Source organism: Enoplosus armatus, chromosome 14, assembly GCF_043641665.1.
Source record: "Enoplosus armatus isolate fEnoArm2 chromosome 14, fEnoArm2.hap1, whole genome shotgun sequence".
NCBI classification, from domain to species: domain Eukaryota; kingdom Metazoa; phylum Chordata; class Actinopteri; order Centrarchiformes; family Enoplosidae; genus Enoplosus; species Enoplosus armatus.
The window spans coordinates 23,262,648-23,322,634 of NC_092193.1; the positions used below are offsets into that span (position 1 = coordinate 23,262,648).

A 59,987-nucleotide genomic window follows, 5' to 3' on the forward strand; every position below is an offset into this window, starting at 1 on the left:
AACAGAACTGGACTCGAGGTGGGCGGTCATCTGCCTTGACCTGTTGGGTTGAGAGAGAGAGAGAGATCCACAGCAACAACAGTAATAGCAATAACAAGTATAATAATAACAGAAATGTGACTAATAATAATAATTGCAGTGGTGGGAGTCAAGCAGGCCCACGGCTGCGGGCTGTCTGCAACAACAATCCATGGAAGCCTGCCAACCGCAGCCAGGCGTACCGCGACCACGATCCACAGGAGCCTGTGAGACGAGAAAGCACAAAGAGACTCCGGGGGAAGATAGAAAGTTAGGAACATGCATTGGTGGGACATGAATGTGTAAAGATGGAGAGGGAGAGGAGGAAAGAGGAGCTCAGTGCATCATGGGAAGTCCCCCGTCAGTCTGGTCCAAGGCACGCCTGAGCCAGCCCTAACTATAAGCTTCATTAAAAAAGTAGTTTTAAGCCCATTCTTAAAAGTAGAGAGTGTGTCTGCCTCCCGGACCCAAACTGGGAGCCGATTCCACAAGAGAGGAGGTTGGTAGCTGAAGGCTCTGGCTCAGGTTCTGCTTTTGAAGACTCTGGGAACCACAAGCAACCCTGCATCCTGGGAGCGCAGTGCTCTAGTAGGGTAATAGGGTACTATCAGCGCTTTAAGATATGATGGTGCCTGACCAGTGAGAGCTTTGTAGGTGAGGAGAAGGATTTTAAACTCTATTCTGGATTTTACAGGGAGCCAGTGCAGCGGAGCTAATACTGGAGAAATAGATCTCTTTTCCTGGTTCCTGTCAGTACACGTGGCGCAGCATTCTGGATCAGCTGGACAGTCTTCAGGGACTTATTGAGACAGCCTGATAATAAGGAATTGCAATAATCCAGCCTAGACGTGACAAATGCATGGACTAGTTTTTCTGTATCTGTTTGAAACAGGATCTTCCTGATTTTTGCAATGTTACGTAGGTGAAAAAAAGGCAGTCCTCAAAGTTTGGGGCCGAATACAATAACTTCAGTATTGTCTGAGTTTAACATAAGATAATTGCAGGTCATCCAGGTTTTTATGTCCTTAAGGCATGCTAGAAGTTTAGCCAACTGATTGGTTTCATCTGGCTTGATCGATAGATATAATTGGGTATCATCTGCATAACAAAGTTATCTCAAAAACTAGTGGAAAGATGGCCATGTCATTTCGCATGGAAATTCAATGTACTCTGATGATGAAGCCTACTGACTAAGTGATCCACTAACATTTACTCTAGTGCCATAATTAGGTTGACAATTTTGGTTTAGAGTGAGAAATCTTGAAAATTACGTTAAAGGTTCCACTTTTTCTCTCATTATGCAATACAGGATTGCACTATGTCATGCAGCCATAGCCCCCTCCATGCTACACAATCACACACACAAAATGTATAAACAGATATTCAAATACTTAAAATAGAATTAAATAATACAATAAGCAATATAATAGGACAAAGAATACTAAAAGATTAGATTAGATTCAACCTTATTGTCATGGCACAAGTGCATTAATCTGGCTCAATGCAGCACACACATCACTCGGGGAGAGTGTGAGGGGCTGGTGGTCTGCAGGGAGCACAGTCTTGATGGCCGCCTCCTGGTTGTCCCTGTCAAAGTGGGCATAAAAGCTGTTAAGCTCATCAGGGAAGGAGGCGTCGCTGGTTGATGGGGCGGTGTTGGTGGGTTTGTAATCCATGATGGCCTGGATGCCTTGCCACTTGCGTCAAGGGTCAAGGAGTTGTCGCTGAGGTGCTCCTCAATCCTTAGCTTGTGGCTGTGCTTGGCCCTCCCGATGTCCCTCTTCAGGTTAGCCCTGGATGAACTGTCTGGGGTGGGTTTTGTCTTTTAGTATCCATTGGGCTCTGTGCAGACACCTCACCTCTCTGATATCAGTGATGCTTGGTAGATGGGTACCAATGATGTTCTGGGCGGTTTTAATGACCCGCTGCAGAACCCCCTCCGGTCCTGGGCCGTGGACATCCCATGCCAGTTTGTAATGTTTCCAGTCCGAATGCTTTCTATTGCTCCTCACAATATTGCTTAACAAGAACCTGGCCTAGGAATTTTGCCTTCTAAAGTTTCCCTAAGAAATACAGTTGTTTCTGAGTTTTCTGGTGTAGGTCTTGTTAGGGAAAGGGTACAGATATTCAGAATCTCTGCAGGATGAAGCCTGGCTTTGGCAATCCACTGAGTTTTCCTCGAGCGCCACTATGAGGTTGACAGTTCTGGTCGTGAGTCAGGTCGGAAAATCTAACATCAGCCCATCCCAATCTCCAACACAACACAACAGACCGTGTGCACTGTAACCGTTTTGCTGTTAACTGTTTATTCTGCGTATTAGAATATAGTCAAACACAGCACAAAGTGTCTTCAGTTTCAAGAGCTTGTCCAGTTGCTTAAGGTGCGCGCGTGTGTGTTGAATGGAGGCATAACAAAATCAAAAACGGCCCTATGCTAATCCTATTATGTTACACGAGATTAGCTAAGACTACAGGATGCTTCACAGCAGAGAGAATGACGCAACAATGCCCTGAGCACCGTTTCCGTGCTTTGTCTCTGTGCATGAGGAAACGTGGAAATGAGGAGCAAAATGTAATCACAGCTTAAAGCTGTCTCCGTACTTCTGTCGCACTCATCAAGGACGGGCCGAGTCCACATGAACGGCCCCATACATTCATTAGTGCAGTGGTGGAAACAATGGACGGAGTGATGGCTGCAGACAGTGGGAGAATTACACATATCTGCCCCTCCTGCACCTTGAAGCAGAGCCTAAAGCCACAGCTAGGAATTATGGCTTCCAAAAATCCCCCCCCCCCCCCAGCCCCGAGCACTGAAACATAAATCAAGCACAAGCCCAATAGGACTGTCACACCAACAGTGACATAGGGGTGCAATGAGGGAAATGGTGGGATGAATGGCATATTCGACATTGTATATTTCATATTGGGTCGGGAGTTTGAGGCTGGGTCAGCTACAGGTAACATGATGAGGAAACTCTCGTGGTCATATTGGAGGTCTTCAGCTGTTAGCAACCAGAACGTGACACTAAATGTAACTAACAACAGTATCTGGTTAGTTACAAGTGTTACCTTTCCAGATCCGGCGGCTCCAAACCACAGTTGGGGCACCACTGGTTTTAGGCTTTTACTTTGGCTTGGCTCATAGGTGGTAGCGAGCCTTTAAGAGTCCGTACCGACACTGTTGTGAAGAATGGCAGGGACTTTATTTCTCCTGTGTGGCAACGAATACAATGCACGGCCTTTCAGTAACTACTACGCTGCAACCTGAGCTTATCTAGACACTTCATGGCTGACTACAGTGACTGAGTTACACCAGCATGCACTTCAATGTGGTGCTCTCAGGGAACAAAGCAGTTATCAAACACTTTTTGTACAGTTTTTGCATCATCACAACAGGTTCACGTTCATCAAGTCGGGCACACTGCTACACTTTCACAGCACCCAATCAAAATTTTCAGTTTGGCAATGACTGCAAGACAGATGTAAATACTGTTAATATCTGTAAACTGATTCCGATACAGTACTCACATGCCAAGTTTAAGCATACGCAACTGTCGTATATCATTTTCCATGCAATAAATAAAACACACAAAAAAAGGTGCAGTAAACACTTCTAAGGGCTCCGCGGTATGTCAACGTAACCCAAGACCCGGGGGCCTGTATCACAGAATGAGATTAGCGTGTGTGTGTGGGGGGGGGTGGGGGGGCTCAGTTTGGCTCAGGTTGGGATCGAAACCTGCCTGTACAGCCCGGCTACTGACCAATCAGATCAGTGATCAGTGTCTAGGGGAGAATCAGAATAGCAGAATCACTTTTCTGTCCATGATAATGTCGTCAGAGATAGAGGGAACCTTTTATGTTGCCGCCATGTTTCTTCCATTCCTGAGGAGGATTGCTTTCCACTAGCTTTTACACGCTATAGGCAACTATAGTGACTGTTAAATGTTTCAAGACTCAATGAGATGACGACTGCATTTACCACAGGTCTACAACCAGGTTCATCGGTGATGACAGACGGACTTCAGCCTGTTATGAAGGAGGGAGTGTCCTTCAGGTGGCTTGACACCTGTCCTTTCGAAGGACGCAGGGCGTATGTTTGATGTCTGAGCCTCAGACCTCGGACAGTTCTTCTCTTGGCTACTCTGATCTCCTTTGTCACAGTGTTTCTGGACTCGTGGTACAGGATTCTGCCCCCACTTCTGTAGGCCTCCTACTCCTTCTCCAGGCACAGTGTCAGTGAGTTCATCCAGGTCTGTAGCTGCAGCCTCAAAACCACTCTATCTCCTCACAGTCTTGACCACAAGATTAGCAGATTGCCGTTTCTGCCTGTTGTATTGGGAGACGATGAACCAGACAGTGATCAGAGAGTCCTAAAGCTGCGCGGGGGGACAGAGCCATAGGCGTTCTTTAATATGGTGTACCAATGCTGTTTTTTGGGTTGTTTTTTAATCCCTGATGGGACACTTAATGTGCTGTCTGTATTTAGGCAGTTCATGGCTGAGGTTTGCTCTGTCAAAGTCCCCAAGAACAATGAGCAGGGAGCCTGGATGTTAGTCATCTGGTCAGCCAGGTGTTGGAATGCCTCACTAACACAGGTCTGAGGCGGGATGTAAAGGCAGACCAGAATAAACGAGGAAAACTCCTGCTGTGAATAAAAACGGTTACCCGTTAATGAAAATGGTCCCTAAGTGAGGACTGCACAATTTCCTTAAAGGTCCCATATTGTAGAAAGTAAGACGTCCAAACACAGCCCGTATTCAGACACTGTGCCTTTAAACGAGCCGCCGGGACTTCCGTAAGGTTGTGATGTCACAACTATACAGTCACCACTCTCAGCCACGCCCCCCCAGCAGGTCATCTGCTCCAATCACAGCACCACCCACCAAGTACAGGGACACGCTCATCCACCTGCTCAGTCTGTCTGAGTTATTGGAGCGCTCCGAGACAAACTGAACAACCTCCAAACACTTGAAGAGTAGTCCTGAGCAAATGGCTTGTTTCGGATGGGGGGGAACTGAGGGGCTGCATGAAGGGCCAGGAGGAGATACATAAGGACTTTTTTCAACTGTGAATCATGGAGAGCTGCTCTAGTGGAGTCCCACAATAAAAATATAGAGCATCATATGGGGCAGTGTACTGTCCAGGACTGGGGACACCGAGGCAGGTTTCTCTGTGAAGCACTGGGAAAGTCTGCGTTTGCTCTGTTGAGCAGCAGCAGTTCATCCATCTTGCTGCTCGGAGAGCAGACGATTCACCAGACGGACTGATGGGAGCGCAGTTCAAAATCCCTGCTGTCAAACAACAGGCAGCATCATGATCACATGCAGATCCACACGAGAAGGGATTACTGTTTTAACATGAAGCTGAGGTTATCTCATTGTCGGCACAATGCTTGGCCTACAGCAGCCTTCACCTCGGGATATTTCCGCCCTAATAATGCCAATATAATTATTATGCAGGCTACAGGCTGTCTGTCAACACTGCTGAACCGGATAGTAAAGGTTAGAAATCGTCACTAACACTACGTCTCCACATAAATCAACAAAATGACATGACAGAATTCCACTTTTTTCACTCTGCGTGCGTGCAGCCCCGCCTGAGGTCAGAAATCCACAAATCTGAAAAAAATCTCAAAAACTGAAATTAGACGCGTTTTTTCTTTTTTTTTGTTTTGATTTTCCGTTTTATTTGATTACCCACTTGAATACGAAAAAAAGGAAAACACACACAAAGACAGCGCTTCTGGTTTTTTTTTTCCGTTGTTTTCCGGAGTGGATTACATAATTGAATAAGCGGATTGTCACACAGGTCTGTGGTCCGCGTGGCCTCTGTCCAAAGCTGTGGGTTTGTTTTTCTGTTTTTCGTGTGAATTTGAAAAAATGTGTTTTAGTCTTCAAACGGGCAATTGGAAAATAATTGAAACTAAAACCAGAAAACAAACTTGTTTTTTGCTTTTTATTGTCATATCTACATCATCTGCCCAAAAAAACACACATTGTCATTGGCTATGATGGGCTATTGACTGATTGATTGACGACCAGCTTAATGATACCGGTTATCAGGAGGACGGATAGCCGGACTATGTTGATACAGGCCCTGGATGGTGTGTTTCATTTTTTTCCCCTTGCTTTTCAATTTAGATTAAACCTTTCAGCTGAGTCGGTATTCAAACCAATGGCAACATTTTCTGCCCTCTTCCACAAATGCTAATTAAAAACACTGTTTGGATCAGTTAGTCTGGCTTAGTGACTCATTTACTGTTCACTTCATTTGTCTTTGTGAAGGCAAATACGTACATTGTGAGCAGGTTTCCATTGAACAACGGAGGACATCCACGGGCCTTATTCGATTGGCATTTCATTTGGGGGGAAAAAAGGTAGCAGCAAAGCCTGATATATTAATTAATTATTTTTCCCTTATTAGTTCACCTTTTGTGTCATGAAACGTCTCAGTCAGAGCAGCTGTCATATGTCCCCGTCTGCAGATATCTCATTTACAACAGTGCCTCTATGTGAAAGACCTCAACCTAATTACAAGCGTTTGTGCGGAGCTTCATTGATGACACTCTCCTGTATTTGCACCATCGCGGGGGAAACACGGGCGAGCATTTGCAGGGCTAAAACACAAGGGAGGCCGTTTCTGTCTTTCGCGGCTGAGTTTTAAAGTGGGGAGGTTGGCGTGGTCAGGGCCGGGGTGGGGGGGTTCATTCATTTCTTGCGGGGCACCTTGTCGCCAAGCGGTACTTCATCCATCAGTTTCTGTGGAGAGACCACAGAGGGATGTTATAATAATGACACATGTAACACATTTAATTACAGATCAAATAAAATCACAGAACTGTTCACACAGGAATTTACAGAACGCATGTCTAAAGTACCAAGGGTGGTGTTGTCTAGTCAGAACAATATATCACCACGTAGGAAACAAGATGTTACGAAAACAAGCTATCATCATGGGCAATTCATCAACGATAAGGCCATTTTTCTTTGCACTTTGTGATCCATCTATGACCAGATATTTCCAGACCTTATAATGGATTACTAATAACTGGATCAAACTGGTTTCACAGAATCCTGAGGCTTGCATCACCATCCTTGATGGTTGCAGGAGACCTCTGCTACATATACTTCTACTCCGTTTCTGTTCACCTGATCTGGAGTCGTTGACGATCAAAAGCAGAACAACACTGTCTACCAAGGGAATTTACATCGTTCAGTCGACCTGCCTGTCATTATCACAGCGGTCTACATCCCACCGCAGGCGAATACAGAAGCTGCTCTTTCAGATCTTTACAAGGACTTGAACTACTCACAGAACGATAAAATCCTGATGCTGTGCTCATTGTTGCCAGAGACTTCAATCTGGCCAACCTTAAGAAGGTTATCTATTGACTGTGCCGCAAGGGGAATAAACACTATGGATCACTGCTACACCCCATCAAAAATAGCTATAGAGCGGAGCCGCTGCCCACGTTCTGTAAGAGCGACCATGCGGCCATCTTGCAGAGGTCAAAGTATGCAAACAAACTACGACGCATACCCCCAGTGACGCGAGAGGTCAGGTCGATCAAAATCAGAGGCCGCCCTACAGTCTGCACTGTCTGGAGCATGTTCCAGGACCCCACCGTCCACGTCAAAGATGACATCAATGGATTCACTGAGTCTGTGGTGGATTTGAATGACTGAATGACCCTAACCACCCAGAGGCACTCATCTCTGTAGTGATAAAATGCTTTGAACGGCTGATCTGCTCCTCCCTACCAAGCACACTGGACCCACAACAGTTTGCCTACCGTCCCAACCGATCAACGGAGGGCGCCATAGCGCGCATCCTTCACACCACCCTATCTCACCCGGACAATAAAGTGAGCTATGTGAGATTGCTTACTTTTCATCGGTATCAAAGTAATCCAGTGATAGTTTTCTGTAGATACACGGGTTTTGTCTGATGGGGGGCTGACAGACTTTGAAAACCCCTATTATAGAACAAGGTCCTCTAGTAAATCTCACCATATGAATGTGAACAGATAGCTTTAAAATCATCAGGGGACCAAAGGGATTACAATTCATTCTGAGGGTAACACGAATGTCTGAACTACATTTCAAGACAATCAGTCGACATTTCACTCAAAACCACACATTTGAACCTCATGGCGGCACTCAAGGGAAAGTCAGGGGATCGCCAAAGCTTTTTTGGGATTCATCCTCTGGGGACTCACCTCGAGGAGTCTGCTGTAGTAGGTGAAGCCATCCTCTCCGTCCCTGCGGCCGTCGTCAACCTTGTACCTCCTGCAGGCCAGCAGCAGCTCGTTGGAGCTGTAGAGGGGGGCGGGGTCGATGGAGTGGCTGTTGATCAGGCTGACCAGGTACTCCCGGTAATGCTTCCTGGACACCATCACACCACCGTGTTAGCATGATCGCACAGCAGTGTGGGGAAATACTCAAATCTCAAATACTGACTAATATTATTATTATTATTATTAATATTTACCTCAGTTTACTTTCTAATTTTACAGAGTATATTTAGCATATTGTATTATGTATTATTCATCGTATTTTAGTAACAACACTCTGCTGTTTAGGTGTAAGCCCATTACAGAGGAAAAACAATGGTCTTGTGCCGCGCATTCCACTCTGAAACCCCCGGGGGCGCTGTGCTAAATGGTGCCGCCTTGGCTACAACGCTAATTTTGCTAGCAGCAGATTGCTGTGAGACAAACGTCTTGGTCCTGGTCCTGGTTTTCTGTATTATTTACATTAAACAAGGTTTACATCCTCCACTCCGTGACACTCTTGTATTGCAATCGTCCCTTTGATGTGAGCCAGCATCACAGTGGTGCTGTTTGAATGCTTTATTGGTTTTCTGTGAGGCATTAATGAGTAATTAATTAATGATGATTAATTTCCATATTTATTACATAAACGTCCCTGGAAAGCTGGCATTGTAAAGCAAAAGGCAGGTGGAACCACAAGAGCGATACTGAAGGAAGCAGGACCAGCACCCGAAAGGGGTTGCACAAAGGTCAAAAAGCCCAAGACACATACTGCAGCACATACGCTATAACATGTTGCCTTGGTTGGGGACAAGAGCAAATAATAGCAAAGTGAAGTAAAGCCATCATACTCGCAGAGTCCAGCATGTCCAGGCTGGGTCTGAGCTCCACAGGCTGAATCGGGCTGCTGCCCTCCCTCGTCCTTCTGCTCTATCACTCCACACAAACCTGAAAGAAGAGAGATAAATAGATAAAGAGCAGCCGGGGGGTGGGGTGGGGTGCTTTTTAGTGCAGTGAAATACAAAGTCTGCAGAACTATAAACGCGCGCACGGAGTCCTGGCTTACCAGTCTGTGTTCCAGGAGGGGGTTCCGTGTTGAAGGCCACTCCGTTATTCTGTGAGTCACAAAGAAGAAGAACGCTGGTTACTCACATTAGTCTGTTTTACGTTTGTTTTTGTTTTCTTTTGAATATTGTTGCATTTTCTATAATGTTTTGTTTCCTAACTTTTTCTAAAATGCGTTTTATCCCCTTGTTGTGTTTTGCACCTCAGGGCCACCGTAGCCATCCGCCCACTGGAAGAGATTTATTATAATATAAGCTGCGTTACACTGCAAAACAAATGCATCTTAAAAGGGGATCTCATCGGAGCAGTTTCCAGCTATCTTATTCAGTAGAAAGTTGGGCTGGAGGCATGATTTCACATGCAGATGATATGTGTGTGTGTGTGTGTGTGTGTGTGTGTGTTACCTGCAGTAAAGCCTGGAGTCTGGAAGGTTCCCAGTCTCTCAGATAGAAGAGGCAGTCTCTGGGATGATGGGCATGTAATCCAGACACACTGCACTCGTCCACTGCACAGGTCTGATAGGAGAGGAGGCGGAGTGTTATATGTTAATCACCCCTATAGCAACCTTAAGGTGCATTTAATACTGCAGTTTAGTTTACTTTAGTTTATTAGAGACTAATGTTTTTACACTTTTTTTTTTACAATGTAAACATTGTTTGATGAGAAAGATATCACAACGGACCTAATCATTTAACTGCAGTTTGTAGCTTGATCATGTGACTTGTCTTTGGGCCCTGAACTTCAGTTACCACTGTCACCAAGAAGTATTTTCATTCATTCTGAGACTGTTGTTGTTAAAGTAAAGTCAAACTCCAAAGACATTTTCTAATTCATTATTATTAAAATACAACAGAACTCCATTTTCCATTTTAAAGCTACAGCAGGTAATATTATTGAATTATAGTTTTGGTTGAAATAATGAATTCCAATTGAATGACTCGATTTGAAGGACTCCTTTAAAAAAAGAAAAGAAAAAAAAGTGTGTCTGTGAGCACCCGCCCCCTTTGTATTTAGTCTTTGAAAAAACTGGGCCAGGTCCGAATCAAACAACCAATCAGGGGTTAGCTAGCACGTAACTACCAATCACATCAACTCTGTATAAACAAGGGCGTTCTACAGAAGGTTCCACCAATCAGAACAGCTGGAAAAATCAAAAACGAATTAAACAAAAGCAAATCAAAACACAGAACCCCTGATGATCCTGATTGGTTGAAGGAGACCTTCAATTAAATATTGTTCGTGACTATGCAAAAATGAGTTATTTCAACTGAAATGAAAACTAAATAATATTGCCTACTGTAGCTTTAAATATATTATACATTATGTATGTATTGATCTATTGTATTGTATTGTATTGACAGAAACCATCTTTGGGAAAAATATGTATTTGACGTGTACTTTTGTTTGGTGGTCCCATCCGCTAAATTGGAGCATGGAGGGGCCGCGGGGCTTATGACCTAAACTGAAGCCAGCCGCCAGGGGGGGGCGATCGAGGCGCTTTGGCTTCACTTTCAGGGAGCCGTCATGCCGTCCATCTTTATATACAGTCTATGATTATGAACACTGACTTGAGATTTCATGGTAATCCCTGCAGGCAGAATGTTGTTGGTCAAATCACTGAAGCAAAGATTACCGCCCCATTATAGAGTAGACTTGGGCATTTGCTTTTGCTAATGCTTGATTGCCTGAAACACACAATTTAAGAACAAACCTAATTTACACAGACTTTTCATGTTTCATGAATCAGACATATGACTCTAATCTAATCTAATTTCACAGAAAATAAATATAATAAATCCCAAAAATACACCACAATTTGAATTCCCAGTGTTTACCAGAGTCCATATTGTTGAAATAATTAGAAATTACAAACGAACATGTGATACAGGCCTACAGTAAGTGTCGGACTTACAGTGTGGAAAGGGTTGTTGCAGCCGCTGCAGAACTGGTAACGACACTGTGAGCAGCAGAAGTGCATGCAGCCCCCTTTAGACAGCGCATACTGAAAGCGACAGTTGGGACAGGCTGGAAGGAGGGGGGAGAGGAGGAGTGACAGGCAGAATGGGAAGGGGCGAGAAGGAGGAAGACGAGAGAGAGAGAGAGAGAGAGAGAGAGAGAGAGAGAGAGAGAGAGAGAGATAAGGGAAGCAGTGAAGGTAAATTATTCGAATCTAGTATAGATAGATATTTGGATTCTGCTCTCTCAAAAAAACTTAAGGGAACACTTAAATCACACGTCGGATCCCGATGAACAAATCACATGTTCAAGTTCAAAATCTTTACTGTGCATTGTGTAATTCATTGAAAACTAAATGACGTCAATGGACGGTCAATGGAAACCAAAATCACCAACAACCGACTGAGGGCTGGATTCAAAACCACACCCAAAATCAAAGTAAGAAATTGAAATCACAGGCTGATCCAACTTGCGTGAATTTCATCACGGCAACTCATATTGTGACTCAGTAGTGTGTATGGCTCCCACATGCCCGCATGCACTCCCGACAACGTCTGGGCATGCTCCTGATGAGACGGCGGATGGAGTCCTGGGGGATCTCCTCCCAGAGCTGGATCAGGGCTCCTGGACAGTCTGTGGCGCTACTTGGTGGCGTCGGATGCACCGATACATAATGTCCCCAGAGGTTCTCAATTTGATTCAGGTCTCTGGTGAATGGCAGTCGAGCTGCACGGTGCTGGGCTGTGAGCACAGGTCCCAGTAGAGGACGTCGGGCCCTCATGCCACCCTCATGGAGTCTGTTTCTGACAGTTTGGTGAGAAATATGCACACCAGTAGCCCGCTGGAGGTCATTTTGTAGGGCTCTGGCGGTGCTCCTCCTGTTCCTCCTCACACAAAGGAGCAGATACCGGTCCTGCTGCTGGGTTGATGCCCTTCTACGGCCCTGTCCAGCTCTCCTCGTGTAACGGCCCGTTTCCTGGTACCTCCTCCATGCTCTTGAGACTGTGCTGGGAGACACAGCAACCCTTCTTGTGATGGCACGTATGGATGTGCCATCCTGTATGAGCTGGACTACCTGTGCTATTACTGTACCGCCTGTCGAGTTTTGCTTGTATAGCGCTGTCACCCCATAAAGCTATTAAAGAGGACCTATCATGCTTTTCCTTATTTTCTGTCATATATATAATGTTACAATGTTAGATAGTCATACTAAATGTGGCCAAAGTTGCCAAATAATGAGGTAAAGGTATGTAAAAGTAATCCCTGTGAGCCAAAAGCTCAGGCTTCAGACTGCTCTGAACGCTCTGTTTCAGTTTCTTCAACTGGCGGGTCTATCTGATGTCAGATAGGCACGGATGTCCTTATATGGTATCTCTGCTCCAGGGACAGACCAGATGTTTATGTTTATGTCAACGTTGCTTAGTAACGTTAGGTTTACAGTTTGCCTTTGGAAATTCTTCCAAAGACTTCTGGAACTTGACCCGGCCAATCAGAAAAAATAGGGCTTTTAAGGAGGGGGGGCCTTAAAGAGACAGGCTTGTTTCAGAATAAGGATAAGATAAATCAGGACTTTTTTGAACTGTGAATGGTGCAAAGCTGCTCTAGTGGAATCCCAAAATAAAAATACAGAGCTGGAAATGAGCATAATAGGTTAGCATAATAGCATTTCGTTTCCTGATGGCTCCAGGGATGTGAATTTTCTATGTCTACTACTTTTCTTTAAATTTTCATCAAGTTAGCTAGCTATGCGAGGAGTGCTCTTTTCTAAACAGTCCTGCTTTTGTGGGCAGATGTCAGAGGTGACGGAGGTACGGGTGCCAGCACGTTGTGCGGATTGCGTTTACACCTACCTAAGATCCGAACACAACGTGAGCCAGACTATCTCCAGATGTGGTCGGGCAGATCCCATCACATTCCGATAACGACTCGTTAACTTAGCACGGACAATGCACGATACATGTATTGTACCAGGTATGGCCAAAAGTTCATTTTCACTGGTAGTCCCCGGGCGGAGGCCACTAGTGGCCACACCATCATTAAAAACAGACAGTTCGTTAATACAAGAATTGACCAAAAGCTCCGTACCAATGCTGGCCACGTTCACTGTCTCTTAGTTCAATGACTACAGACCTGATTGTCCTTCAACCATTTTTTCAAACCTAACTCTGACGCTCAGTGTGGCGGTTTTTCGACACCTGGATATTGGCATAGCCCACCGAACTTCACTTCAAAGTATGTTAAGAGTCGAAAACTACAGAGTTTAATGAAGTTCAGTGTGGGGAGGTGTGACGCCTTTTCAGTTGCGATTATGCTTAATCAGAATCAGAATCAGAATCAGAAATACTAATTAATTGGATTGTGGGCGTGACGGATATACTGTGTGTGTGCATATGCACGACAAATGTACACTATTACCTCGCACACCCCTACATACATACATAAGGGGGAGTACAGAGAGGCCTCCTTGGAATGAGAAAGGAGGCATATCTAAACCTACAGAATATGCCTTAATATGGATGGGAGGAGGAGGAGGTCAGTATAAAAGTGTATCGTGTGCTTCAGAGTATTTGAAAAGACTATATTTTTACATACTGATCTGCTTCCCGGTGTGACAATAAAATCTTTGGGTGGGACTCAAGTGGGATTCAGCGTCCTCGTCTTTATAATCTTCACGATTGAAGTAAAACCCCCTGCAAGGCGCAGTGTGTGGGCTGGAGGGCACACTGTTGTCTACTACCCAGCTGGTTACATGCTGCTTCGTTTCACATAGATCCCAAATCTATTATTAGCGCACCCATAACCACATATGACCTTCAAAAACTGCTGCTAAAAAACAATACTATACAAATGTGTGTGTGTGTGTGTGTGTGCACTTACTGATGCCGTTGTCTCGGAGGTATCCAGCCAGGCCCTGCCTCTGATACTCTGGATCATTCTCCCTCTTCCATGACTGGTACTGTTCACAGGACAGACCTGCATGCTGCGACTCCCACTACAGACACAGTACCCAAACATGCATTACTGTACATTCCCCTGGTAACCGCCTCTCCTTTCCCCGATGAGATCAATGCTTTAAAGAGGACCAATTATGCTTTTCCTTATTTTCTGTCATATATATAATATTACAATGTCGGATATTCATACTAAACATTGCCAAAGTTGCCAAATAATGAGGTAAAGGTATGTAAAAGTAATCCCTGTGAGCCAAAAGCTCAGGCTGCAGACTGCTATGAACGCTCCGTTTCAGTTTTTTCAACCGCTGGGTCTAGAAGATAAATCAGGACTTTTTTTGAACTGTGAATCATGCAAAGCTGCTCTAGTTGAGTCACAAAATTAAAATATGGAGCTGGAAATGAGCATAATAGGTCCCCTTTAAAAAGGGGCTAAAAGGGAACTGAAGGGAACTAAATGCAATTTTTTCCCAGCTCATTTAACTATTCCGTTACCTTTAGATTTTATGAGGGATCGGTCATGTTTTTATGTTGAAACAACTTCTTTCTTCTGTTTTTTTACAGTGTAATGTGGACGCTGCCCACGTTGGCAGCGGTGCTGAATGTACACAAACGCATGGCTTTCATTGAATAAATGTACAGGCTTTGGGAGTCTGTTGCTAACATTACAAAGATTTTTTTTCAACAGTTTTGTTAGAAAAATTAATTTCCTTAAAAGCTACTGCGCGAACAAAAACAAGCTGAAGAAATTCTAAATGGAGCAGCTTATTTTTTTTAATCAACTTAAAAACTTGTTTTCATAATTATGGTAATCAACACTTCAGCATTTATTTTGAATAATGTGGATAAACTAAACAGTCAAATTTTTAAGAGGAATCAACTTAAAATTATTACGTAAGTGGTAATTAAAAATAGCACCCCTCGAAAACTGCTTGAGCTGAAGCTGAGCATTCGAACCTTCGTGAAGGGAGGGTTATAATCATATGTATGGGACAAAATTAACTGAAACCCTGTCATGTTTAATAGACCACTGTGTCCCTGGCATCATTTATATTCCTTTTTTTTTTTTTTAAACATTCGTTAAGGATATTACTTTAGTGAAAGGTTAAGGTTACAAAAAGGGCAAAAACAATATGATTTGTGAGAAACCAAACACAGGAAGAGAGGGAGGTCAAGACAACAGAGAGAGGCACATGATACTTACAGGCTTTTTACACTGAGCACAGAAACTGTTGCGGCACTGAAAACAGGTGACCTTCAGCTGGTCCCCATCATAGATGAACCCATACGAGCACTGAGGAGAGGGGAGGGGTGAAGGAGAGGGGAGGGGCGGAAACAGGAGGAGAGGAGAGGAAACGGGAGGAGAGGGGAGGAAACAGGAAGAGAGGGGAGGAAACAGGAGGAGAGGAGAGGAAACCGGAGGAGAGGGGAGGAAACAGGAAGAGAGGGGAGGAGAGAGAGGAGTGGAGAGGGGAGGAGAGGGACAAAGGAGAGAAAAGGAAACAGGAAGAGAGGGGAGGAGAGAGAGGGGAGGAAAGGAAACGAGAAGAGATGGGAGGGGAGGAAACAGGAGGAGAGGAGAGGAAACGGGAGGAGAGGAAACAGGAAGAGAGGGAAGGAAAGGAAACAGGAACAGAGAGGAGGAAACAGGTGGAGAGGGGAGGGGAGGAGAGGAAACAGTAGAAAGGAGCATCATTATCTAATATGAATATCTGGCTTTGAGAGGACATGGTTGAGTTGTGCTGGTTGAAAGGGGAAGTGTTGGACGAGCAGCTATTCTTTCATTATTATTCCAAAGCAAATTACTCTAGTAGAAATATCAGCTTGACTAAATTGATTGAACACAGGTGAGATGACACCTGACAAACATGTACAGCGTCACTGAATCATCAACATGCGTCTCCACAGGGACCACCTGTGATCGGATCTCACTTCCCCGCCCGGAGCACCGGGCAAATAAATAACTACTGCGCAAACAAATAAAGTATTTCTGATTCTGAAATTTGTACTATATGAAATTTGCTCATAAAGCCATCATTTCTTGTCGACGAAGCCAAGAGCGACGTTGTGTACTCACATGACAGCACCAGAGGAACTTGGGGTCCTTGATCAGGGCCTGCTCCGTCAGCTTCTTATGGAACAGCTCGTAGACTTCTGGCTCCAGGCACTCTCGCAGCTGGAGCACATGACACAATGACACAAACACGGAGATCAGTCAGTTTACTCGTCAAGGTTGGGACTCGTCCATGCAAACGCTTGTGTGACGTCCTCTGTGTCTCTGGAGAAGCTTAGTCGAGTCTGAGAAAAGAACTCTGGTGATGTCATCGGGGTTATCTCAGCGTGGATTTGAAGACCACAAATTTATAAACGGAAAGCCTGCAGGAAGGATCTGAGAAAAGCTGCTATCAAGATGCATTATGGGAAGTGTAGGAGGCTCGTGTTTTTAGGAGTTTGAGTCGTACTATGGACCGATGATCAGGATATCTTGGCATTTTGAACTCTTCCGCTCCTTCTTTAATCTTGTGAGTTCTCCGACTCTAAATCGCTGGAATACCCCCTCCATGTCTCCACATTACTTTCACAAAAGAGCCCTCCCATCCCAGCAGATCTGACCCGGGGACACAAGAGATGAACGGGCCGGCAGCAACATCGACTGCACCAAACTTCTCAGGAAATGTTTCGCTTTTGTACGGACGAAAACTCATGCCATGAGGATAACAGGAAAAATGCCACAATATGTCAAATTTGATCGGTAACGCTTTATCTTGACAGGCGTTTTATCTTAGCAGTTTACGGCTCACTTTGTTTCTATCCAGTTGTGCTTGATATGCGCGAAAAACGGCAACCGTAAGGTTGTGATGTCACAACTATACAGTCACCGCACTCGGCCACGCCCCCATGCAGGTCATCTGATCCAGGAACAGCACCACCCACCAAGTACAGGGACGCGCTCATCCACCTGCTCAGTCTGTCTGAGTTATCGGTGCGCTCTGCTCAGGAACTACTCTTCAAGTGTTTGTAGGTTGTTCAGTTTGTCTCAAACGGCTTGTTTCAGACAGAGGGGGGGACTGAGGGGCTGCATGAAGGGCCAGGAGAAGATACATAAGGACTTTTTTCAACTGTGAATCATGCAAAGCTGCTCTTGTGGAGTCCCAGAATATAAATATAGAGCTGAAATGAGCACCATATGGGGCCTTTAAGTATGCACCAAAAGATTAATGGAAACCAAACGGCTCTCTAGCAAAAACAACTGGTATGGTCCTTCTATATTGGCATAAAATAGCAGTTATTGGTGTTATTAAATTCAAAATGGTCAAAATATATTTCACCTTAATGGCTCGGCCACTCCAGCAGTTACAATAGCAACAATTTCGGCGGACTAAACCCCAATTCATTCCAACGGAATCACTGCAAGCTGTGGATTTGTGGTAAATCCATAAAATAAGTCTGAACTTTTCCTGTCGAGTTCACTTTAGGCATACTTGGTGAATGCTGACCAATAGCGAACCTTGACAGTGCTGACAGAGCACCATCCAGTTGTATACACCATCCTTCCTTGGCTCATCTGCTTCCCTACCTGGATGTCCAGGGTGGAGAAGTAGCTGTTGAGGTGTTCCGGGTCGTTGATGTCAGGCTCCCAGCAGACCGGACACACCATGTCTCTGATGTGTTTGTCCCTGACAGCGATGGTGAAGTGCTGCTGGAAGCACCCACAACACACTGAACACTGGCACGACGTCAGAGACTGCATCTAAAAAAGAGGAGAGAGGGGGGCGAGAAGGGTGGGAGATGTCTGAAGATGTGTGCCAACGCTACAAGACTCGCAGAAACATTCACGGTCTCGGTACCTTGCTGTGGGGGAAGACGGAGAGGCAGATGGGACACTCTTTGGCCAGCACTCTCTTGATGAACTCCCTGTCGTGGGACTCTCGTACAGCCTGCACCACGTCCTCCAGCGAGTAGGGGGCGCTGTGCTCCAGAAGCAGCGACAGGGCCAGCTCACAGCGACCCCAGCTGGGAAGATCGTACACCGCCAGTAATCTCCGACATATGTGCTGGAAAAGAGGAAAGGAACCATGTTGAAGGATACAACAGGTACCCCCCCACCAGGTTGGGAACAACTGTCCTAGCCTACTCCTACGCTCTACGAGTGCCCTCTCTAAAGCTGCATTCACTTGCTGTTATGGCGAACGAGTTAGCAAAACACTTTTCGCCCATGCAGCAGACACAGAGCAACATTAGCGTTGAGGTGGGCAGCTGAATGATCACACAAGAAGCATGGCTGAAGTCACATTTCTGTTTACAGGAGACGTTAGGTGGTTTAAGCATGGCTAACTTTCTTTTTCCCTCTCAGCAGCGGATGACTTCCTGTATACTTTCACACCGAGATGACAGCAGAAAACAATGCTGATGAGAGCGGCGTTTGAGGGCCTAGAAAACCAAAACTATGAGGCTCTGTAGAGCTGACGGGAACTGCACGGTAGGTGACGGGTTCTCTGTGGTTGCGTCGCTACCTGCGACAGCCTTCACAAAACACACTGTCTCTTGATCCACTGTTAATACGAAAATATCACTTAGTGCAGCTGTAACAGTAAAATATAGACTTACACTCTAGATTCCTGCAAGAATGATGTGTTGCCATGGAAGCTTAGACGCTGGATTTATGGTCGTCGTAGTGTCTCTGGCGCAAGGGTCCGTGCGCCCAAAATGATGTCATCGTGCCAAGCCGAAGGCCCCGCAAGCTGTCGCGGCGCGTGGTCGTGCACCTCTGAATTTTTGGAACTAGGCGACACGACATTTCAACATGGACGCCTGTGAAACTAGACTGGCCGAGGCGGTTCGTCATTTCAAGCACCTCTACGACCCCCCTCCACGAGAGACCACAGGGGACAGCCACGTGATTCTGAAGTCGTGGAGAGAGACTGCCGCCACATTTAATAGATAACAACAGATACATTCCTCCTCAGCAGCAACAAAGCTCTAGTGCAGGGTGCAGCCATGTTGGTTTGTGACAATCTTCCACTCATTTTTTTTCGGAGAATACCGCAATGGATCGCCCGTTAAGCATAAACTCCTCTGTGCAATCTCAAAGCTCACGTAACAACTATGGCCTATGGCAGCCTGCTTGCGCCGGGTTCTTTTTTTATCAACCCTGAAATGATATAATCATTTTCTTGTTTCCGTTTTCTCAGACCTCTTTGTGGTTTTTTGACAACTCATCTGGATTCACTCATTCATTTGGTCTGGGAGTCTCGATGATTTAGGACCAAAACCCTCCTCTGACTGTCTTAATATGGAGAAATACTTTTGCATTACCATGACACGACGCAGCGGGATGAGCTACTGGACCCAGGCCTGACGTGCCTGGTCTCACCTGTTTGTCGGGGTGATGGATGTCTACAGGAGGCTCCTGCTTATCACTCCAAATGCGCTTGTGGAAGGGTTCCAGGAGGGGTCGCTGCAGCAGGGCAAGGGCCCCTCTCACCTCACCACCACTCTGCCTCAAAACCTCATGGCAGCGGGCCGCATCACTGAAGCCCAGCACACACAGCTCCTTTACCTGAGAGGGAGGGGGGGGGGGGTGAAGAGCCAAATCATACCATCTAAAAGGACAAAAGGAAGACGGAGATGGAATATTGTTGTGCATCTCTACATTTTATGGGAACATATTTGTCAACCTTGGCGAGCCTGTCTCTCAGAGCTTGCCTGGCGGCCCTCTCGGTGTCACCCCCTGCTGTCAGCCAGGCCTGCTTGGCCTCCGCTATGGACAACTGGACCGTGCTCTCTGCTTCTGCAGGGTCCACCTCCTTCCAGGCGTCCTCGGCAGGAGCTTCATGCGCCGTGCTCTGTGTGTCAGGGGAAAGTCAGTCACTGACAAAACACCATTGACAGCAACAGTCGGAAGAACGTGAAGGTGTGATTTGTCAGGATTAAGCAGACTTTAAGTTGTACTGAGAGAAGCCTACTGACTGTGTGCTCGGTTGTGGCCTTGTCAGAAACACACTGCAGGGAGGATGCTGCCACCAACATCCTGATCTGGTCCAACAGCAGAGGAAGCTCTGTCTTTAACCACTTGCAGGGCAGGATGCTGCTGTCGCCAGCTACCCTCATACTTGTGTACACCTCCTCTGGACTCACTCCTTTCTTCTCCCCATCCTGATACAGACATAAAGGACAGACACACTAGAACACAGGCACTAAATGTAGTCCAGATCCAAGGACAATGAGCGGGTCAGTAAGGTGACTTGCTCTAATCAGTTGAATCAGTTTCAGTCCCTCCTCCTTCATCAGCCTCTGCCTCCAGGGGTCCAGGTCTTCACGGGGGGGCTCTTTGGGCTTGATTGGCAGGGCGGGCACCCGTCGGACTGGAGAGGGTGGGCGGAGCTTCACAGGCAGGGGTGCGGGCTCCGGACGAGCCAGGTCACACATCTCGCACACTGTGGCAGGAGAGTAGTTCAGATAGGTGCAGAACTGGCAAACCCACTGGGCAGAGAGACAGAGAGAGAGAGAGAGAGAGAGAGAGAGAGAGAGAGAGAGAGTTAAAAGTCAAAACACCATCTGCAAATGTTTCTGTGTTAACTGCATAACCCCGAGCTCAGTCGCATCCAAAGTCACCTAAATTATACAATGAGGCGTGTGACTGACCGAATAATCAGAACTCACGTTTGATTTTTTTGAACTCACCTGAACACGAGTCCACACGGTAAAAGTTCTGGGAAATGCTAAAATCTTAAGGGATAGGGTCACCACAAGTCTGTCTTTAAACAATAGTCAGGTGTTCATATGAACCTTGAAACTAGTTTTGCAAGTCTCGCTGTAATCTTTCTCTCTTGTTCATATTGGTCGTCAAGAGATTCCCCCCGAATGCACTTACAATTGAAGTGATGGGGGTCCTCATTCTGTGAAGAAAATGTATTCCAAGGTTAATCTGAAGTTCATATGACTCAATTACACAAATCAAGTGGGTGTCTTCCAAAGGTACTGTCCTTTATTTCCGTTTAAATTAAACTCTTTTTCTGGGGTTATTATCGACCTTTGTCTATTAGGTTTATCAGCTGGCTGGTATCCTTTGTCCATTAACTGCCAGAGGTGTGAATTAGAACACTATTAGATTCTTTAGCTTTCCTTCATAGAGCTACGATACTCGACAAGAAAGACACCAGGCAGCAAAGCCATCAGGGTTCAAATATGGCTGGCAGCCCATATTTCCTAAGTATTCTAGGGCTATTAATGTTGTGGCATAATCTATAACCTTTAAGTGATAGTTCATCTAAAAAAAACAAAACGTAGTTGTTTGAAATTAACAAACGAAACCTTCTAAAAGTTCATGGCTTTTTTTTTTCTTCCTCTCTTGGAGACTGAAATATTGCAGCCAATAACATGACATGCATGTGAAGACAGCGTAGAGGGGTTCTGTCACAGGTCCCGGGGAGGATTCCCCAGCTTCTTCGCAGTGACGGGCATAACACACAGACAGCTAACTGTGTCAGCAGAAAGGAATCTCTCATGTAAAATAACCACTGCTCTAACGTTGGCTGGAAAATGTATGTTCATGTAGGACCCAATCACTGAAAATGAGACAAATCCAAGACGAAAGGCAAACGAGCAGAGCAGGACAAACATAGAAAAGACAGAGGGAAAATAAAACCATTGTCACATTTCTGGTCTGTTAGCTTGTGCTATGCCTCTTCTTTCAGCTCCATTTAAGTTCATGAGCATCTTTTAATTTATTGCCAAATATTCTGTGCTGCCTCTCTTTCTCTCTCTAACCTCTGTGTCTAGTTAGTTAGTAATGGCAAAATGTACACATCCTCTCCCAGACATTAAATCAAAGATGCAGTTGCATCTCCCACATTCGGTTTCAGTGGCCATTTGCATTCCCATCTCTCATATTTTGCAGTCCCACATACAATTTCCTGGCAAGTTTCTTGAAAAGGATTACATGATACGATACCTATTATAGGCAATATAAAGAAAATGTTCTGAGACAGTTAGTTAACCCTGAGTTTAGTTAGTTGTGTTGGCTGAAGACACAAATGATTTGATAGCAAAACTAAAGGTCTACAGCCATGCTAGCTGCTGGGTGAGGCTGTACTAAATGCTAACATCAGCATGCTAACATGCTCAAAATGACATTGTTAACGTGCTGATGTTTAGGAGGTATAATGTTTACCATGGCCACCATCTTAGTTGGGCATGTTAGCATGCTAACAATTGCTAATCAGCATTAAACATGTGGTACTGCTGAGGCTGATGGGATAAACCAAAGTATTGGTCAGACTGAAATTGTGACCCGATGACGCCACCAGGGGCAAAGTCAGAGGATCACTTTTGTTCTGCCGTCAGGTTTTGTGAATTAGTGCCCCTTCCTGCTTTCTTCAGTTTGACATGCACTTTGACCCAAAACAGGAAGTCGCGACAAGCACTTTGACCCAGAACAGGAAGTCTGCCATTTTAGTTTTAGTATGCAGCAACATTTTTGCTTAATGGTCTCAATAACCATCCGCTGCAATTCTTCCTTTTGTTTATGGCTTCGAAAGCATCGCCTGTAAGTATCGGTTTAGCACAGACCATAGAACAATATCCAGAAAGTATTTAATTTAATTTAAGTCTCATTTCTGTACCTTAGCACATGGTAAGTGTTAGCTTAACCACATGCCATGTCTGCTGTGCCTGAATCATAAGATAGCCTGTAAGACGCATCCACAATATGTTAATATGTCATCGTCATTTACTCCTCACTATTGTCATACTATTATCATTATATCTCATAGAGTTAAGAGAGGCTTTTAAGTTTGAAAATAGACTCCTATTCATACTGTATACGAGGGTCCAGCCCAATAAAGCACCAGGAGCTTGGATGGAGTTCGGCTTACTCCTAAATTGCGTACCTGCACACACACAAGGGGGGAGCAGTACAACTATAGTTATTACAATTCATCCTAACGGTAACATGAATGTCTATACCAAATTATATGACAATCCATCTAATAGTTGATGAGACAATTCAGTCTAAACCACAAATGTCATTGGGATTTACCATCAGGGAACCATATGTGTCCAAAAGTGTGTGCCAATCTATCAAGTAGGGTTAGGGTTATGTTGAGACACACACACACACACACACACACACACACACACACACACTAACAGTTAACTGACCTGGCTGTCAGGGTCACCAGGCATGCCCAGTACTGGTGCTGGTGGTCTGGGGGGGGTGATCGGTGGGTGTGACGGGGTCACTGGAGGTCGTGTAGCCAAACGAGGTCTTTCACACACCTCACACAGAATACTGCTGGCTGCATTCACCATGGTACAGCTCTTACACTGCCACTCTGAGAAGAACACATTAACACATAAATGTCAGTTCAAATATAAAGTGCCAACACGCTCTGTCCACGGAGAAATGCACACAGCCCATATTCAGACACCATGTTGAAACGAGCCGTCGGGACTTCCGTAAGGTTGTGACGTCAGCCACGCCCCCCAGCAGGTCATCCCACCAAGTACAGGGACGCTCATCCACCCGCTCAGTCTGTCGGAGTTATTCGACCACGCGACCGCTCAGGACTACTCTTCCAAGTTTTTGGAGGTTGTTCAGTTTGTCTCGCAGAAAGTGCTTTTTCGGTTGTGAAGGAGAGTTAGTTAGTTTCTTGATGGACAGATGGCTTTACTTGAACAGTGATGATATGTTTAGCCCCATGTCATCATTCAACCGCTGGCTGTTGAGGTGGTGTCCAGCAAACGATGTGGACTTCGTAGATAATTTGGCAGACTTTCTGGAGGAGACCTGGTCTGATGAGGAGAGACGGCATTCATCCCACTTTGGATTGAGCGGCTCTATATCTAGAAATCTGACAGACTATTAGTGAACCAAAACCGTGACAACCAAGGATCCAGATCAGGAGGCAGAGTCGCAGTCGTACACGCTTCTCTGCGCTTCCATTGCTTTGGTTTTTGCTTTGGCGACCACCAAAGCCACAGCCCTTCTGGCCTCCCGGTACCTGTGTGCTGCTTCAAGAGACCCCTGGGCCAACCAAGCCTCCTTCACAGCTGGTGTCCACCAGCGGGTTCTTAGGTTGCCACCACAACAGGCACTGACAACCTTTTGACCACAACTACTAGCAGCCTCCTCCACAATGGACAGAACATGGTGTTCTGGTAACAAGTACAAATAGAATCCACCCTATGCTTGAAAATGGTGTTTGTTAGGGCCATTCCATGACTAGCACAGAAGCATAGAACAACAAAGTACCACTCAGGTTCAGATAAGGCAGGCCGTTCCTCCCAATCACCCCCTTCCAGGTTTCTCCATCATTGCCCACGTGAGCATCGATGTCCCCTTGCAGAACTATAGAGTCCCCAGGCAGTATCCCTTCTGGCATGCCACTCAGTGACTCCAAGAAGGCTGGGTACTGTGAACTGCCATTTGGTGCATAAGCACAAACAATAGTCAGAGCCTTCCTCTCAGCAATAGTCGCAGTCGCATAGAAGCAACCCACTCAATCCCCGGGGAGAACTCCTGTACCAGCTCCAGTTTCTTCCCCGGCAGAAAGGTGATGTTCCACATTCCTAGAACCTAGTCTGTGATACCAGAGGTCAGCATGCCTTGGGCCCCGTCTTTGCGTGCCGCCTGGCTTATAATGTACTCAACCCCAATGCCTATCCCTGCAGGTGATGGGCCCACAGGGCAACGGCTCTATGTCGCTCTTTCAGGGCTGTGCCCGTCCAAGCTACATTGGGTTAAGGCCTGGCCACCAGATGCTCGCCGGTGAGCTTCTTTCCCAGGTCTCCAGGGAAACCTGTTTCAGGCGAGGTGCTGCAGCTTCTTCTTGGCCAATTCATATAAGGTCTGTGAATCGCTCTTAGTCTGGCCTCTCCTCTGGGACCAATTTGCCTTGGGAGACCCTACTAAGAGTTATTGCCCCGAACAACATGGCTCCCAGGGTTACAGGGACACACAAACCCCTCCAACGTGTTAAGGTGTCGATTGATTATATACCGAATACAATGCATACTTCAATGAATACATAATGAGTTGTTTTAAGTCAACAAGCCTAACAACGTTCTTCAATGTGACAGCAGGAATAGTAAGTCAAGAATAAATGCCAATTTATATTCAGATTCAAATGTATAGATGTATTTGCTTTTATCTCAGTTTCTATGTCATGGAGGAAACTAGAAAGTAGTAGAATAAAGGAGGTCGGATTACTGGAGCTGTGGGATGTACCAAGAGACAACACAGACCAGTGATGGTGGCAGGCTGGGATTCATCTGCTTTAGAGCTGATCGATTCCAAGCGAGGGCGCTCACACTCCTCACACAGCACATCCTGGACAGAGTTGACTTTAGTGCAGTGAAGGCAATGCCAGGTGGAAGAACTGAAACAGGGGAAAAGGGACTTACAGTTAAGTAGCAATTTGTACAGACAGAATATACATCCATACATATTGATTTTCTTCACATACTTCTCATAGTCATACTAGCGCTCAGTTCTGACATTTTGACTTGACCACTAGGTCTAAACTGCCACTAGACTTTGCCGTGATCAGCTTCAACTTCAGCCAGAGCCCTGACTGTCTGTAACCTACAGAATTTGATTGGTTTGAGCTTGTTTAGGGCAACGCAATCACTTAAAGGAAGCGCAGTCTTGGCAGCTCAGTTAGCCAGTCATTACTCAGATGAAAATGAAAACCAGCAACGGCATTTCATCTTTCATTTGTTCTGCGAATTAATGACATAATTAAAAGGTCCTAATTCACAGGGAAGCCATAACAACTGATCTGCGCACAACCACAGGTGGGGAAAGAGGGCAGCTGAGCAGCAAAGAAAGTGACTCCTTAAGCTATAGCGATGCTGACACACACACCTGCTGTTTACGTCAATAGTTAAAGGTTAAATTGTTCAAAGAATCCTGGAGTGAACTGTTACTTGGTATTGACAGACAAGTAGTCAGAACCAGCACTGGCTGTAGTGGGATCAGAGTATTCTCAGTTTATATTGCCAGAACTGTTGATCCTGACCTGGGACTGTTCCTGTTTTGGGACGACGATGATGATGATGATGACGAGGTGACAGCTGTTCGACGGTGGTTAGCCCTCTCAGGGTAGGAGTGGTACAGCCTGTCACATTCTGAACAGAGCCCCTGGAGGCAGGTGAGGCAGTGGGCAGAGATGCGGAATATTTCACAGATAGCGCAGTTCTCTGAAAACAGAGATAGCAATACACTGTACCAAACACTGCCACATTATTTTCCACTATAATGTGTGACAGAAAGTCTCAGGAACTTGACTACATATTCTATCCTCAGTGTGCCACGGGCATCAAATGACGAGCGTCACGTGACGCAACGCGGTGCAACATTGCCCCTATGAATTGAAACGCAACTTTAAGACACCTCGGCTTCTAAAATGTGAAAACATAACAAACAAACAAACCTGCAAGTTTTTCCATCGCTAAACAATCACGTCAGCCTGGACCAAATATGATTATAGCGTTGTTTACTGTATATAGCACATTTCAAGTGCTTTGCAATAAAAACAAAAGCAAGTCAAATCGAGAAATACAAACAATTCGTTATAAACAAATACAATCAGTTAAGAGAAAGCCATCAGATAAAAATGAGTCTTGACTATTACTATCCTGACTATTCATGGCTTTAAAAACGAGCAGCAAATTTACTGTTTTACAAAAAAGTAGTAAAGCACATTATTATTTTTTGATTGAGATGCCAAATTACAGTTATTTACTTGCATTCCTGAACAGAAACATTTGTTTTGTGGTTGCAAGAATGCAAGCTGTTATCAGGGCCAAAGGAGGTTATACAAAATATTAAGAAATATTTGTTAATATATGTGAATAAGGACTATTTAGCTGTTCCAGTTTGTTATTTGCCTAATAAATAACAATGCAATTTTTAGTTTGAAACAAGTTTTTGACAGATTTCTAAAATATTTGTGTTTTCTCATTTTTATGACAGGTGGTCTAATAAATTTGTTAAGCACTGTATATATATATATATATATATATATACGTGTGTGTCTTAAGGAATAGTGAACATTGTATTCTTAGAGATGAGAAATATATGTTCTTACCAAGCATGTTAGTTACTACTACCTTTGTTTTAGAACTGTTAAGAGCAACGCACACTGGCCATACGTTGCGTCATTTATCACGCATCAGTTGACACACTGGTAGGACACACTGGACACGCCGTGGACAGAAGAAGTAGTCAGGTTAACAGCAGCCGGATCAGGATTCATCGAGGCCGGTGTGAAAACTATGAGTACAGGGGTTTCGACGCGCGTCATATGCCACCAGAGTTTTCTTTCTGGCTTTATTAGGATTCCCATTAGCACCAGTATAAGCACTGGCTATTCCTCCACACATACAAGTCACATACACACTTATACACACTATACACACCCTATTTTCTTACAGTCCTACCACTAATACAAGCAATACACCATCAACCAGTTATTCTAACACAGTCTTGGTGTTTCAATGTGTTGAACCAAAACCACTTTTATTGATCAGCAAGGGGTAAATGACGTGTGTGTCTTAGTTACAACAGCATGCAGCCTGTCTATAAATACACATAAAACAAGCACAAATAAACACCGAGCGAACTAAGTTGTCGGTGCAGTGAAAGAGTGGTTTTCTCTCCTCACCTGGGTGTTTGTTTGAGGAAGTGGAAAAGACCTGAATGGACCTGAGACCTTGGTGGTGGGAGGACAGGGAGTGGCCGTGGCTGCTCTCCCTGGAGGAGTGACGGTGTAGGGGGAAGGCCAGGGACTTGGTCTGGCCGTCGGAGTGGCATGAAATGGCGGAGGAGTGGTAGACCACAGCGTCGGTGTTGAGACCCACATCCTAAGAGGAGAGGAGAGCGGGTAAAAGCTCACTTGAAGAGCTGGCGCGGCAGAGTAATGTAATAACACCAAGATGGCTTCATCAGAGAAAGCTCTCCTCACCAGCCCACAGCAACAGGATAACAAAAGGAGGATGATAAAGGGTATATGATTATAAGACTGGCCTGGCAATTTTGGTACAATGCTTAAACCTGACCAAATAAAAAAAAAATGCTTGCTGGCCTAAAAAAAGGCAAAGAAAATGGAAAAAGAACTGGATAGGCGCATCATTTTTTCAGGCCTGCCTCAGAGCAACAGACAGGTGCCCATATGAACGCTTTGAAGAGGTTTTGCTTGCTGTAATCGTTCCTCCTGTTCGTCATCCTGTCATTAAGACGTCCCTTCATAGTGCGCTTTCAATGTAAGTGATGGGGGACAAAATCCACAAGTGGAAAAAAAACAAAAAACAAATCCTACAATCCTACAATTATTTTAAGACGGACTTGAAACATTTCTGAACCTTTTTTTTTTAAGTAGAACACCCGCATATGTGAATATGTCATTCGTGTTCTTATATCATCCAAATTTTGGAGAACTGGAACTCTTTGTTGTGTGCCATGTTTATTTCTTATCATGAATGTTCTGACGGTGAGGTTAGATTGAATTACGGGTACGGCAGCGCAATTCATTCAATGTTTTCACTTGTAGCTTTCATTTGCTGTGCTTACAGGAAACAAACTGATCACGTTCTATCCATCCGCACAATCTGTACTAGCTAGAAAACTGCCTGTGCTATCAAGTCCTTTGGGCAACGTTTTTCATTTTTATTCTTATTTTACCTTTTATATTCTACTTATTTGTTGTCAAAACAATAGCACCTTCAGACCACGGCAAATTCCTTGTAATGTATGTTACTTGGCAATAAACAGTTTCTGATTCTGATTTTGATATTGAACATAAAATGTCATCATTAAATGAATTTATTATTTCCCATGCTCAAAACGCCTGCCTTATCCACCCCTCTCTGCCTCACCTATTCTCTACTATGCCCTATTATATATATTGACCTCACAGTAGAGTTTCCCGTATGTGTTAGCTAGCTAGCTGCCACAGAATCAGTGCGAAAACTGCCCGAATGACACAAAAAGTTGCCCAAATAATAATAAAGTGCCCCCTAACCACTTTTACTTGCCCAATCAAATAAAAAGTAGCCCAATCTGGCAAAACTGTCGACTATGAGGCAGATTTGGCGTAATGGTCACAATCGGAATTGCTCTAAAAAAACGTTTTCCGATACACATTCATTAAAAATCATTCAAAAAGAAATGGCTGTTAAAACAATTGCATTTTCTTTAGGGTCTCAAACATTTTTTTTGTGTCATGAGAATTGAAACCATAATAGAGTTGCTGCAGGGATGACGTATTTTTCTAGGCCAACCCAGACGTTAGCGTCGCCCTGGTTCCCTCGACAAAAAGCCAATGGGATTATTCCATGGGATTTTGGATTAGAAGAAAATAAGCTCTGTGGCAAAACAAAAGTTTATGATACTCACACGTTTTGTTCAGCAAGATAATCTTCACTGACATTTTTACTAACAGTAAACGGAATCGCCAGAAGTAAAAAGCTAACGTTATAAACAAACTACGCCACGGTCGCATTACTTCAACGTCACCACCACTAAGCTTCACTTTGAAGAGACGATAGATAGATATAGAGTATAAACACAACGAGGCTGTAAAGGCGGACTAGTGAGTAGATTACTTTCCGTGTTTGGCATGAAGACGTTTTATGTCTGCGACAACCTCTGTTGTCTCATTTAGCAGCTTGTTAGCAACCACCTTTTTTAAAGACACGTAAAAGCTTCAAATTCACGAGTGGGGGGTATCTACTGATGTATTTTATGTCGTAGAACAAAACGCTGAAATCTCTTAAGCTTGTGTTAACCACAGACCTTATTTCAGGCATCTAACCAAAAACCCACTGACTTTGAGATGAGGGAACCGGAGGTGTAAAAGTGCTAAACTCATTCCTGCAGCACTCTATAGGTCTAAAAGCGCTGCAGCAGTGAAACATTTTCCTGTGGTTCATGTGCACAGGGTGTCAGTAGAAAGTCAGCCAGCTCAGTCAGAGAAGGACTTTAATGCTCATGCTCTATCCAAAAGCGTGGAAACCCTGGGAAGCCCATGCGGCACATGCGGCCTCTTAGCAGTTTTCATTCGAAATAAAATAGTATTCAGTTCTCTCAATACATCCTGGTGTGAACTGGGGAAGTGTGAAAATTCAGAAAGGTGTCCTCCGTTAAGTAGTTTCAGTGCAGCAGAGGTTTTCACCCCATGTGATTTGATATTGATTTACCCCATACGTACCCCCATGTTTGCCAACGTATTCTTGAACTTAAACATGCAACTGAAGGGATGACAGATACGATGGTGGTATGATGGACTCTACCTTGTGTCTCAGTGCAGGAATGATTCTCTCATAGAACTCAGGGTGGGGATGAGCCTCCTGGGATCAAACCAAGAACAAGTTATCATTCGTGCTTCCTAATTCAAGTCGAGCAAAATGTACAACCTGTACATGTATGCCAGTGCAGTGCCTCCGAATAAAGCAGCTTATGACTACACAATCGCCATAAAAGCTTCTAAAACATTATCCTACAGACACATTGCTTACATGGAAATTACACACACCTTAATAAGCATTTCTAGTTCCATCCTCAGGCTCATCACTTCTAGCGTTACTGCAGCAACTCTGCCCACATCAGGATCCGTGACATCGTCAGGGAAGCTGAGCCCATCCGGCTGCTGATTGGAGTAACCATAGAGACAGAGCACTGCTCGTCCTCCCTGGGAGCGGAAAGAACAAACGGGTGAACTTCCAACTTTAGACCCTCCAAAGTTCTGTCAATCAGCACGGGGAAATCATTCCTTGACATGGAGAGTAAAAAGAACAGGATTAGGAGAACATTCTAGCAGGGACAGGGTGAGGAACACATTCGGGACAAGACCGGGACAGGAATGGGACTGGTTCAGGACAGGATTGGAAAAAGGTTTCAGTTTTTGGGGCAGGTTCGGGACAGGACCGGATAAGCAGCAATCAAAAGTCACAGGACTGGGTGGAACCAAGTGACTTCCTATTGTTTTAAGTTCTTTTGACTCCTTGAGAAGTACTTTTTCATAGAGTGCTTGCTACACTCTACTTCACTCTATAATATGCTATTTCTTTTTGTTTGTTACCTGAATACCATCAACAGTGGCCCTGAACACTGGGTTGTTGTGTTTGACGGTCCTCCAGTACTTTGGCCTGTTGGGATTTGTCAGGTTACAGCCATACTTTTCCAGGATGTTCAATGCTGTAGACAAGCGCTGGAGAGAGGCAAGGGTCTGAAGAAGAAGAAGCAGAGAGAGTTAAGTAGTTTTAAATCAGTAAGTAAAACTCTCTTGCAAAAACATAGAGAGTAGTGTATATATTTATATGTATGGTTTTTTGGTCTAGTTTCTACAAAATTTTCCTACACATTGATTCACTGGGGTCTCCAACCTGCAGCTGCTCTGCAGGTCCCATATTGTAGACAGTGAGATGTCCATGTCTTGTTTGATTATACAGCAGGTCTGGGTGCTGTATAAATACTGTGAAAGCATCAAAACGCTCGGTCCACGGAGAAATGAAACACAGCCCGGATTCAGAAACTGTGCCTTTAAACGAGCCGTCGGGACTTCCGTAAGGTTGTGATGTCACTGCACTCAGCCACGCCCCCCCCCCCCCCCCCCCAGCAGGCCATCTGCTCCAGGCACAGCAGCACCCACCAAGTACAGGGACGCTCTCATCCACCCGCTCAGTCTGTCTGAGTTATCGGGGCGCTCTGCTCAGGACTACTCTTCAAGTGTTTGGAGGTTGTTCAGTTTGTCTCAAAGGGCTTGTTTGAGGGGGGGAACTGAGCTGCATGAAGGGCCAGAAGAAGATACATCAGAACTTTTTTTTAACTGTGAATCATGCCATGCTACTCTAGTGGAGTCCCAGAATAAAAATATAGAGCTTGAAATGAGCATCATATGGGACCTTGAAAATCTACATTCCTCCAATCCTGACGAACACAAAAAAAGCTAGCGATTGCGCTACAAAACCACCACAATATACAAACATTCATAATTTTCACTTTTGGGGTGTTTGGTAGCAACCGCCTTTTCTAAGACACATAAAGGCTTCAAAATGCACGAGTGGGGGTATCTACTGGTGTATTTTATGTCGTAGAACAAAACCTTGAAATCTCAGGCATCTAACCAAAAACCCATTGATTTCCACACAAGGGAACCGGAAGTGTCAAAATGCGAACTCATTCCCGGGTTTTGGGACTCATTCCCCCGCAGCACTCTATTTCCTCCCAAACAATTCCCCTGATCATTTTCCCGTGAGCCTCAGGACCCACTGGCTTGCTGCATGTGGGCACAGACCCTGCAGGGCTGTGACAGCAATGCAACGTCAATTTGCCAGCGTTAGCCAAATGTAACCAACGATCCTGATTTACCCAACCCTGGTCTCTGTCTGGGTTTGACGTGGATGTAGGTTTTTCCAGGTGGGGATATTGTGCGTGCGCTTGTTCCCTCTCTCTCACCTCCTTCCTGTTGCTGCCAAAGCTGTTTTCTATGACCATGGTCTCGGCGGCGATGTGGCGGTATTTGGAGCAGGGTGGTAAAGGCAGATTAGCCATAGACATTACCCCGGCCCGCACCTCCACCACCCTGCCGCCAGAGTACAGACAAACTTCGGCCCGACTCCGCACCTCCTGCAGCTGCTCCGACAGAGACGGCATTCTGCGCCCAAACACACACACACACACACACAGTGAGAACATATGGATACACAGTGACACACATTTTTGAAAAGATTTATGTTATCTAGGTATCAGAGAATTCCCTCAACAGTCGGTGTTCCTGTCTCTGTCTACATGTGGATGTGGCTTTGAACCAGAACGTTCTATGAGAAACGTACGTCATCTGTCCTGGAATTGTAAAAACACTGTTAATAACGAGTTGTTGACATAGCGTTTTTGTTGTTGTTGTTGTTGTTGTTTTCCCTGCTGTACCGGAAACATTACAAACCGTGACCCCAAAAGCCGTGGCACGCGGCGAACCATGGATTTCATGTACCGTCACACCCTCCTCGTATTGGATGCCTAAAACAGAACGCCTTGTCGCATTTGACGTGCTGACGTTAACGCCACGCATCATATTGTAAGTTGTGAGGGTAGATGGACAATGGGCAGTTTACCACAAAGCCGCGCCACCCACCCACCACCAGTGGTTGACTTTTTTTAGTTCAGTTTTGTTTTTTTTAACGCTCTTCTTTGGATTTGGAAAGCATTTCATCGTAGTTTACCTGGTCGTTTTCTGTGTTGAACAGTTCAACTTGAAGTTTCACTCCACATGTACCCCCACCCCGGGTCGTAGCAGTACAGTAACACGGTACATTTACTCAAGCTTCTGAGCTACCTATACTACATACACTTCTGCTCCGCCCACATGCCAGAGGTGAACATCTTTGCTCCTCACAATCTGATGGCAGCAGATACACCTTCCACAAAGTTCTTCAACCCAGCAGCATGTGAGAGCCAGCTGACTACATGTGTCCCTGCGTGATTTTGTTTTCTTCAATTCTTAAATGTTCGATTTAAACATTTGCGACGCCGGACTAGTTTCGCGACCGTCGCCACTGCTGTCACCACCACCACCACCACCACCACATGCGGATGTCGCGTAACGTTACTTCGCTGCGCGGAAGGTTACGTGGCAACGGCGAAGCTTGTGGTTGAAACGGGAAGACCGCTGGACGTCTGCGGCGAGACCAGTGACCAGCAGTGAGGCTGCCGGTGCGGCGCCGCCGTTGTCGCTTACCTCCGGTCCGCAGGGAGACAGCGGTGTTGCCCGGTCCTCCCTCCGGCGCGCTGATGTCATTCACACCCGGCTACGCTCGGCCGGAGAACGTGCCGTGAGGCGGTCGGAGTCACGGCCGTGTCTGTCTGCCAGTAACAAGTAAAACCTGCCGTAACCACAAAATGGCACCGAATAACGTCCCGTGTATAGTCCCAAACAGACACGCCGGGCTCTCTCTCTCTCTCTCTCTCTCTCCTCAGGCTGGAGCTAAACATGGGCGCAGCGTGGCTGACGTCACCCGCAGGTTTCTGAGCGCACGCTTTTATGTTACGTCATTTATTATCGTTATTACGTTCCATGCACGTTATATTACATTTACCCGTCAAAACTCAAATGAATGAAATGTGGTTATCTTACGTACAATTCATTTTATATTTTATATATACATACACATATATAGCACTATATTTGCATCTACCTAAATAATCTAAATCTATTATTCGGTTATTTTATTCAGAATATTTTAAATATGATTTCCTGACGTCTTCATTTAGATAATGAATGTGATTTTAAATTAGGTGAGCAGCCTTATGCTGGAAAATACAATCTTTTTCAAAGAGCGCCTAGGAATTCATCCACAGGATGCAAAGTTGTGGGTTTAACTCCAAGTCACTGCACCGACCCTTTTCACAGCCTCCACCCTATCGGGGGAAAGTGATGGAGTCTGCAGGCTATATGGATGGTGTGTCCACTCGGCGTCAATGGTTGGATAATGAGAGCCAGTAATATACATTAAGCAGTTGTGAAGACGGCTGAATGCATGGCAGAGCCGAGAGATCGGGCCACTTTTAGCCCCTCCATCCTCGCCCATACATACTGACCAACCAAAGGACTGTCTGATGTCAGCAGGAGGACAGAGGACACGGAGACCTGTATATTGTACCATCATTCAAAAGTACAATTTATTGACCTTTGGGCCTGATGTATAAATCAATTCATGATCTTCCGCTTATAATTTGCAATTTTTAATGTAGGAATAAACTTTATTGTTCTAGCATGGTCCCCAGTAATCAAATGGGAATTTGTGTGAATTATGCAAATTATATTTAAATGAGGTCCTCTTCAACCATGTTTACTGCCCCCAGTTAGCATGGTCAAGTCATTACTTCATCAATTCAGAGATTGTGTGTAGAAGCCAACTAAGCAATGGCAAGTGTACCTGAATCATTTTTCATACCTCTAGAACCTCTAGTAGGGGTCGTCCCCACAGGTGATGATCATAAAACTTGGTCCCCATTCCAAATGTAAACCAGTAGGGCTGTGAGTGTGTGTTTAAGTGGTGGCAGAAGTCAAATCCTTAAAAGCAGCAGTACCACACTGTAGAAACACAAGCATTCAAACGTTTACGTGAATGAGTAGAAGTACAGTATATTAACGACAAAATGTACTTAAAAGTAGGGCAGCAGAATGCCCCCTGTCAGTGTAATACTGCAGTATCATGTATTGTCAGATTATGATTAATATAACATGTATGCAGCATTTTAATGCTGCAGCAAGTCAAGATGGCCTTAGCTTTAACTTTAACTTGTTTTCCCATTTCTCATTTATTCAGCATAGGTTGCCTCTGTAAAGTGAGCATCCACAAACACACACACACACATGCATACACAAAAATACACAAGGCAAAAGTCACATGAACACATTTATTTGTCTTGCATATTGGTAACTGAATCAAAAGTCTCTATCATTCACTATCATCATGTTGACTTGCAAATAATGAAACTGACTAATCATCACACAGGCTACTGTTAAACAAACAAAGTAGATGAGGATGGAAGAGTGGAACATTACAAGAAACGATAAAAGAAGGAGAGCGGGCAGGAGAGATGAAGAAGCAGGTTTTTAGTGTCTGGCTGGTGTGATTGTATGTTTAGCTAGCTGTCCAATACCTAAATGATAACAACAGCAAATGCAAATGGACATTTTGTGCATAGGTCCCTGATCTGCAGCAGTGACAAGCCGACGCCTTCCGTACCACAGAGCCACGTCTGATCAAACAAACCGGGCAGAGCTGTGCTGTCCTGGAGGAGGTGAATCGGGGGGGTGTCAGTGATCCAAGCTGAACTCACTAGTGAGCGTGACTGAAGCCACTGCTTTCCACAAAAAACAAAATGAAACAAAAAAAAATGTGTTGTGGCACAGTGAGGTTAGAACCTGTAGCTATATTGCGTGAAAACTAGATGACTGACATTGAATGTGATTAGAGAACAACACAGAGCTGTAACGGTATGCAAAAACCTGAGAGCCTGAGGATTCTGCATATCAAAATATCCACTAAACAAAGATAAACAAGAGAGAAAATAAGAACAAAGACGGGAAAAAAAAACAGAATAAAATCTGGCCATATTGAGGATACAGTTTTTTTTTCACCTTCTCATAAATTGTCTATTTATGAAAAGGCACCCATTTTCTTTTAAGTATACTGAGATGTTAACAACAACAACACATAGCGCCATAGTTCCTCTTATAAAAACGCGATACATTCGTTTTAACTGACAAACAAAAAAAAAATATGACACCGTCATCTAGAAAGAGTGAGTAAGTATTGATTTGGGAGCACAGATAATAATTCCTGTTTCACCTTGTGACTGGTCCCGTCATTAACACACTCACTCGTGCACCGTGCGTGAGTACTCCGTTGTGCACGCGGTCAAACGTGTGTTTGAATGCGTCAGCGTGCATTCAATGCGCCGCCGATCTCATGAGCGTGTACCCGTTGAGTAAGAGTACACACAGTGCTAAAGAGGCATCAGATCCTTTCATTCAAGTGCCCTGAGAGTGCCTGTAGAGGGCACTCCTCTACTACCTTTGCAATACAATCAGCACACATGCAAAATAAGTCACACAGACTCAGGCTCCCTCTCGTTATCCCCTCTCCAGTCAATCCTATGTGAATATGCACTGGGTAGAACAGTGCAAACAGTGGAGTGGAGTCACATGGATTCAGGGGGCCATATTCTTCAGTGGTGTGGCCTTTGCAGGACTGAAGGCCAAGTAGGGTGAAGTTGCACCTCCTCCCTCAAAGGATAGTTTATTTGTTTATTACCACTTGGTCTTATTTCGGTAGTTGCGTCCATTTTTCCGACTGGTTGTGATAACATAGTCACCAGGCTAATTGAACTGAGGTCTGGGAGCATGGGAACAAGACAGTTTATCCAGATTATCTAGACCACTTCATTTGGGGGTCCAACTAAAGGCAGACGCACCTGAAGTGTTGCTGATAATCCGCAGGAAAACGCAGGAAAACTGTGCACGTGAAACTGCAGCAAAGGGTTCAGTATGCTTGAAAGAAACCAGAACGCGTTCGCTCCTGTTGTGAATGGCCGCACTTGGCCCGCCTCTCTGACCTCATCTCTCTCCAAGGGCTCTGTGTCTTTCTCAGGCCTTTACAGTCTTGATGCGAGTACAAAAGGAGACAGCGACGCACACTTTAGCTGTTCGCACGGAAAGTGGCGGAAAGGAGAGGTGTGGCGAACTGAAAAAGGATAACTTGAAGGGAAAGTTTCAACCTTGTCTGCTCTCACACCTCCACACCCCTGGCCAATAGGTGTGGAAGTGAAGGTCGGTTTTGGAAAAGTTAAAAAGATTGTTGGATGCGGCCTCCTCCCCCATTCAAATCAGACAGGTACTTTGTTTGAAGCATACTGAGGCCCTAAGTGGTGAGTCTGTAAACCCTGATGGATGTTTGGGTAATATTTTGCCTTTGTTTTCTCTTCCAAATACGTTTGACTGACCCGTTTGCGTGTTTCCAACCTGTCTGATCTGGTATTCTTTTCACTGATGTCACCATGTTCCCAGATCTCAGCTATTAAATTGGTGAATACGATGAGTAAGTGTTATAATGACTGATGGTCAAAACTACAAAATAAGACCCAAGTTGTAATAAACCGGAGTGATCCTTTAATAAGACACTAGTCTCACAGAGACCAAAACAGATGGTGTGTTTGGGTGCTCTTCGTCAACTCTAATACTACATGCTCCCTTGATATTACTGAATTTAGGAGGGCTGCCTGAACACACCATTAAACAAGTGGCCAGTCAATGTTGTGATAGAGGGTAGGAAAAGAAGGTCACATTTCTCAGCCATATTTGGAGGCCAAGCCTCATCCGCCTGTTCTAACACATTCATTATAGAAATGCATGACATTTAAGGAGGAGCCCCGGAGCTGGGACACAGGCAGTGTGTGATGACCCACACATGAGTGGTCAGTGAACGTGCCCACTGTCCTTGTGCGCTTTCCTTTCTGTCTTTGTCTTTGTACATATGCTCATTCCACCTGTCTTCTTATGAGTATATAGTGCTGTTTCCTAAGCTGTTTCATTTTTTTTTTAGGATTTTCTTATTCTAGAAGTGTATGCAAACAGTGGTCTAGCAGTGAATACAGTACCCTTTGCATCCCTATTCTATTACCTTTTCACCTTCAAGACCCTGCTTTCATTTTTGGGTATTTTAGAAAAAGGAGAGACAGAAATTTAAAACCAAAAACAGAAATATACATAGAACATACATTGTTGAAGCACTGAGACAAATATCAGTGTTCGGGATACGGCGGCTGCATATGTCCTCATGGACTATACGATGCCATTTGAGTCCACTGAAGTGATAAGAGTGGGACTTTTTGTCTTGTATCATGTGCTTGTGTTTGATCTGGGTCCTATTACAAGAACGTAATACCTGGACTGACAGAACAATGAGTAAGCATGACCCATAAATACAGAATAAAGACTGTTGTTGTTGTTGTTTTTTTCAAGTCTAGTAAAAGACCAATTTTCAAAAGTTGCTTAGACAATTGTAAAAAATATTATTTCCTCCCACCTTCTGTCTTTTTGCCCGTGTTATTAGTCCACCATAAGAAATAGGCCTGAATAGCAAGAAATAGGAAACTGTAAATTATACCCGTTGAGCTGTACGCAAAAACTCTTCGGGATAGTCGTAAATATTCTCATTCACACAAGGCTTCATTTGCTCACACCAATTGTCGCTGTTTTGCTCCGCAGCATATCAGTCTGGTCGTCAAAGAATAAGTCAACAACACTGACATGAGACAGTGTCTTTCAAATGGTACCCAGACAGTGGGCACGTGTTCCTGACTTTCCTCAATTTCCAGTAATAAAGCCATGTGACCACACTGCTGTGAGATGGCTGTTTCTGGGCAGTAGTGCTTGTCAACAACAACAAAAAAAAGAGATGAGATTCCAAAAAGTCTTCTGGGGATATGAGGAAGTGTGTCTCTCCAGAAAAACTAAAACAACTGTTACGATAGTTTTGTTAACACTTGTATGTGTATGTGTCTTTGTCCACACCAGGTAATAGCTGTTATGGTTTATTCTGGGTAGATGCTGTCATCCATCCCGTCGACCTTTTCATCAACCCATCCATTTGGTGTCCCTGTCTGTGAACCCTTCGGTACCTTCGGACTCACATGCTCGTTTCACAGGGCGGTGTCAGGCTTCCGTCCAGAACAATGTGGTTTTCTCGTTTCTCTCCGCTCTGCTCTGCTCCGTCCCTTCCTTCTCCTTCCTCCCCTCCTTCCACAGTTACTAGCTCCTGGGTGCAGTTGAGCGGGCTGGCTTTAGACAGCAGTGGGCTAGCGCTGCCACCTGAGCCGGCAGCAGACCTCTCCATGTGATTCCTCCCCTGGTGGCTTAAGCCTGTGAGCTGCCCTTCACCTTCTAAGCTCCTGGCTGTTGAGCCCTCACCTCCCCCCTGGGAGTTGCTTGGACTGACGGATTGCTGGGCCAGAGACGGAGATTGCAGGATCGCCAGCGAAGACTTAGCTTCCTGCGTTGCGGAGCTAGGAGATGGAGGAAACCTGGAAACCTTGTCATCAGAAAGCAGTTGAGCAAGCTTGGCTGAGCCAGCAGAGGCTGGAGTCGCCACAGGTGTCATCACCGCCATAAGCACGTCCTCTTGGGATCCAATGAAATCAACCTTGAGGGCTCTTGTCTTTTGAGGGCTGCTATAATCTCGCAAGGAGCTGCGGATGCTGTCATAAGTCATCCCAAAGCTTTCCACGCTCTGTGGAACCAAACCCATATCTTCAGTCCCAGTTCCTCTAGGGCTGGACACAAACTCATACAAACCCTCTTTGATGATGGCCATTGGCTGGATGCTGTCAGAGCCCCTGTTCACCTCTATGGTGCTGATCTGACTTAGATCCAAGGGAGGGGGGATTTGTTTAGCACCAGTTTGACCCACTTCAGTACTGGGGAGCAGAGAGCTTCTTTCTCCTTTTTCCACTTCAGGCGAAGTTTGCCAGGCTTGGGTTGAGGTTAACACTTTCATCTCCATCTGCTCCTCAACATTTTTTTCCGGGTGCTCCTGGATGGTTGCCTTCTCGTTGCAAGTGTCTTCCAGGCGTTTTACGTTGAGGTGTTGAGGGGTAGCTTTGTTAGACAAAGGCTTGATTCGTTGAGGGGAGCCCAGCTGAGCCACTTCTTGGTAATGTGAATGTTGGGACCGGCCTGGGCTACCTACCTCTGTATTGGAGTAGTGTTTGTGGTAGCTCCAGCGGCTGGGTGACAGGTGATTGTCCACAGGACACTTACTGTCATCTCTCTTTTCCACCAACACATCTGTGAGTTCCATACTACGTGCAAAAGCATCCTTTAGGTTAATAGAAATAATACTTCCACTCCGTTTGGCTCTTTCAAGAGCTTCCCTCCTCTTGATGGCCTTTTCCTGTCTCTTCTGCTCTCGGTAGAACTCAGAGAAGTTGTTGACAATGATTGGGATGGGAAGGGCAATGACCAACACACCTGCTATGCAGCAGAGCCCTCCTACAATCTTGCCCAGTAGGGTTTGTGGGTAGATGTCTCCGTAACCAACAGTGGTCATAGTAATGGTAGCCCACCAGAAGGAGGCAGGGATACTGGTGAATTTGGTGGCGTCCTCGTCCTTCTCAGCAAAGAACACCAAGCTAGAGAAGATCATAATGCCCATGGCTAAGAAGAGGATTAGCAGACCCAACTCGTTATAGCTCCTTCGCAAAGTGAAGCCCAAAGACTGGAGTCCTGTCGAGTGCCTGGCCAGCTTCAGGATCCTCAGGATCCTCATAATTCGGAAGATCTGAACGACGCGGCGCACATTCTGGAACTGCATCACACTCTTGTTAGACTCAGTTAGGCAGAGGGTCACATAGTAAGGCAGGATAGCCAGCAAATCAATGATGTTCAGTGGTGCTTTGATAAAATCCCACTTGTTGGGTGCTGAGAGCAGGCGCAGCATGTACTCCATGGTGAACCAGGCAATGCAGACAGCTTCCACGTGGGCTAGGCTGGGGTTGTCATTGAACTGGCCAAATTCATCCACCACCTGGAGCTCCGGCAGGGTGTTGAGGGACAACGAAATGGTGGAAATGATGATGAACAGGATGGAGATCATAGCAAGGATCTGCAAGACAAAGACAAGATTGTGGGTTACTGTATTAGCTGAGCATATTTCTTTTTCAAACATATCTCTGTATTTGCACATAGACAAATAAAAGGATGTGATCTGGTGTGCCAGTATCCAAATGCACCAGGTCTTTTAGATTATACAATGTTAAATGTCTTCACTTAAGAAACCAGACAAAAGCTTTTACAAGGGATTTATTGCAAAGCTTTGGATTTTTCTGTCATACCCGTCACTGCATGTAGAGCCTACTGAACTCAATCTCGATGATCCAAATTGAAGAAGAGCAGGGGCCTACTCTTTTGTTTGGGGATACTGCCCGAGTGGTACACAAAGCGTTTGCGAAGTGTTTGCTACATTACTTCATAACACAATGACACCCTAAATTCTTAAATCTTGAATCTCTAAAATCATTTACATTTCAAAACTCTAAAACCCTGCTAGTGGTTCCTGTCAGCGGCTGTGGTCATTACACTTGGCTGTACACATGTCAAATCAACATTATATTGATGATTTAAATCTCTAAGAGACTTAAAGTTCCCATATTATGCTCATCTCCAGCTATATGTTTTCATTCAGTGACTCCACTAGAGCAGCTTCGCATAATTCACAGTTCAAAAAAAGTCCTGATTTATCTTCTCCTGGCCCTTCATGCAGCCCCCTCAGTTCACCCTCTGTCTGAAACAAGCCGTTTGAGCTCCTGTCTCTTTAAGGTCATCCATAAAAGCCCACTTTCCTCTGATTGGCCCCGGAAGCTAGGAAGGGCAAGGGCAAAGCCTCTAGTGTGCTCGACGGCATACGACAGCTACAGTAACTGAGTTTTCAGAAAAGCGATGTGGGTCGAATTTGATGAATTTACTGTTCATCAGACCACAAATGACACCTCACTGATTACTGCACAAAAAAAACAAAAAAAACTTTTATAACTTTATTCACTGATTTTGGTGAACGTGGATCATTTTGTGGAGAAAATATTTCCTGTCTTCCCTCTAATGTCCCTCTGGCTGCTCTGCCTCAACTCTTATGGAGTTTCCTGATGGACAGATAGCTTCAAAGCAACCGCTAACTGCTGCTAACTGTAGCTGCTCGAATAACTTCGACAGATGAGTGGGTGGATGGGCGTGTCATTTTTAATTTGTAGTTTGACAGTTCATTAAGGGCATATTATATTCACTATCATCCATTTGTCTGAAACCTGTGACCAGGAGCCACAACCAGACACTGCTTTTTGTAAGTGGTTTTGTACTGTATTTTCTAAGCTTTTCATGCTAAAAAGTACAATACTTTCCTCTGAGATACTGTGAAATACAAGTTTTTACAAGCAAAAGGTGGCATAAAATGGAAATACTCAAATTACGTAAATGTACTTAGTCATTGTCAGGTAACTAACTTTTATTGCTGCTTCTTGGGTGTCAACTGCTTTTACAGCCTCTCTTACTTCCCACAATGCACTAGAAATAATTGGTCACCAGGGCCAGCAGACATTCAAGCGTGTCAACTTTACAAATTGCTGAGTGAAATGTGAGTGGAGTTAGTTTTTTTTTTTTTACCCCTGCATACCCAACTTCACAGGTGATTTCTGAACCTTTCCAGACCAGTTTTTGCCCCCTGCCCCTATTCGTCCCTGCTCCTGGCTGATTTGAAGCTACGGTGGTCCTGGTCCAGTGGACTGAGGCTCTACAATACTCATGTTCAAAAAAACTGCGGGGGGGAACGCTAATGTCAGAGCCGAGAGGTAGCCGTAGCATGTGCGGTCTGAGTCTTCTCTCTGCAGTCCTTGCTAGGACATTTCAGGATAATTGTAATAGGATTATGTTGCTATCTATAGAAAGGATAGAGAGAGGTTAGAAGTGTTTACTCATTCTTTCCTCCCCCAACAGGAAGAGTCAAGCAATAGCTGGACACCCCCAAGAAAAGCTATATACCAAAAAATATATATAGATATATATAGTGATGGTAAGTCATTATGAAATCCCGGTGAGTCAGTGACTGTATCAGGAATTTCTAAATGGTGAAAACAAACAGAACAACGCGCACCGCTAGCACATAGATTGGCTTATCCTGTAAATGTATGACACCTTTGTGACTCTAAAGACGCCCTCCTCGATTTTGTCGGTGTGTTATGGAGTGCCCACCGATGTCGCTGCAACTGTAGTCAGTCAACGAGGGGAAATAAGTATAAGCGATTAAAATGCATATTGGTATCAGAAGTGAAGAGTGTTCCACGGCGAGGGTGGACCTTTCATCAGGCCGTTAAATGATGATAGATGTGTTGTGATCCATCAGAGTGGTGCTCGGTGTGATTACTACTGAGGAGGAGTAAGCCCCCCCCCCCCGCGCCCCCCTCGACCTAAAACAAAGCTGTTTTTCCTGACAAGATGATACGTTTGGACATACAAAGATGTAATAATCCAAAGACAATTGTAGATAATAATTATATACATTTTCTGCTATCTAGAAACTACTGGTAATAATAATCACTGTGACATAATATATAGATATAATGGGGGAAAAAAGAATTTAAATTTCATGCATTTAAATAAATGCATATTGCCACTTTTGTTCCACTTCCTCATCTGTATTCCCTTTTTTATGTCTCCTACTTTAACATTTAGGGTTTTTTTTTTCCATTTCGTGATAACTTTGATGTAAAGGAGGACTCTCTTGCATTTGCATATCGTCTGAAAATGAAGCCAAATGGGATCCTGAACCAATTCAAATATGAATCATTTAACAAGAGTAAAAAAATAGTAATAATGAATCTGTAGGTTTAATGTTTAATTTTTTATGTTTCTGCAGTTTTTTGTGTGTGTGTTTTTAACCTCACACTGTGGACTGCACATTTGATTTATAGTATCTAATAAATGCGCCGTTGTTTTTAAGGTCGCGCGGATAAAAAAAGTGTATCTATATATACGAAATGGCGATACATGGGATCAAGCCGCAGCGATAGCGAATGCTGTGTGTTTGTGTGTGCAGAGAAATGATCATTTAATGAAGGGGAAACATTCATTAGGGTCACTCATCTTCAGAGATATACTTTTTGGTCTATGCTATGGCAACTGTCTCCTGCGACTCAAGATAGAGATCCTGTGAAGGGATTGTCTCGGCTGTTTCCGGATGATGGACCGTCTGGCCTATCGGGGAGTCATGTCAAAGGACATTGAGCATTACGCCATTACGCCGAGTACAGTATTTCGGCTGCTCTATAATCCTCATTCAGACTGACTTTGCGTCTTGCATAAAAAAAAAAAAGAAACTGTGAAGGCAAGCGAGAAAAATGAAGCGGAGAGAAAGACGAGAGAGAAGGATAGACAGAAAGCCAAAGAGAGAGAGAGAGAGACGGGACAAAGGGAAGTAGAGGGCAGGTGTATCAGAGTGTTTCCACCCTGCAGCGTCTTAATGGCTTAATGGCTGCCAAATGCTGTGACCTTGGCACCCAGGGCAGATTTAAAGCAGTACCAGGAACACACAAGCTGCTTTGGAAGCTGCACAGTGGAGGAAGAATTAATGGAGGCTCCACATTTAAGATTCAGCTGATCAATAACACTTTTGTTTTGCACACCGCGGCGAGTCGCACGCGAAGGAACGAACTCGACTGCGACCTTTCCTGCCTAAACTCTGGTCCCTCGCAGGCTGAATGAACTGACCGGAAAACCCATGAACTGTGCATGTGTATTCACGGTCCCCGTAAGGTGAACTGAACATTTTGGTGACCCCCCCCCCCCCCCCTCCCAGAAAATGATTTGGTGTTTATGAGTAAAAACGTGTGCGCTACAGCCTTCAGATAGTGATGTCACTTAGTGCCACTTAGGGTGTTGATCCAGAACCTGTTTACTGCTTTTACCGCTGCCGTTGCTGCTTTTATCGTTCCCACTGCTGCTGCTACTGCACCAGAAAACGCAAATGCAAACAAATGCACCGCATAGATCAGCATGCAAACACTCCTGCACATACAGAGAGAGAGAGAGAGAGAGAGAGGAGATGCCAGGCGGACAAAGCAAAGGAGGAAATCGGAGAAATTGACAGAGAGGAGAAAACACAAGACGGAACGAAAGAATGGATGAGGTGACTGGGCAGAGAAACCCAATCCCTGATCGATACATGGAGGTATTTCTGGAACAACGGTGGACAGGATCTGTCGTTGGACAGCTGCTGTTTCCGCAAAGGTCAACACAGTTCATCCATGAAGCCGCCGCTTCCTCCAGCCGTGTTGTTTTCAACTGTTTCAACCGCACATTGTTGATAGTGCCAGTGATTGTGGATACTGACTTTTTAGCACCCAGTAGCGTCAACAAATCCCCCTAAACTCAGCGGATGTTGGAGGCACCAGGCGACATGTGGGCATGGTTACACTATTTTTCTTTTTACAGGCATTGTCAATCAAGACCGACAGATCCTTTGAAATGCGATGATACCTGACACAGGTTTTTTTTGTGGCCCGGTTGTGTTGTAAATATCTGCCATGGAGATCTGGGGGTTTGAGGGTGCTACGACGGATCTGGGTTTGCAGGGTTTTTATTTTTTTTTTCACTTTTTCGAACCCCTCCACACGGTCAGCACGGCAGAAGTCAGCGTGACTGAGCTGTGGATCGGCCTTGACACAAAATGCATTCACTGACCACGTCTTTCAAATCTCATGAACTGCCGTCCCACTCAGACTCAACCACCACCAAACCTCTTTGCATTCCAGTCTCTATCCATTTTACACACGTTTACAAGCTGTTGTTAAAACTGCCACAAAAATGAAAATGCATAAACGCCTAATTTTGCAAATTACTGAGCGCCTCATTTCGTGCCTTGATGAGCTCTTTGAGAGACTTGTGCCAGGTGAGGAGAGGGGGCGGGTGAGCCAGAATCCAGAGGGTTTTGCAAGTGCTTCACCATCTCTTCCAGTCACAGACTGGTTCACAGCCCATCCCAGGACACTGTCACTTTTCCTTCCTCCTCACTCGCTGTCCCTCGACCCCACAGAGGAAACCTTGTCCTCATGGAGGTGGACAGATTGTGACCACATGTCCCTCTGTGGCATGGATGAATGCTGGACGTCTGGACGCGTCTGCAGCAGATTGCCGGGATGGATCAGACATCAGAAAGATTCTTTCCCAGAGGACAGAAGGTGTGATGTGGATCAGAAGTTGTGTCCAAATGCAGAAGACAGGGTCGACCGGCACTGTTGTGTTTCTATATCTGCAGCTCTCCTATACAACTATGTGTAGTGAATATTATAAACAAAAGATACTTTTACGAAGACAATGGTGACTCTGGCCTGTTGTTAGTGACGTTTATGGTCATTATACAATGAGTGACACAGTGTTTCTGTTGGCAGACAGATGTTCTGGTACCAGAGTTGAACCTCAGATGCGTATCAAGCGGTTTTAGGTCGCGCCAGAGCTTTTGAATTAAACTCAGTATAGAGGAATGTGAGTTAGGCCCTTTAGCCTTTCCCCACCTCCTACACACATTTGAAAATCGGAAACCAGAGTGAGGGTGGGGTAGGATGGTAGGGCTGTCAGTAACATCCCCGGGTGGCTCGCCAACGCTACAGAGAGCTGAGCGCCTTCCACCAATTAGGGGCATAACCCTTTTTGCCCAATTGTGTCAGACTTTTACCTCGAAATCCTTAGTGTGACTAATAATTCTACACTTAAGTCAGTGAGGTCCAAGGTCCATCCTTCCTTCCATCAGCAGTGAAGAGAACAACTTCACCACCAAGACCATTTAGCAGCTGCTCGGGAGCTCTCGATTCTATGACATGGCCACCATTCATCAACAAATGAGGGTTTGCCCAGTCAGGATAATTTAGATTCCATTTCTGCTGAGCCCTGTGCGGACTTCCTCGTACATTGCCCGACTGTGTTGCTGATCTTGGAACACTGGACATTTAGTCGAAAAGAGCAATCGAGTCCCATGGAAGCGAGTGCAATCTCCGTCTTCTGATGAAGATCATGTGATTTGACTGGAAACCCAAAGAACAAGCTTCTAAATGTTTTTTTTTTTTTTTTTTAAACCAGAAAAAAAAAAACAGGAGCTACCCCTGTCACTCCCTTTGTGGTCACATGTCCCCAATTCTGACTGACCGAAGCAAGTATGGCACTTTGTTTTCACTCATTATGTCATTCTGAGCTCTGACTCGTCTGGGACGTCCTCATTCTTGGTTTGACGTCTGCTGACACGGCCCGCTTGATATTTTCATGGTTGGTCTGCATTTCGTTTGCTACCGAGAGAAACGGAGACTGTATGGAAAAATGTTGAAACCTCGTCGAGAGTTCAGCAAGACATTAGGACCCCGAGACACACAAGAAAGAAGAAGAGGGGAGGGAGGAAGGGGAGCAGAGAGAATAAAGACAGAAAGACAGAGTCGGAATCATAGTAATTACTCCACAGAGAAGCCTCTGGCTGGTCTGTGTGACACAATGGGCTGTAATTAGCCAAACATGGTATGTTATTAGCCATCCAGGCAGTGGGGATCACTACGACACCTACACTGAACCACACTGGAAGCTGCTCTACTGTGGATCTGTTGCTTTAAAGTCATTTGATGTCCTTTTTACCGTTTTACAGAGCAATAAGCAAGTATATATATATATATATATATATATATATATATATATATATATATATTAATAAAAGAAAATGCTCACACACACACTTTGAAGACAATCTCCAAACCCTGCGCGCACTTCCTGAGATTTCCACGTTGTGAAAGACGGTGCCAGAGTTGAGCCGCCGACTGAGGTCAACTCATTCTCAGGCCGCACAGAAAAGCAAAACAGCAGCATTATACGTCATCATGTTCGCTTAAAGGTTTCTTTTCAATATGTATGCTGCCTTACCAAATAGCCTCTATCCAATAAAGGCAAAAAATGCCCCCCCCCCCCCCCCTCAGTATATTCACAAAAATGCTTGCAAATGTTACTAATCACCACCCTCTTCTGCATAAACAAATACAACTCACAGCTACTTCCACATGCCTTGCGTGAGTGGAACTAGTTCTGTATCATTTACACAATGCAGGTTTTTAGAATCACAGTTTTATCACTAAATAACACACAGACAGGTTCTAAATCGCAAAACAATTTTTCCACAAATGACAGTTTTCGATCTCTTTTAATGCGGCTCTGTTCCACTGCGCAATATCAACCCAGGCAGCTACATTTGTACTCTCCTCTGACCAAAAAAAAGAAAAGAAAAAGAAAACACTTAATCCACCATTATGCTTCTGCACAGCAATACTGGCAATAATGCTGACATTAGTCAGCGGCGTGAAACAGCACCGATGTGTCCCCCTATTCTGAAGACAGATAAAGAAGTGAATACGCAAAACAAGCCAAAAACCAGCAAGCCAGTCTGGCAGCTTGTGAGCTGTGGCACGCTCACACACACACACCCACACACACACACACACACACACAGACGCTGAGCAGTGTGACGCGGAGACATTTGCCGACAAAAGAATTACAGGATGAACTTTGCTGCAGACGGCAAAAACCACTTTGGATCGGCCTCTCTCTCTCTCTCTCTCTCCTGCTGGAGTTGATGCTAAATCATTCCCGTTTGAACTCAGGCATTCAGCGTTGGAGAGCTACAGCACATTAGTGAATACGCATCAATCTGCTGCCCCTCCCTGAGGTGGGGGGGGGGGGGGGGCAGGGCCAGTAAACTATAGACCTCTGAGAAGTCACTTAGCCACTCACTTGCTGTCTGTGAAGACGTCGACACCCAAAACAACCGCCCAGTCGTCGACTCTCGTGTATCCTGACTGTCACTCGGGATTCCACAATGAATGTTATGGCTCGTGCACGTGTTGAAATGGCGGCTAATTAGCAAATCAACAAAGAGACTCGATATAAACCCTATGAGGAAGCGCTGCTTACGGTTTGAAAAATAACTCACTGGGGGGGCCCTATTAGCCCTATGTGTTATTTTTCTTTAACCGCACTGCTTGTCGTGGATTATTCCTTGTATATGTATAGTACAATGCAGGAACGGACGCGCAGTGCGCAGAAGACAATCTCCAAACCCCAAATCATGCAACTGCACAACGGGGACATACGCCAACGTTTCTTGAAAAACTATGTCAAAAAAATACTCATCGCAACATTGCTACGGTTTAATAAAGAAGTCAGACAGTCGCACTAAATACCCTCATTTAACCATATTATATAAACGACTCGCTGTATGTGGGGATGAAAATGTAAGCAAACACACACAGGAGACGTTTGTAATATTCCCCCACTGCGCTTGCAAAAATACCGGCGCAGAGTCGAAGGAGGAAGCAGGAAGTAGCTGAATTTCAGTGTGCTGACAAAGTTCAACGACATCAAGGGAAGTGGTTTCGTTCAAACATCATACGAATGAAGAACACATTTAATTCAAACATTTCAAACACTGTGTTTAATCTATACACCTCATCTTGAACAACCACGGGTAGAGGCAGATAGACTGAGCAGATAGCTGACCGTGGGTCTGCTCACAAGCCTGAAGCGTGAATCAACTTCATAAACCTCGTGGAGGCCCAAGCGGCTGGAGGAGTGAGTAAATCATTGTTTCCGCCCCTTCTATACAGTTTATTTATCTTGTCCTTCACATGTATCGGTCCCCTATTATCAGTCATACCAGAGGGGGTGCAGGTGGAGTCTGTGACTAACAGTAACTTTGCATTGGTTTAAAAAAAAAAAAAAGTGATATTGCCATTGGATAAAACATTTCATTTTAACTGCCCCCCCCCCACCCCCACCCCCTGCAGGTCAGACAGTGGACAGGACAGACTATCCAACCTGCCAACAGTTAGTCTATTTGCAGCAGAAGCAGTCCTGGTAAAAGCCCCAAAGGAGATTAAGACATACTCCTAAGTCATACTCTGTGTGTGTGTGTGTGTGTGTGTGTGTGTGTGTGTGTGTCCACTATGAACGGGTGACCACGCATGCAGGCACACTGTCATAACTCACCCAAGCTCAAAAGAGTTTGAATTTTATATTACAAGCAATAATAAGATGAGAGACTGTGCACATGCGTATATTACAGTATTGCTTTGACCAGTCGTGAAATGACTGAAAATCTCTAGGCAGAAGCATTACACACCTGTGTGTGTGTGTGTGTGTGTGTGTGTGTGTGTGCCTCGCTACAAAAGGCAGCCCAAGGGGAACATGTCAAAAATGTAATCAGAGCCAAAAATAAGAAGATTACACAGATTATGTAAAGTGTATGAAACTAATCTCTATTATTGGAACATTTAATACTCATATTATCCAATAAAACTCTAAACTGTCATGGATAGTTGTCCATCTGGACTGCTGAGTGTGTGTGTGTGTGTGTGCGTGTGTGTGTGTGTGTGTGTGTGTGTGTGTGTGTGCGTGTTTGCTCCTGCACAAATGCTGCACCGTATTTTCCAAACGGCCAGGTAAAGCTTCCGCCCTAATCAGCGGCAGCACTGAGCTGTACATGTCACAGAGAAGAGCCCCCCCCCCCCCCCCTCCTATTGGCCCGAGAGCTGAGCTGTGTCACCGCTGCTACAGCTAGCGGCACATGGCTGGTGCAGAGAGGCCTAAGCGGCTTCCCTCCTGCTGACACTACGGTTCCAGTGCGGTCACATGCTCGCTGCCGTATTTATAGAGTGATCAGCTATCTGTGTGCTGGACTTTTAGCATAACCCTAACCCTAACCATATTACATTACACCTGTCATATATTATATATATATATATATTATATTTTTTTAAAGCATCGAATGACTAATTAAGAGCAACCTGATCGGAAAAATGAACACTTGAGCACAAAAAATGTATTTGACGTGTACTTTGATCTTTTTAGTTCGGCCCATGTCCCATCCGCTAACATGGAGGGGGGGCGGAGCTTATGACCTATGGGGGGGGGGGGGCGATCGAGATGTTTTGGCTTCACTTTTGTGGGGGCTGTCATGTCGCCCATCTCTATATACAGTCCATGGTATCAACAGAGTCTTAATAGTGGCATGGCATAGCGCAACATGATTGTTGCCATGGTTACTGCAGTTAATTACAGCTAGCGGCCAATCAAGACAATGGTTCAATAAACCCACATGTTATGAGAAGCTACTGTGCTCTTTACTGGGCAGTATTGATGATAAATCACAGATACACCGACGTATCTGCATCATATGATTAAAACTGTCGATCGATCATTGAAGGTCATTACAGTTTGATTATAGCCAGCAGCTCAACGGCAACCTTTTCGTCGGTCTCATCGATCGTTTGCCGCCACGGATGGCCTTTCAAGTGGTGCCTGTCCGGAAAAAATGCATTACCACGCGCAGGTGCCTCCGCAAGTTCGCTTTCATGGCGCGACTCGGAAAGAACCGTAACCAACTGTCCGCGTGGGAAAGAACGGAAATCTGTTTTAAAACCCGGCGCTTTACAAAAATGGCGACAATTCATGTCATATCAGCACTATTTGCAGCAAATGAGAGACACATGCTGAAGAGAAAATAGCTGCAAAAGGTCAAATGGGTGACCGCCCTGTGGCCAGCGATGCTAACACTGTCTACGTCTGCGGCTTCCCCACCAAGCCGAACTACTTGTCAATGCGCAACATTTTGGTGCCGCTGATTGAACGAGAAACGTTTGTTAAAGTGGGCACCAGTACCATCTGCCGTCCTTCCGATAGGTCATGGCGGGCCGGTGACATCGCCTCCGTGCCACGCGCGTCCGGGTATATTCGCTCTCGAATCGGCCACTGAAGCCGGAAGATCTGAGCTCCCAAAAGATAACCGGGTCCCTGTGTGAATCTAGCTGATTAAAAACCCGCAGCTCTGAACAGTCTCTCCTCATGCTGCTGACAGTGCAGTTGTGCCCCCGGACTGCTCTCCAGTCAGTCAGCTGGAAAACGGGGGAATCAATGAACAGTACCCCCACCCCTTTCTTGTGTTCCATGTCAGGGTCTACGACTATGACGCAAAGTCTTAATCACACTCGGATACGGGCTATGGTTCCACCTGCTGTGCACGAGGAACGCGCCACTTCCTGAACGTTCTCATTAGGTCCTTAGAGCCGTGTGCTGCGCAATCATCCAATATGGATGAGGCTCCCTGGAGACTGGGGCTGCTGTTGCTCCGCTCAAACTGATTAAGTGCAATCTTGCTTGCTGGGCCTCATCTCATCTCCTCCTCCTCCTCCTCCTCTTCCTTCCTCTCCCACCCTCTCAACCTCCCCTCTCCTCCTGATGACTCACAAACTGGAAAAAGTCAAATGTGGTAAGGATTTGCCTTCAGTGATGCATTTCGCAAGCAACGTTCAAACGTCCATCGCTGTCCCATCATCAGTAATGGACTAATGCTCTGCTGGGATAGTGTTTTTTTTTTTTCTTTTTTTACAGTCGGAGCTGTCTATCTGCTGTCTGCCGGCCTCTGCTGCAGATAATAAAACCAGCACAGTAAGCTCTCTGTGGTAAACAAACTGTCAAGTGATGTTTTGAAGCTTGCAGCGCGTACTACTGCTCGAAAACGTTACAGTGCACAATGCAGTCATTGGACAGACAATTTGCAGTGTGTGGTGCGCACTGATGACACACACAAAAAAGCACATCTCATTGGGAGTCCATCCTTATTCATACAGGAAAAAGCCAGATGCAAAAAAACCCCAAAAAACAATCATGGACCACATGGACTCCACCATGCCGAGTGGAAACGTGTCTTTAACCAAAATACTAAAAAGAAAGATCAGATTCAGAGAGATCAACTGCCCAAGAGATTATTATCGACGCGTCAGACTTTCTCATATACTCGCTCTTTGATGAAGGCCAGATTAGTCCTGAAAGGTCTACTAACTCAGTGGGCCCCCGACCTGAGGGGTCACTGTCTCCAAAAAGAGATACATCTGAGGGGTGTCCAAGATGGTTAGTGGGATAGATAAGACACAATTCTGTACTTGAACTGCTTGCTATTAGTGTCAACATTAAGGCCGTAACCTGTGATTCAGGTCGGAGCTTCATTTCTTTAGGCGTGGCAAGCCCAAAAAAGGTTCAGAATCACTGTCTCTAACTGTTCATCTTCACCTCAAAACTCAGTAACAGTAGAGTCGTCTATTTGTCACCTTGGTTTGTGTAAGTGCAAGTGAGAGGAAGTGTCTTTTGGCCTGTTTGTCTCTTTTGTCGTGCACCTGGATTTCTGAAGTTGTGTTTCACCCAAAACCACCAGAAAAACTCGGGATCATCCACTGACATCGCCGTCAGCAGCTTTTATTTCTAGGGCTATCTCTTCAGAAGAGGAAACTTCCAGTGAAACCTGTCCACAGTGTGTTCTGCGGAGGATCCAGAGTAACAGGGACGCCGCTTCTGGTGGTCTCCACTGTATGTGTATTGTGTTGGAGGCAGATACCAAACCAGGTGCATGGTTTTATATTTGCACTACTACCTTTCCACTAGTGCGGACTGCAGGACAAGTCCAATACAGCGCTAACGCGGGAGGATATTCAGCAGTAATCCCCCCCCACCCCCACCTCCTCAGCGTCTCTGTACTTTGCAGGTGAGGGAGGATTATGGTCCTGATAGCTCTCTAATGGCCTCTGATGTTTCTACGCGGATCTGCATGAGGCTGCTAATTATAAGCAGGCAAGAGCAGAGCAGAGCAGGAGGGAACGGACCTGGGCTCATCGGGCATCTCAAGACTAATTTCTAGGAATGATTGAGGGCTGAATACTACAACCTCAGAGTATTACACCGCAGGGTTCAATAGACAAAACTGTGTATCAGTACTGTACTTGAGCAAAATGTACTTTCCTCCACTGCCAAACCCAATTTCATCAACCATAAGCCCTGTGAATGGACGTTACACCCCAGCCACAAATCGGTTTTATCCAATATAACAACTTAACTCGTCATGCATGCTTGTCCGAACATTGTCCACCTGCTACGAGCTGACATGTCCAGACAGAGACAGGAGCCACTTCCCCAGTTAAAAAGTAAAAACAAAAAATGCTTTAACTGTTTAAGCATCAGAGTCGGACCAAATTCATCACTGTAGCATGAAATGGAATAAATACTTAGAGCAACTTGACCAAATCGACCTTTAAGACCGAACCTTAAACTAAATGCTGTTGCTACGACCTCACTTCTGTCAGATAAATGGACTCACAAGAGACAGGTAAAAAAAAAGAAAAAAAAAGAAGTAAAGTCATGTCTTGGTGGCCTCGGGGTTCAGGATGTTCCGGATGTCACCCCTTATTTTGTGTCTCCTTTCCAACTATCAGAGTAGAGGAATGGTTCAGATCTGTGCAGCAGGCCAAGATACCCTGACCTTTAATCCCTGGTATGGATCAACCTTCAAAAACACTGGATTCTACGTTTCCCATTATGCAACTCGATAGCATCTACCCCTCCCCTGCTTGTCTCTTAGCCCAGGAAGATAAACCTGATGATGGACCTGACTGGACGGAGCTCCTCCAGAGACACAGAAGCAACAAACTTGACTTTATCAAGAAGCCTACTATGAACCAGAAAATGTTTTCAACCTATGATCATTTCCTTATCTTATAGCAGAGGATCACAGAACGGGACTTTACGTTATCCTTCACCAGCATGTTCGTAGAGTGTGTGCGGCTGCTGTTACCTTTGCAGCCACCGATGAGCTGGGTTTCTCCAGCAGATCCCAGAGCTTCTGTCTCTTGTCGGGACAGCAGCCGTGGTCCTCCTCCTCCCCTTCCTTATCCCTCAGCGTCTCCGCCTCCCTCCTCAGCTCCTCATTCATCTGCTCCTTCTTCTGGTGGTACCGCGCCTGGCAACACGACTCCAGGTAGATCTCGTCGATTCCCCAGTAGTCAAGCTCCTGGCCGAAGGACAGGGCGCACATCTCCTCCATCATGTGCAGCTTCCCCGTTCTGTAGAAGTTGAGGATGGAGGAGAAGGCCACCGGGTGCCGGTCGAAGAAGTACTCGTTCTCAGGGAGGCTGTAGTCGTCGCAGATCTCCAGCAGTGACTCGTGGGTGTTGCAGTCTCTAAGCCGCCCCAGACGGGTTCTGGGCAGCCGGTCCAGTGTTCTCCACAGGACTTCATGTGTGAGACCTCCGACATTGAGCCTGACGCGCCGAGAGCGGGCCTTGATGCGGATGATGTCGATCGGCTCAGGGGGGAGCACGGGAGCTGTGGCTTTGACTTTGGGGGTGGTGAAGTTCATTCGGTCCGTCATGTTTGCTCTGCGCGTGCTGCTGTCTTCCTGTCGGGGGTGGGTCACCTCTCAACAGAGGCTGTAGCGGCGGGTGTGAGTGTCTGGAGCTTGTGAGGCTCAATGAGATGATGGTGGTGGTAGTGGTGGTGGTCCGAAGGGGAAGGTTGCCCAGGCCCACCAAGCTTACCTGGCTGTGTTCAGAGCACTGAACTCTCGGTTAGATCCATGGCTGGAAAAACAAGACACCATACATTAAAACAAGTCTGACCAGGGTAAAAATCAATTATGTAATTCTCTAAAATGACCTCCAGAGCCTCTTCAGTGACCACAAGATGTGCTGCCATCGACACGTGTACCAATAATGGTCTTGTACTTGAAGGGAGGGGGGGCCTCAAGATCAGATAAGATAATGAAGGCCCTGATCATGTCAGTTAATATCGTGCTGAACATTCCTAAATACATCTTAAATACATTTAGCACAACCCAGTTGACACACAGTAAGCCTGGAGCTTTCAGGGACACCTAGAGTACAGGTAACCCACTCAGTGGACAATGCTGAGAGGGACGGAGGAAGAAGGGGTCCGTGGGGCCTCGCAGGCTGATCTGGCCGTGCCCACTGAATGATTAAAAGGGACAGAGACAGGACAGGTCAGATCTACTAATCTACTAGAATCGTTATCAATGTCATGAGAGCACAGCCCGCATGTCCAGAGGGTGGACTTGGCGCAGCGATACGGATCGTTCTTCAGTTGGTCTGGAACATAAAAACACACAGCGCGACACCTCTGTGTGACATCAATAAATATAACACACATATATATATCATATTAGGTACATTATATTTGGTTCACAGTCTAAGAGTATTTACTTTGGAACATACTTTGGCCACATTCTACCAACATTATGGATGAATATTGGAGATGGGATACACACCCCCGTTCAACCCCTGGAGACTCATCAAAACCCAGGAAACCCGTTGGCACTTGAATCTGATTAACTCTCGGAATAATGAAATGACGTATCTTTCGACCGGTTTGTCTCGCGTAATGAATACTAATTTGAATCCACTCTCTGATCTGAACTGCATTTTTTTGGGTTTTTTTTTTTTTTTTTTTTTTTCCTCCCTGGAAGCCTTTCTCTCCTGTTGGACTGCAAAGGCTTATGTTGCCATTAGAAGTCCTCTGACGGCGGGCCCTTTATCTGATTGTGTAATGGAGTTCCACAAATCCCAGTAGTGGGCATTAGGCTTCGTCTCCCCTGGCTCAAGTCTGCCTTAGTTAATTATAGACTGTCTATCTTCTCCTGGGACACTCATAGGACACACGGACTACGTCAGGAACCGAGCTGCTACGTCACTACTACTAATAAAAATGGGTCTTCTCCAGCCCCCCCCCCACCCACCAACCCTCCACTCTCCAAAATAAATCCCAATTAAACATTTAGTTGAATGAACTTCTCAGTTTATATCGCTTTATAAACCTCGACACTTCTTTGACTGATTTTTGTCCTCCCCAACTTCCTTCATCACGCCTGACCAACCAGCTCAGTGACATAGGACATAGGTTGAATCCTGGACATATAGAGCCCATAGGTGATAAAGAGTCCAAAGTGGAGAGCGTCCAACTCGTCGTCAAGAGATTAAGGAGACTCAGGCTTAACCCCTGATTATGCACCCTGAGTCCACATCCAAGTTTAAAAAGTACAAGGTGGATAGAAAGTCTATCTGGAGCAAGCACAAATCACGTCCAGGTCTTGGTCTTATTCTATTCGAGTCCTCCAATTAATGAAATAGTCCTCAATTGTGAGCCTATCACTGTTATCAACATTATTATTTTTTAAATAAAAATAAAAAAAACGTTAAAAATACACACCGTAAACACATTCAAATGGTCTGTTAAGTAAGAGAGAGTCCCACCTCTGTGCAAACTGCTGATATTTCGGAAAAGCCGAAACTCTTGTCCTCCCAGGAGGTCCCACCATAGCACCGCGGTTAGTTGTTAGTTTTATCCCAGCTGCTTCGCCTCCCCGCCGGCCGCCGATTCGCGACGCCTCCCGAGAGCACACAGACCGCTGGAGAAGATCCACATTGTGGCGGGGAGAGAGGAGGCAGGTCTGGTCAGCGCAGGAGAGGGAGCGTCCCGGGAAGAAGTGCGTCTGCGGCAGCGCTGAGCGCCATGAGGAGGCACACACACACACACTCTCTCTCTCTCTCTCTCTCTCTCTCTCACACACACACACACGCACGCACGCAGAAAGAGGAGTGTAGAGCGGCTGGCCCGGAGCTACCGGCCCCCGAGGAAGAGAGACTGAAGGGATGAGAGAGGGAGGGAAGGAAGGGAGGGGGGGGATGAGAGAGAGAGAGAGAGAGAGAGAGAGAGAGAGAGATGGCTAATTGGATTGAGGCGTTCAGCACCAAGGACAGCTCCAGATCAACAGCTTGTTTCCACCTGAACTCCTGCCGGCCGCGGAGCCTTGCTGCCGCTCACACCGCCTGTGTAATCCCCGCTGATGCACATGATACGACACGACACCTTCACAGCACACTCGAGTGTAGCAGACACACTGTCCACTGCCACTTACAGAGCTCACAATCCACCTCCCCTCCTCCCCCCCCTAATAAAACCCTGAAAGTACGTTTTTTCTTTTTTTCTACTTAATTGGAAATTGGACCCTGCCATATTTGCCCTGATTGTCAGGTCCCCCGGCCTATGACAGCCAGGCCCATAGCTCCACCCATTTTAGCTCCACCCCCCACCCCCCTCCCTCCCTCCCAGAGGGCCCAAAGGAAGCGTTTTGGCACCCCGGAGGTCACGGAACTGTGTTTAGACCAGCCAACTTTACTGCAAACGTTCACCGCTAATGAGGCCATTTGGAAGTGGAAACCAAAGCTCTCTGGTGCGCTCGCATTATGGTGATTTGCTAACCCCGTGGCCCCCCAGGTGAGGAACATCAGCTGAGCCGTGAGAGGCCCAGCAACAGATATTGTAAATATATATATATATATTATATATATTTATATATATATATATATAAAACTGCGAGATGATGCCGTAATTTTGACTATGTCACATCTGAGCTGCGGTGGGACCTGCTCCCCCGCCTGCCCCGTGTGATTCTCCTGAGTTTCCATTCAGACTAAGTGGATGAATTCTCACATTGCCAAGCTGGGGGGGGGGGGGGGGATAACCACCGCCGGCCAAGTAAAGAGCCACTGTAGCTCATAATGTAACAGTCGTGTGGCGGGACAACAGATGACTCTGATGTTTGCATGCTGTTTGAACCTCAAACGTGGCTCATTTTATGACTTTATCTGACAGGAAATAAAGTGAGAGAGGCGGGGGGGGGGTCTGTCCAGCTAGGCCTTGCCCTCCCTCATCGAGTTCACTACCTCGTCCCCAAAGAGGTTCTTAAACCGCTCCCCAGGCTGGATGGGACGTGACAAATCCTTTCAGCCCGGCGTCTGTCCTGGCGTCTCCTCTCGAGTCTGACATTTCCAGAGCACCCCCGCAGGGAGGGCGTAGGGGAGGCGTCCGTATCACATGGTGAACCTCAACTACCGACTCCTGGGTTGTCACTAACAGGAACACCTCTACTACACTTTGTTTTTGGTCTTCCAGTAGTTTTGTCCTCTTCCAGTTACTATTCATAACACACATGTTGAACAAGTTTCTGCCTGTAAATATATGCAGCAAGACGCAACATTTAAAGGTGTAAACTGTGACATCACAACCTTACGGAAGCGCCTGAATACGGGCTCTTTCATTTCTCCGTGGACTGAGCGTTTTCATGCTTTCACAGTATTTATACAGCACCCAGATCTGCTTTATAATCCAACAAGACGTGGACGTCTCACCTTCTACAATATGGGACCTTTAAGACTGAGGTCATTTGGAGCACACAGTGTCTTTATTTTTCCGGTCTGTGTGATGCAATGCTTAAAAGATCGATGGCCCGGACTGCGAGGAGTTGTGAGCAAGGATTTCAAACTGAACGCAGCATCACAACAGGCCCGCCTCCCTCCACTTGGCAAATACCAGCATTTAGCAATCAAATGCAAGATTTAGCATCCCACAGGTTAGACCATCAGCCTGCAGAAGTCCCGCCTTTCCCCCGGTTTATCAAATCATCAGAGTGTGGGCTAAATGTGACATCACTGCAGCTACGTTTTTCAAATATAACAACATTCAATTTAATTCAATTTTATTTGTGTAGCGCCGATTCACGTCAACTCATGACACTTTACAGGGCCACGATCCACAGGAACCTGCAAGACCAGAAAGCACGAAGGAACTCCGGGGGAGGATATAAAGTTAGTAACGTGCATTGGAGGGAGATGAATGTGTAAAGATGGGAGAGGGAGAGGAGGAAAGCTCAGTGCATCATGGGAAGTCCCCCAGCAGTCCTCCAGGCCTACAGCG

General features: G+C 45.4%; 2 protein-coding genes across 2 annotated transcripts; both read right to left on the reverse strand.

The window, feature by feature from the left end:
* Positions 1 to 6,725: 6,725 nt before the first annotated feature.
* On the reverse strand, positions 6,726 to 32,920 carry rnf31 (ring finger protein 31). The gene is made up of 23 exons (XM_070919529.1): positions 32,723 to 32,920; positions 31,347 to 31,493; positions 30,801 to 30,956; positions 30,559 to 30,615; positions 27,933 to 28,131; positions 26,286 to 26,466; positions 25,510 to 25,643; positions 23,425 to 23,597; positions 20,512 to 20,745; positions 20,233 to 20,418; positions 19,941 to 20,108; positions 19,637 to 19,822; positions 18,111 to 18,317; positions 17,840 to 18,013; positions 16,340 to 16,438; positions 15,467 to 15,556; positions 14,189 to 14,303; positions 11,268 to 11,380; positions 9,760 to 9,870; positions 9,357 to 9,405; positions 9,142 to 9,238; positions 8,237 to 8,402; positions 6,726 to 6,776 (listed from the first exon to the last, which is right to left on the reverse strand). Exons 1-23 carry the CDS (start codon positions 32,918 to 32,920, stop codon positions 6,726 to 6,728), a joined length of 3,291 nt encoding a protein of 1,096 aa, XP_070775630.1.
* A 6,539-nt stretch (positions 32,921 to 39,459) lies between these two features.
* Positions 39,460 to 55,590, reverse strand: LOC139296083 (potassium voltage-gated channel subfamily B member 2-like). Its single transcript, XM_070918370.1, has 2 exons — positions 55,015 to 55,590; positions 39,460 to 41,433 (listed from the first exon to the last, which is right to left on the reverse strand). The coding sequence occupies exons 1-2, from the start codon at positions 55,588 to 55,590 to the stop codon at positions 39,460 to 39,462; spliced, it is 2,550 nt and encodes an 849-aa protein (XP_070774471.1).
* Between the last annotated feature and the right edge of the window lie 4,397 nt (positions 55,591 to 59,987).

Coding starts and splice junctions, on each gene's coding strand:
- rnf31 (XM_070919529.1), bottom strand. CDS start 32,920: ATGCCGTCTCTGTCGGAGCAGCTGCAGGAGGTGCGGAGTCGGGCCGAA. Junction 9,871..11,267: donor GCAACAACCCTTTCCACACT/GTAAGTCCGACA, acceptor CTCTCCTATCAG/ACCTGTGCAGTGGACGAGTG. Junction 9,239..9,356: donor CCCTCCTGGAACACAGACTG/GTAAGCCAGGAC, acceptor CTCTTCTTTCAG/GTTTGTGTGGAGTGATAGAG.
- LOC139296083 (XM_070918370.1), bottom strand. CDS start 55,590: ATGACGGACCGAATGAACTTCACCACCCCCAAAGTCAAAGCCACAGCT. Junction 41,434..55,014: donor GCTCATCGGTGGCTGCAAAG/GTAACAGCAGCC, acceptor TTTGTCTTGCAG/ATCCTTGCTATGATCTCCAT.